Raw genomic sequence first — 53,186 nt, forward strand, 5'->3', positions numbered from 1 at the left:
TTTTGATGGACTCCTGTCTCACATTGAGGTCTTTCAACCATTTGGAGTCTATTTTTGTGTGTGGTGTAAGGAAATGGTCCAGTTTCATTCTTCTGCATGTGGCTATCCAATTTTCCCAACACCATTTGTTGAAGAGACTGTTTGCATGACTCCATTTCTAGGACATGCTGGAAAAGGCGAGACAAATCAGAGGTGGGATGGGGGAGGGTTAAAAGGGGCTCAAGGGACTTGAGGGGGGTGGATGATAAAACTCTCGTAACTTGGTGGTGGGGCTAGCCACAGGAGGGTATACATTTGTCAAAGCTATGTGCTGAAAGAGGTCATTTTTACTGTATGCAAGCATGACCTGAAATGTTTAAAATTTTTTTAAAAACCGCCAAATGAAAAGTTCAACCATGATGGGTACATTGGGCTTCATTTTACTATTCAATGTATTTATACGTACTGTATATTTGAAATTTTCCAATATTAAAAAGAAAAAACAAAAACGTAAGATTGCATCTGTGATCTGCTCAAAACCTTCCCATAGCTCCCTCCTGGCTCAGAGTCAAAGCCAAAGGCCCCACTGTGGCCAGCGAGGACCCTCAATCTATCCCCCAGGCCCCTCAGTCTCACCCCTCTCCCCAGCTCACTATGCGTCAGCCCCACTAGCCTCGGTGTGTTCTTTAAACAACCGCAGGGCCTTTGTACTGGCTGTTGTCTCTGCCTCGACCGCTTTTCCCCCCACAACATCTCCTGACTCACTTTCTTACCTCCTTCAAATCTTTCATTAAAAGACCCCAAGTCAGTTAAGGTGTGTCCTGGCCACCCTGGCTGAAAGTTCTTCCAGAAGCATGCCCCACATCCCCCCTGGCTGAATCTCTGGGGCATTTGTCTCCATCAGATGGACCATGTGTGGTCTTTCTTTGCTTATTGTCTCTCTCTCTCTGCTAGAATGTAAGCTCCTGAAGGACAAGGAGCTTGGTCTGTTTTGTTGTGTCCCCTTAGAATAGTGCCAGGCACACAGTAGGTGCTCACTACATATTTCCTAAATGAATTACTAATGGACTGAATGAATGATATCCTTAGAGATAGGACCTGGTCTCCATGTGGCCCCACCAGGTCCCAGCCATAGGGGCTTTGAGCACCCAGGGCTCCCCTACCCAGTTTTGCTTTCTAACTTCTGGGGTCACACAGTCATTCAGCAACCCATGCGCAAGGTCTCCTTCATGGCCAGCATGCTCTGGGGTGAAAAGATAAAGCAAATCCATTCAGCTTGGTGTATATTAATTGCTCACTGTACCTTTTATTGATCTACTGCCTTGTTTCACAAAGGGTTCTTGCAAGTTTTAAAGACCTCAGCAAGCTAATAGACATTAAAGGCTAGGAGAGAAAGAAAGGAGTCAAAAACAGGGAGGATCCTGGGCTCTTCCGCTAGGCCTGGTGTGCACTGGACTCTGCCAGGGACTCATTCAGAGAGGAATCTCCCCCGGACCCAGGTTGATTGGGAAGCATCAATGAGGGCTTCCTGGAGGTGGTGATGTTTGAGCAACAACACAAGCAAAGGGTCAGAGTGGGAAACAGAATGGCCTGTTCATGGACTTTCCAGAAGCAAGTTCTTTGGAGACAAAGAAGTCACCTGAGACATATACGAGGTCACATCTTGCTTGCTTAGGATTGTAGCCAGCTGTGACTCAGCTGAGGTCAAGGCCCCCTCTGACCCCTTGTACATAATTCTGTCTCCTTGTACATAATAACACCCTCCTCAGCTTTGTTTTTGTTTCCAAACTCAATGATATAGTGCACTCTTGTTAAAAAGAAATTCTGCTAGGATATTCTCAGTAAATATATCTGACAAAGGACTCACTACCAAGCTATGAAGGAAAAAAAAAAGCCTATAATAAATCAAAAAGAAGAAAAATGAATGGGCAAAATGCTTAAACAGGTTCTCCATAAAATCGGATATGCATATGGCTAAGAACCATTTCAAAAAGGCTCAACATCATCAGTCATCAGGAAAACACAAATTTAAGCCACCAAAAGACTCCCTCACACTCATCAGAATGGCTAAAGTTGAAAGGATGACGACACCAAATGGAACTCTCAAATTTATCCTTAGGATCATAAAATGGTGCAGCCATTTTGGAAAAAGATCTGGCAATTTCTCATAATTTGGTCTCATAAAAGGTCTGGCAAATTCTCTTACACCTTCTGTTAAGACCCAGCATTCTTGGTAGCCAGCCAACAGGAATGCTACAGTAGGGACACCAAAAGAGGGTTCAAGAATGTGTTCAAAAGAGGTGTTCAAGATTTACTCATAATAGTCAAAACCTGAAAGCAACACAAATGCCCACCAACAGGTGGGTGGATAAATAACTTATGGTGGGACGCTGGGCTGGCTCAGTCCACAGAGCATGTGACTCGTGATCTCAGGGTCTTGAGTTCAAGCCCCACGTTGGGTGTGGAGCCTGCTTAAACAAATTAAGTAAATAAGAATAATAAAATAATTATGGTATACGCAGACAATGGAATACCATTCAGCAATGAAAAAGATACAACAACATGGATGAATCTCATAGATAAAAATGTTGAACAAAAACTGAACACTAGAAAGTGCATACTATATGATTCTGTTTATGTGAAGTTTTAGGAAAGTCAAATTAGTTAAGGACAGCGGTTACCTCCAAGGGTGGGGCACGGACTGAAGGGAATGAGGGAACCTCAAGCGTTCTCTACTGTGATTTGGGTAGTGGTCACGTGGGAATGAACCTCAAGCTCACATCTTCATACACAGACTAGGAAAAGGTAACCTGTAGTCATGTGTTTGGTAAGCAGTAATGGGTGGGAGGGAGATGTGAACCAGATGAGGGAAGGGGCAAGTCAGGTCATGTCCCCTTTCGGAAAAGACGTCTGCCAACATCACCACTACCAACCCCCACAGTCCTGGGAGTCCTAGAGTAAGTCCCTGCCCCTTTTCTGGGACTCAATTTCCCCATCTGTGGAGTGGATCCAGGGATCTTCAAGGCTTCTTCCTACACTTCCGCCTCTTTTGAGGTGAGCTGGCATGTCACCCCTATCCCAAACAAGGCTTCTCAGGATTATTCCTCCTCACCAGCCACACCTGCGTACAGGTGGGATCCTCAACACCAATCCTCCCTTTGCTGCTTTCGAATCACAGCTGTGTGCCTTGGGCCTCTGTTCCTCATCCGTATAATAAAGTCAGGCATACCTATTTCTCAGTCTTGTCATAAGAATTTTCACTGAGTTCAGTGAGTCCTTACTGAGCGCTCCCGGTAGCTTACCAGGGCTTTGCTTTGCACACGCTGCGCACACAGCAAGTGCTTAATAAATGGTGGCTTCGAGGGGATGATTAGAATTCCCTATAGGTCGTTACATCTTTTTGAGAAGGGGTCCGTGTGGGGGGCCTCAAGTTGCTTGTGGGTCAGTCAAACGCAAGAGGGAAAAGTGTCCCAGGCGCGGATGCGGCTCGCCTTGTTTTGTTTGGAGCGACGAGTGGAGCGCGGCCAGGGAGGCGCACGGCCCCTTTAAGAGTCGAATGGAATGTATCAAAACAAAAAGGTCGTGCGCCCACTGGCTGCGCGCCGCACGTGACCTCACAGCTGATTTCCTGGCCCCCCCCCTCCCTTTTTTTGTTGCTGCCGCCGCCGCGGCCGCCGCCGAGTGTCAGTTTCTGCGCCGCCGCCTGCGGTCTCCCGGCCGCGGGCTGCCGGCCGCCCCGCGTCCCCGTCCCCGCCGCCGCCGCCGCCGCCGCCGCCGCCGCCGCCGCCGCCGCGGGCCCGCGCACCTCTCCGCGCGCCCGGCCCCCACCGAGCCGGCGCGGGCCGCGGGTCCCCAGCGGCCGCTGCCCGGCGCTGCCCGGCGCGCAGATGGCGCACTCGGCGGCCGCCGTGCCGCTGGGCGCGCTGGAGCAGGGCTGCCCCATCCGCGTGGAGCACGACCGCCGGCGCCGCCAGTTCACCGTCCGGCTCAACGGTAACGCGGCGACCGGCCCGCCCCCGCCTTTTGTCTGCGAGCGAGCGGGGCCCGCCGAGGCCGCCCCCTAGCTGGGGCGCGCGCCCCCGGCCCGCAGCCCGGGAGGGGAGTCGCGAGCGCGCGCCGCGGGGTGGCCTCCGGGCGGCCGCCGCTCCGGGGCCGCTCCGCCCAGCGCTCCGGGAGCAGGCCCGGGGCTGCGCTCGCGGGCTAGGTGGGGGCGCGGCCGAGTCGCGGGGCTGGGAGGAGCGGGCGGCCCGGGAGAGGCGCGCCCACGCGGAGCACCCGGGGCAGGCGGCCAGAGGACCTCCCGGGAAGGCAGAGGTAGAAGTAGGGCCAGCTCGGGTCCTCTGCCGCCGGCACCCGGCTTCAAGCCCCAGGGGACCCGCACCTGCTCAGGCGCGGCAGTTTTCCGGTGTTGGACACCTCCTGCGGGCTGCGGTCGGAGATCCTGGAGAGTGGGTCAACCAGCGGTGACCTCCGCCCTTTCCCCGGGTGCTGAGTGGCTTCTTGCCGCCCCCCGCGAACTTTAGCTTTTCTGCACCGAGGTGGTTGGGGGAATCTTCTGGGCAGACCCGGGCTGAGGGAGACAGGGGTGTCTGCCTCAGTGGGGACTGTGGAGGGGAAGGTGTCACCATCAGCCCTGTGGGCTCTGAGCCTTTGGCCAGGTTGCCTCACCTCTGTGTGCCCCAGTTTCTCCATCTCGGCAATGGGAGTAACACCAGTGCACACCTGTCCCTTGGTTGTAGGGGTGAAATGCTGTCCTGAGAGTAAAGGAGGCTTAGGACAGCTCGGGCAACACATAGCAAATGCCGCTCAACATGGACCAGTGGTGGTTTTTAAAACCAGAAAGCAGTCAAGTCTTCATTTCCTGTAAAGCAAGTTTCCACCACTTACTCACCCATCCCCCCTCCACCCGAAGAGGTCTGGGGGATAGAAAATAGAGTTATAAAATCCAGGATCATGACCTCCCTGTGCACCCCCTCTCTGCGTTATTAACTTCTTCTTCCCTCCCAGCTGGGCCCCTGGTAGCAGTGTCCAAGCCAGAAGGGCCCTCAGAGGCCATCGTGCCCATTTCTGAGAAGGGAAGGCAGAGCCTCCGAAAAGGGAGAGGCTTGCCTGAGGTCAGGCAGTGAGTTAGGGCAGAGCTGGGATAAGATCCTACCTACCTGGTCTGACCCCCGGAACCGGGCTTGTCCAGCCTGCCCTGGGACGCAGTCAGGAGGGGCTGGGGTTGGGGCATGGACGTGTCTCAGGCCCCACCACATCCCTGTGATGGGGGCATTTTCACCCCACATTGCAGATGAGTACACTGAGGTTTGAACCAGAGGGAAGGAGTGACTTGCCCTGTATCACAAAGTGCCAGACCTCGACCCTGGGCCCAAATGACCTTACACGGGGTTCTTCCCGTGTGGATGTAAGTCCTTCCACCAGCATGGCGCTCACCATGGCCCAGCCGACCTTGACACTCAGGGCTGGCCATTCTTGTGTGGAGGGTCCTTGTGGTTTTTCAGATCTTCTTTTCTGAGGTTCCAGAGAGGCCTCTGGTTCTCTTGGGGGGTGGGGGGTTCAAGAGGCTCCTCTATACATTCACAGAGACAGAAGAAAAAGGGAATGTTTGGGGTTTTCCTTTTTTTCTTTTTTTTTTTGGCGAATCAGTACAGCCAAGGGACAGCAGCCCTCTGGAGCTGGCTGTGGTCGAGGCTGGACGTGCCTCGCCATATTTCTAAACTTGTCTTCTTGCCTTCCCCAAATGGCTAACTGTAAAATGGCCTGGGGATCCCCCAGCCAAGCCCAGGGAGGAGTGGGAGGCCGCCAGCTTCTCTCCAGCCTGGAAGGTGGAGGCTGGGTGTGTTTACAGGGAGTGGGGGGGAGCTGCTCGGTGTCAGGGCCCCGTCCTGCCTCAGCTCGGGAGGGGAAGAGCGTGTCCTAGAGTCTCCCGAACCGCAGGGCAGGCCCTGGAGACTGGCTCATTGTACCCACTGAGAGAGGTGACCACTTCGGCGGAGAGCCAGAGCAGCCCCAGGTCCTGGGGCAGGCTCTGGGGCGTCCCCCTGGCAGGGCTGTGCTGATAAGCTTCCAGCAAACTCTGGTTGTGCACGAGGGCAGGCTTGGAGCATCTGCCCTGAAGCCCTTGTGTCCCAGGCAGGCTGTGGGCATGCGAGGGTGGGCTCAGGGGAAACTGCTCTTCCTGTTCTACAGATGAGGATCCCAAGACACAGGGAAGTGACGCAGTTGCTCAGGGTCTTGGACCTTGGAGGTGGGAGAACTGGGATTCATTCCACAAGTCCTTGTTGAGCACCTACTGTGTGCCAAGCGTTGCCCTAGGAGCTGAGTACTCGTGGGACTGACAGTCTAGAGGGGTGGCGGGCACTAACTGAAGGGTGAAGCGTGCTGGAACGCAAGGGCCTGGTGAGAGTAAGGCAGGGCAGCAGAAGGGCGTGCCGGGAAAGGGCTGCTGTTTCCCATCAGGTGTCCGGGAGGCCGCTCTGGGAAGGTGCCAGTTAAAGAAAGACCTAAAGGAGGCAAGGAAGGAAGAGCTCCAGCGGGAAGAGCGTTCCAAGAGGAAGAAGCAGCAGGAGCAAAGGGCCTGCGCTGCCTGGTGTGTATCCAGAGCAAGAGAGTGGAGTAATGGAGAAGGGAGATCGGAGGAATAGCAGCAGATAAGGTCAAGAGGTCATGGGGGGCCAGTGGTACGGGGGCCACGGAAGCCATAGTGAGGACTTGGCTTTGACTCCCAGTGAGGTAGGTGGGATGTCCCAGGCTCCTTCCGGCTGCTCCCAGGGGAGCAGACTGTGTGGCACAAGACAGAAGTGGGGAGGTAGCTACTGCATTAGTCCAGACGTCGTGAGCAGGGCTGGACAGATGCAGAAGGAAGCGTGGCTGGCTCTTACTGACATGGAGAGTGAGACGATGCTGGAGCCCAGGCCTGGCGCCCACATCCACGTTCTGAAACACTAGCTTGTGCATCAGCATTCCATAGGGGGGGAAACCAGGGCACACAGCCAGTAGGCATCTAAGCCGGAACTGAGCCCCCACCCCTGGGAGGTCCCTTCCTTGGCCTTTCCTCTCCCCTCCCAGCCAGGGCTGACTGTCCCACGTGCTGCAGGGAGGAGGGTCATCGGGGGGGGGGGGGTCCTAGGATCCTGGTGCTTTCCACATCCTTCCTGACCCCTATTTTACAGATGGGAAGACTGAGGCCCCAGAGAGTTAGTAAGTACCTCTGGCCTCCGTCGGCACCCCCAAAGGCAGCAGGACTGAAAGCGAAGCAGCCAGTCTCGTGGCATTCAGATTCCAATCCTGGGTATGAGGCCCATACATGACCCCATGTTGCCACCCCACCGTGTCCCATGATACCCACCTAGAGCAGTGTTCCTGAGCAGGGAGGGCGGGAGAGGATACGTGGTGTGGCGAGGGGCCCAGCCCGGTGTGTGGATGGACTTGCCTGGGTAACCACCAGGCTCTGCCCTCAGGGCCTCCTGGCCGTGCTGGGTTGTGCCCCTTGCACTTCTCTAGGCCCCAGCCCCTTTGTCGGCATCCCCTCCGAGCTGCTCATGTGTCGCCCCTCCCGGAGGCCCGGGTTCTGGCTTTGCCTCTGCCTGGGGGTTTGGACCCACTGGCCCTCCTCTCAGGGTGGGTTTGGCCAGAGCGGGGATCATGTCCCTCTGCAAAGATCCCACATCTCCCACCCAGATTCCCAGCTCCTCTCTCCCCACCTGCCAGGGCCGACAATTTCTCGGTGACCCCTTCTCCTGATAACTTCCCGGGGACTTGGGTCCTGAGTTGGGGCCAGTGGAGAGTCCCAGAATGGAGAAACCCAGGGCAGAGTCCCCACGAGCAGAGCAGCTTTCACTTTTCTCAAAACTAGTTACAGTTCATGATCTCGACGTGACTCTGAGGTCCGGGAGGGTGGTAGCGATTGTCCCAGGCAGGACAGGTGAGGGATTGGACACAGGTATCAGCACTGGCCTGAGGTCACCTGGCAGAGCCGGGACTGGAACTCGGGGCCCCGCCCTGCCCTGGGCTTGTTCCTGGGGCCCCCAGTGGCAAGCACTGACTCCCTTGCCAGTGAGGCTTGGAGTTTCTGGCAGTGCATGGAACCCGGCCCAGATAAGGGTCTGGGGCCTGAGCAGGTGACCCGGACAGCTCGGCAAAGGCTGGGGGGTCAAGAGCTGGGTGTGTGTGAGAAACAGCAAGGCCAGTGTGGCTGGACCAGGGCCCCAACAGGGATCCAGTGGGCGGATGCAGGGAAGCCAGCAAGGCAGCCGGAAGGGGGTGCCAGTGGAGATGCGAGCGGTGGCCTGATTCCAGGCACGTTTTGAAGGTTATGTCCGTGGACCTGCTGAAGGGTCAGATCAGAGTCCAAGAGGAAGGCAAGGCCCGGAGGACCTTGAGGATCTTGCCCTGAGTCACGGGAGGCTGGCCATTTCCTGGGGCTCTCCAGGCCGGTTTGGGGGGGTGGGGGTGGATTGGACCGTGTCAGGTGTGGGTGGTTGGGACGGGGTGACGTTTGCTGCCCCTCTAGGGCTGAGGTGGGTGCCCAGCCATAGGACAGGTCTGCTTCCTCCCCAGGTCAGGTGCTGTGGCCGGGTCAGCAGGAGGGTTCACTACAGAGCTTTTCCCCTCACATGTAGCCCACGTCCACCCCGGTGACCCCAGATGCCTTTTTGTACCTCTTTCAGCCAGCAAACTCTAAGTGAGCTCAGCCCCGCATGCTGCCAGGCTGTGTGACTGCCTCTTGGAGCCTCAGTTTCCCCATCTGTACACAGGGCTGTAAGACTCTTCTGCACTTTGTAAGATTGTGGTGAGGAATAGTGTGTGGAGAGAGCCGAACACAGGACTGCCCGTGGTGGGGCCCCTCAGGTGTGAGCCGCCTGTCATCTCCCCAGAGGCCAGCCAGAGAAAGCCAGGGCCCTGCGTGGCTTCATACTGCTCTCCCTCCCTCATTCGGGTTCAGCTCCTCCCACTCACTGATACTCCAACATCCCACCTCAGGGCCTTTGCACATGCTGTTCTGGGCACCTGGACAGTTCATCCCCCACATCCCCCTTTGGATCAGATATTTCACCTCCCCCAGGTCTTTGCTCAAAAGAGGCCTCCCTGTGGACTCCATTTTTTTTTTTTTAAAGATTTTTTATTTATTTATTTGAGAGAGAGAATGAGAGAGAGCACATGAGAGGGGGGAGGGCCAGAGGGAGAAGCAGACTCCCCGCCGAGCAGGGAGCCCGATGCGGGACTCAATCCCGGGACTCCAGGATCATGACCTGAGCCGAAGGCAGTCGCTTAACCAACTGAGCCACCCAGGCGCCCCCCTGTAGACTCCATTTAAGATGGCAGCCCTCCTGCCTTCTCTGCTGTATTCCAGCTTATCACCTTCGAGTTCTACTATTATGATGGTACTGTTTACCTGTCTTTCTCCATGAGGGAAGGTGTAGTCAGTTTCCTTCACAGCTGCAGGCACAGCACTCAAAACCCCCCCTAACACATAGTAGGCCCTCTCTGAGTTCTGGGGTCCTTAAATGGCCAGGGCAGGCACGCAGCAGTCCTTCAGTGACCGGTGACCAGCCCAGGCCCAAAATAGCCTCCTGATCTCTGCTCTCCTGTACTGGGTGAGCTGAACTGACTTCCCGGTACAGATGCGGGAGCCAAGAGCCAAGTCCCATGCCACACAGCAGGGGCAGGTGGAGTGGAGGCCACCGCTGGACCCTGGCCGCAGCTCGGCCCGCAGAGCCACAGAGGGGACGTGAGGAGGAGACATTGGGGATCTGGAAGTGTGGGGAGGAGGCGGGACTGGGGCCACCCTCACTGAGGCCAAGAAGGAGAAAGGGCGTTCCAGGCAGAAGGAACTGCCGAGGCAAAGGCCTGGAGGCAGGGGAGAGGAGGCGTGTTGAGGTGGGGCAGAAAGAGAACGGGGCTGAGGGTCAGGAGGCCCGGGTACCGCCGGCCTCACCTGGGACTCCCTGTGGCCCTTGGATCTTTGGAGCTCAGCTTCCCCATCTGGAAATGGGAAGATGAATTGTAGCCTCCTCCTGGAGCTTTGGGGAGAAACAGAAAGCCTCCCACATGGGATCAGAGCCTGTTGCTGTGTCCAATTTGCTGTGAGACCCTGGTCTGGTCATTGGTATCTCTTGGCCTGTCAGCCTTCCACGCTCGCCCCAGGCTGGGAGCCCAGGCAGCATTGAGGAGCAAATTCTCTAGGGTGCTTTAAAGTTACAACACACGAAAGACTATTTGCTTTTAAAAATTAAAGAAAGACGCTTGGCATTGATGTTTTCTTTTAGAGCCAGTGAATTGTGTTTTCTAACTTCAGGGCCTTTCCATCGAGCCTGTCCTCTGCCTTTCCCTCCCTCAGCCACCCCCTCAACTCCGACGTTTTCTTGGAGGGATCTCCCCAGCCTGCCCCTGGTTAAATAGCCCCGTCTTGCCCCTAATCCACTTTATTTTTTCCCTTGTACACTTACAGTGGCCTGAAATGATAAACCGTGGAGTTGTCCTCAACCCCTCTTTCTCTCACCACGTGCAGGTCACTGGCAAGTCCTGCCGGCTACACCTTCACGACACCGTCCAAGTCCAATGCCTTCCCGAACCCCACTGCCTCTGCCCACGCCTGGGTCCCCGCCATCGCTCACCTGGGCTAGTGCAGTAGCCGTCCCATTGGTCTCCCTGCGCCTGCCCTGGTCTGTTCTTGCGGCGCCCAGAGGGATCCCATGAAACCCTGAGTCACCTCCCGTCCCTCCCCTGCCAAGGACCCTCCTCTGGCCCCCAGCTCACAGTGACTTAAAGTCTCTGCAGCACCTGCTCCTGTCACCTCCCTGCCCTCCCCTTTGCCCACACTGCTCCAGCCACCCCAGCCTCCTCACTGGCCCTCCAGCACATCAGACCCACTCCTGCCTCAGAGCCTTTGCACTGCCTGTTCCCTCTGCTGAAACATGGTTCCCCCAGACATCGCATGGCCGACTCCCTCTGCTCCTTCCTGTTTCGACCCAGCACTCCCTCCGCCCCTGCCCCACCCCCTGCCCCGCTGCACATTAACTTGCTTTTCTTGTTTATCCTCTGTCTCCCCTTCTACTGAGTTCCGCGAGGGCAGGGCTCTTTGTCTGGCTTGTTTGTAGCTGAGTCCCAGTACCAGAAACAGTGCCTGGGGCTCCGTAAACATCTGTTGAATGGAATGGTTGGATACAGGGGTGAAGGGACAGATGGACAGATAGGCTGGCTGGCTGGCTGGCTGGGCTTACAACAGCAGAGGCTCACGTGCTCCGTGTGTTCTAGGCACTGCTCTCAGCGTTGTGTAGAGATGAGCTCACTTAGTCTTCCAAACACGATGAGGATGCTTTATTACATCCCCCAGTTTATGGATAAGGAAACTGAGGCACAGAGAGGTCATTCCGGGTCCAACTCCGGCACCCTGGCTCCGAACGCCCATCCCTCCATTTGCCTGATTTAAGCCCCGAGCGTGTCCGGGGCCTCACCTGTTCACCACCCTCCCTCTGCAGGATGTCACGACCGGGCTGTCCTGCTCTACGAGTATGTGGGCAAGCGGATCGTGGACCTGCAGCACACCGAGGTCCCCGACGCCTACCGCGGCCGTGGCATCGCCAAGCACCTGGCTAAGGTAGGGTGCGGAGACGGGGCCGACCGGGCCTGCGTCGTGGCCAGAGGGCAGACGGTGCCCACCTTGCCAACAGGTTACAGCTGGGAGTGGACAACGGGCCGACAGCACACTCTGCCCTCCCCCGGCCCCTCTGGGGCGGGAGGCAGCAGGTCTGGGCCCAGGCCTTAGGGTTCTGTAGAGCTAAGCGTCTGGGGCCACGGACACCTGCTATATACGGCAGGAGCTCATGGCCGGGGCCCCGGCACCTGGCACAGAAGTGATAGGTGCTCGGTAAACCCGTACTGAACGAGGAGATAAAGGAAAGTCCGGGAACGACGGCTTGCGTCCCATTCCGCCCCCAAGCCCTCCATCCCCAAAGCACCCCAGAGCCCAGGCCGGCTGGAGAGCAGGTGCGGCTTTAATTCGGGTCATTGCAGCCTGGAACAGAGAATGGCCTTCCGTTCGTGGCCCTGAGGGCTGCTCCAGGCCCCTGTTCTGGCCTCTGGCTGCTCTACCCACCTGCACGCCCACCTCGCGCCTCCGTTCCTCCTCTCCCCTGTCCCCTCCGCCCCATGTAGCTGCTGTCCCCTGGGGCCAGCGACTCGTGCCCGGGTCTTGCAGACACAGCTGTCTTCTTCCTTTAAACGGGCCCCGCCTCTGAGCTGCTCTGTGGGGCTTGTCCCGTGTTGCGCTGAGGAAACTCTGGGCGTTACTGACCTGGGCAGAGGGGAGGCGGGCCGTGGAGCTGGGTGCACCCCTCCCTGATGCTGCAGAGCCTTGGCCAGGCGTGGGATCTGCCGGCCGGCCCCGGCCGTGTCTCCCCTGAGCCCTGCCTGCCGAGGGCACGAAGGTGTTCACCGTGTGGCCTCCGAGGCCTTCTTGGGCCTTCCGTTTCTTTTTCTGCGAAATGGGAGAATAGACTGGAATCTTGTCTCTCGAGGGTCTCTGGTTGTGAGCCCTGAGATGGGGTGTGGACGGTGAGACGCGACAAGGCCTGCTCGGGCGAGTGGAGCTGGAGGTTCAAACTGGCCGGCATGTAAGCCCAGGGTCCTGGTAGGTGCTCAGTAAATGCTGCTCCCCCCTCATCAGACCAGCCAGTCCCACCAGGCTGTCCTCCACTTCGTTTCAGCACACGCTTATTAAACGCCAGCTGTGTGCAGCACATCCTGCAAGGCACCGGGGGCAGGGGGTACCCCGGGCGCGCCCTCGCTCTCCGTCTCCTGAGCTCCTTGGGGAGATCCGCCAGAGCTATGACGAAGGCCACAGGCTGCCACCCTCATTGCTTCCCTCCCCGGCCCCCTCCCCCGCCCCCAATGGGCTTCGGAAGCCCACTAAGAGCTGAGCGTGACCTCTGCGAGGTGCAGGGAGCCCTGGGGCTCCTGGTTAGGTTCCAGGGGGTAAGGTTCCAGGACGAGGCATCAAAGGAGTGGCCGCGTGAAGATGACGGAAAGAGCTGCAGGCCTGGCGAGCACAGAGGCCCCGAGATCGATGGGGCGGGTGCGCTGGCTGCCAGGCCTCGCGGCTGGGCTGGGGGACCGGCAAGACGCGGCGCGGGGTCGGGCGTTCTCTGGCTTAGTGCCTGCTTGGCGCCCTTCAAGACGCACGGAGCCGTGCGCACGTTGCTGCTGGGCTCACTGGGCTGCCCTCCCAGGGCCTCTGCATCCGATCCCGGCTGAGCCTCTTCGGGGTCATGTGGCCTCGGGCAGTCTGCCCAAGCTTTGGGCCTTGGTTTCCCCTGCTGCAAAAGAAGGGTGGCGGCAGGGGCCTCCAGCTCCCGCCCTCGTCCCGTGGCCTCGTCCCGTGGCCTCCAGCTCCCGCCCTCGGAGGGCAGCGCCCGGGAGAGCGTGGGGGCCGGGCTGCGGGCACTGACCACTTCTCTCTCTGCCCGGCCGCCAGGCTGCTCTGGACTTTGTAGTGGAGGAGGACCTGAAGGCCCATCTCACGTGCTGGTACATCCAGAAGTACGTCAAGGAGAACCCCCTGCCACAGTACCTGGAGCGCCTCCAGCCGTAGCCCCGGCCCTGCGGGGCAGGAGCCCTCCGTGCCAGACCTCTCCTCGCGGCCTTCGCCCCGGCCCTCCGCGTGCTCTCAGGAAACCTGCTCCCCGCAGGGGACGGACTCAGAGTTATTTTTGTAAGGACGCTCCTCGGTGGCCCCCGGAGGCTGCCGGCCGACGATGGGCAGTGGTCCAGCTACCGTGGTGACGGGGAGGCCGGGCAGCCGAGGTCCCGGCGGTGGTCACTCTGCAGACGCTGGCTGGCTCCTCACAGGGCCACCCCCGCCTGTCGTGGGTGGGCCGGCGGGGGCCTGCGGCCAGGACTGCAAGGTGGCCAGGGCTGTCCCTGGGGCCAGTCTGGGTCCCACCTGCTGCTCACTGCTCTGTGATCGGCAGGAGGGCTGATTTGGGGCCCCCGCTGCCACCACCTAGGCTGTGTCCTTTGTGCGGACGAGAAGGGGATTCCCTGAGTGGAGAGGAGCAGTTAGAAACCTGGCGTGCCAGCTTCCCAGGGCGTGGCACCGAGCCTTCTCTTCCTCCAGCTCCTGCCCCCCCGGCGCCGGGGGGCACGGGCCAAGGCGAGGGGCACCGCTCCTTCACGGGCAAGGTGTGCGGGGCGTGCACTGGGCACCCGCCGCGGCTCGCCCGGCGCTATGTGCAGGGCTGTGTGCCATGGAGTGGCTGCTGTTCTCTCCTTGGTACCTGTTCCCTTAATTCCTTGCCCCCTCGTCTGTCAGCTCGGCAGGAAATCGAGGTCCCGGTCCCCCGTGGCCGCCCTCCCTGTTTGCCCGGTCTGCCTGGAGCCAGCCCCAGGCGCGGCCCGAGCACCAAGCACCAGGAGCCCCCCTTTCGCCGGCCTCTTGGCCGCCCTGTGGGTGGGGTTTCTCACAGAGGACCCTTTGGAGCTCAGGTGGGAGGGAGGCACACTGTCCTCACAAAAGCGTCCTCACCACCCGAAGGGAAGAAACATTTCTGTGGAGGGATTTCCTTTGTAGACGTTGGACATCGGAGCATCTTTCTCTTTCGTGGCAAGCTTCTGGCTGGGCATGTTCTCTTGCCTGCCTGGGATCCCAGGGTCCCTCCCAGACCAACTCTCCGGGTAATGGCCTGGGAGGTGCACACCAGCACCCATTCTTCCGTAGGCTTTGTGAGCTGGTGAGGGCTCGGGGTCCTGACCTCCTGTGCCCTCCTCCCCACAAGGGTCAAATCCATGCCCGCCTCTCTATGGGGCTGGAGGGTGACCCTGGAGTCAAGAGTCCCTTTGGGGCTGAGACATCGGTTAACAGCACCTCCCCAGGGGTACCGTGTCCCCTCCAGGCCTCTGGCTGGTGGCGGGCTTGGGGAGGTGTGTGTGCTGGGGAGCCTGGTGGCCACGGTGACCCCTCACTTTCTCTGACTCGCTGTAGCGGACCTCGGCCTGTGGTTGCCTTCACACTCACCTCTTCGCTCCCGCTCTCGGCTCCCGCCGAGCTCACCACGACAAGCCAAGCGACGCAGCTCAGGGGCTCCCCCCCCCCCGCCCCCGCAGACATTTGCACACACCCCTTCTGGCAGGAGCATCTAGATCAGGAAATGCACGGAGGCTGGGCAGCCTGCCCACGGGGGGTCCCTGAGCCCCAGAGAGGCACGATCCTCAGCATCCCCCGCCGCCTCCCATGTGCTCACTCCCAGCCCCACTCTGGCCTCTAAGAATTCCCCTCCCTGAGGACTGAGGGCACTCCTCGCCTTTCCCACCATGTTCCTCAGTGCTGTTGGCAAAGGGCTGTTGTGAGGAGCCGGAGAAGCCCCTGGGCCTCCGCTCTGCTGGTGGTCCGCAGCCAGGAAGAACTCTGGCAGGAAGTAGGATCAGTTGCTGCGTCCCCTCCCAGGCTGGGGGTGTCCCACCCCTGGCGCAGCTCAAGGAAAGAGTGGGTTGTAGGCCCAAGAGTGGACAGATGGGCCAGTCCGGGCCTTCTCCCTCTGACTCCTGGGGCAGGTGGGTTATGGTCCCCTTCCCCTCCCTCTCCCCACCCACACATGCCTTCCCAAGGTCAAACACAGACTCAGGCATGAAAACTGCCCCGTGGCTGAGAAAACGGGGGCTGTTTCCCTCCATGGCGTACAGGGTGAGGTGAACCAGCTCCAGGAGGGGACTTGGGCCCAAGGCCCTCCCAGTCCAGCCACGGCAGGGAGCCCTACAGCAGTAGCCCACGGAACCCCGGGGAGGTCCCCGGGGCCAGCAGGGCGAACGGGAGCAGAGAGCCAGGTGGCGCTGAGAGGGCAGCCCTGTCCCAGTCCTCCATGGGTCCCAGCCGGAACCTTGTTCCTAACTGCAGGTGACATGCCACACTTGGGCAGCATACACACAAAACAGTACTTGAACCAGGAGACATGCAGGGCTTCGGGGGACTTAGATCAGCCCCGGGCCCAGGAACGGCTTGTCCCCAGTTCCTGTAGGAGTGACCTGGAGCCTCCCCGCGTCCAGCTGCCTTAATGTACCACCGCCCCCACCACAGCGTCCAGCCCGCCCTCAGTCTTCAGCAGAGCCTCAAGACGGCAGCGGCCTGCCCTCCGAGGCTGGGACCCTGGTCTGCAGCAGACACGGGCCCGGAGCCCCAAGCCCAGCCCCCCTGGTGCTCCAGTGTTGCCCGCACCCATCCGGCCTGCTCCAGGAGCCTTTCCCCGGCGGGCAGGTCACGAGGGCCACTTCCACCTGCAGGGGCAGGGGGACGCTTGGGGATCTGACCCTGGCCCCCCCCCGTCCAGCAGATTGCCCCAAAGGCCCTGCGCTCTCCTGCCATGTCTTGCTGGGGGGGGTTTCTTTTTCTTGCCCGGTCAAAATAGCTGGTAACTCATGTGCCTTTCCTACTCAGGACCTGTTCCAGGTGGTGTCTGGGCCAAGGCCCGTCTCCAGACCTGCGCCCTTTGTTATTTTTCAAACTCCTGAACAGATTGCATGACATACGTTTCAATAAAAGGTGTGACCGAGTGCGCGGGCTCCAGGAGTGCTTCTAGAAGCCGCACAGTGGGCACTCGGGCCGGGGGGCTGTTCTCCCCCACACCGTCCTGCTCCGTCTCCACGGCAGTCTGATCACTGGCCCCCCTTTTACTGAGGAGGAAGGACGTTCAGGAGCCATGGGGTGTGAGGAAGGAGGGGGAAAGGCAGGCTTGGCAGGCGCTCTCCATTCTTCTGTCCCCGGTCCCTGGTGTTCAGCCTCGTGTTTAATGGGCAGCGAGGCCCCTGTTTTCCGGTGGAGAAGGCGAGGCTCTGACAGGCACCCGGGGCCTGGCTAAGGTCTCCCAGCAAGACCACAGTGGCATCAGGATCTGGGGACTTTGCTTTCCTTTCACATGTCACAGCTCCCGCTTCCCGGGGCCGCGGCCACGCTCTCAGAGCTGGGCCCGCGGAGCAGCCCGACGGGGTTTGCCAGGAAGAGGCTGTGATGTCCCCTCACGTGTCCTCAGCTACTGCTCTTGGACATGTCCCTCTCCCCACTAAAGAGCCTTCCTTTGGGGCTTCTGGTCCCGTGGGGGGAGGCAGGCTCCTATGCAGGCCCCTGGGGGAAGCCAGGTGCTGCGCTCGAGGGCCACGTGGCCACGTCCTGTGTCTGTCCCACTCCCTGCCCCCCACCCCGCTGCCCAGGGAGGGAGGGACCCCTGAATAGGAGTTTTCCTAGTTCCCACTCGGGATTACAGTGCTACCCCGAACAGAAGAAGAAGAGGAAGGCCCTTCAAAAATCTTGTCCAGCCTGTCATGGCAGGTGCCGTGAGAGCCCAGTTCTTAGGCCTATTTTACAGATGAGGAAACTGAGGCCCAAAATGGGGGAGTCACTAGGCTGCAGCCCACATAGCTAGACAGCAAGAGCAGCAGGATCCACACCCGGTCCCCGCCCTCTTTGTAAGATGATGCTGGGCTCGGGGGTCCTAGGTCTTAATGTCTACCCTAGGTGACAGTCTCCGAGAGCAATACACACCTAACCCTTCTGGCAACCTCCCTGCTCATTTGGAAGGTTGAGGTGGGTTCTGTCTTGAGCTACAAGCTACATAGCTAAGCAGGGGGGCCCGCTGGGCACGCGAGGACGACTTCGTGCGGGGATTAGGAGGGAGCATCCAACCATTCAGTCGCTCACGTTGCTCCTTCCTCGGGGCAGTCTTCTCGGATTTGCTCAAGTCCACACAAACGTCCCGTCTACTATTCTCAGGGTCCTGCTTCTTCCCAGTCAGCGCCCTAAGCTCCCCATCGGCGTCCGGCGAGGCTGTGAAGGGACGTCACGCTGCCCCCAGCAGATCCAGCTCCGGGCTCCGTGGGCCCTTGTGTCATCCCGCAGCTACAGGACGTTAGAGCGAGGCGTTCCCGGCTGCCGAGGACGCTCTGCGGTCTTGTGGCCGCGCCTGGAGCCGAGTCCACCCCTTTCTGTCTGCTGACCCCGCTGCAGCCCCCGCATCCAGCCCACCCCGGGGCATTTGTAGCGGTCGTCCCCGTCCCGGTGACTGGGGACAGCAGCCGGCGGGTCTCCAAGCCCGGCCTTCAGGAGGCGCCTCCACCCCTCACCGAAACCAGCTGAGAGGTCAAGTAGCAGCTTTGAGCTTCCAGGGTCCCCTTCCCCCACGGGGGCAGTGAGGTCATGACTGTGCCCCAGCCCAGTCCGGTTACACAAGCCAGCCCGGGTTCCCGTGTTCGAGGGATCGTTCCTCGGAGGCCAAAGCTCCAACCAAGAACAACATCAGTCCGTGTAGGGTGAAAGCGGAGACTGCATCAGGTGCGGCAAACACAGGGGATTGAGTGCAGGGGACTGGCGACCACACTGTTGGAAGGATGAGCGGAGCCAGCGCGAGAAGATGACCGGAATGTTAGTAGTGTGGGAGGCTGCAGTGCCATGAGCTGGGGCACGAGGTGTCCCTGAAAGCCGCCATCGCTGGGCTGCTGCTAGGACTTCGCTACCTGAACAAAACCCCGGAGTGGGTGCCCACCCATCGCTGCCACCGCTGTTAAAAACACCCCAGATCCAGAAACACCGTCACCGTCTTCTAGGCTCGTGCCAGTGCCCCCTTGGGCAGAAATGAACAGGCCGCCCACTGCCGAGGGCTCTGGGAGGTGTGGCCTGCAGGTGTGGTCCAGGCGGGGCAGGGATGTGGATGCCCCCAGACGAGTAGCCAGGATAAAATATCCTGGCCAGCGAGGGGCAGGGCATCTGATAGCGTGCCAATCCATCTACACCAATGGCTGAAGCCAGCATGATCCAGAATGACAGCTCCCAATGCCAGGCCGACTCCACATGGCTGTTAGAACGGCAACTCACATTTGGCGCGTCATGGTGCCATGAGCTTGTCGTAGGTGACAGGGGACACTTGTAGGCTGTGGCTCGGGTTTGGGTGGGAGATCTGTGGGTGAGATTCAGCAGTCCTCTGAATTGGGGAGAGGGTGAAACACATGAGATCAGAGGAGGATCCTTCCAAGAGGCTTCTTTCTTAAGGCACTTGACAGTGAAGTCACGGGTTAGATGTGGAAAGACGCTGAGACTGGACAGGAATAAGCCTCTCCGTGGTCATTCTGGAATCTAGAATAAGTCAGGGAAAAGAGAATTTACCAGTGTTTGATCTGTTAAGACAAAAAGGTCAACTAAAAGTATGAACTAGGTCAGAAAATCAGGTCCCTTCTTTCAAATTTCCCAAGTTGAATTTGCCTGTGAAGAGAGAGCCTTCCTCCTTGCACATGTGGAGACCCTGCAGGTCGGAAGCCCATCCCATTCCCACCTGGAGTAGCTATTATGTATTCAGTGAGGATCTGAGGGTGAGTAAGGCAGATGGGGCTCCATCTTCAGGGGACCCCGCGGGACAGGGTAGGAGTGGAAAGCACACACCCGGTAAGAAGACTCTGACAGGGCTGCTGGTGTTCGCAGGCAAGGCACCCACACCAATGCAGAGGGCCCCGGAAGGCTCTCTTGAGGAAGGAATATCTAGGTCGAAAGCTAAAAGATAGGTGGGCATTGTGAAGGGCTCAGCCTACAGGCCCCATAGCAGGTGGTCCCCACAGTCTCACGACCCCATCTCCTCATCAGCAACACAAGCCTCCCTGCGGGTCCTCATACCCGCAAAGTCACTCCCACCTCAGGGCCTTTGCACATGCACTTCCATCTGCACAGAATGCTCTTCTCCCCGCCATCCTTGGGTCTTCCTCCCTGGCCTCCTTGAGGTCTGTGCCCAACTGTCACCTCCTCAGTGAGGCCTCCTTTCCCAGATCCTACGCCGCCTTTAAGCTGCTACCCACCCCTCCTGATTCCCTTATTCTGCTCCAGTTTTGCCAATCGTTGCTTTCTTCTTACATTATGTATAACCGGTTTATTTTAGCTTGTTTATTATTTGTTGTCTGCATCTCACTCCGAGGATACAAGCCCCATGAGAACAGTAGTTTGTTTGTGTTCCATTTTGCTCACTTTGATATCCCCAGACCGGAGCAGGGCCTGACACAGATTTAACGCTCAACAATGTTTGTTGGATGGAGGGAGGGACCGGTGGACTGATAGATGAACGGAAAGAAAGCTCTGGGTAGATTAAGCACGAGCAAAGGCCCAGCAGTGAGGTAGCTGACGGCATCTTTTGAGGTTGCACGTGTCCGGAGGTGAGGGAGGCAGGAAATGAGCCTGGAGAGGAGGTGGCACCAGAGGATGGACAGCACAGCGGAAAGGTGGAGACTCACGTCGTGCGGGGGCAAAACGCCGTGACCACCGGCCCCCGCCAGGCCCTGGAGGGCAAAGCAGGCTGCTCCTGAGCCTGTGGCTTTCAGGGGGCACTCAGGCGATCGAAGCCCATACTGATGTGTGCGGGGGGGGTTCCTTCAGTTTGCAGCGAGGCGTGAGGACAAGGTGCGTGTGAGAGGACAGTCTGTAAATGGAGGGCAGGTGCGGGAAAGGGCTGGAGGCCCCGCCGTGTTTGAAAAGACAACTGCTAGTGGCCGCAAAGAGCAGGGAATCGAACTGACAGCGTCTGAGGCAGCAGCGGCCTGACGGTCTCTCAGTTCTGTAGACAAAGCCTCGGCCGCCCGCAAGATCACATGCAGTGTTCCCTGGGCCCACCAGCTCACTGTCTGAGCTGCTCCGGAGGTTAAGCTTCGGTAAACTGAGGCAGAGACAGACACGTGATTAGAAAGCAAAGAAATGGAGCTGCTTTTTCTTTTTTTTTGGAAAGCTACGTTAGGAAAGAGCGACGGGCACAGTCCTCTGGATCTTCCTGAAAGGAGAGCTCCCTCAATCTTGGAGGGAACTGTACTGCCAACGAAGAATGTGCCTAGGGCTTGGCCCCTGAGGCCACGGCCATGGGGGCAGGCTGCAGAAAGCGTGCAGACCCCTCCTCAGACCCCTCCTCAGAGGTGGCCACGGAGAAAACAGGACGGGGAGGGTCCTCCCCAAGAGCAGAGTCGGGGCCAAGCCAGGGCGGGGGTCCCCACGACGCCTGCCCCTCGGGATCCCATTGTGGCTGGCCTGGGGCTGCCACGGGACATGCCGGGATGTGCCGTCTCCTGCTCTCCCTCTTTCAGCTGAGAGCTTCACCTGCGTTGATCCTGTCCCTGTCCTACCATCTCGTTCTGGGTCGGAGTGCGCAGTAAGTTGGATTTTACTTCTAGATCCCAGGCCGGTGGAGAACATGCTGCATCTCTAAGAGACTGGAGGCCTCAAACGGAAATGGGGTGTGGTGTGGGCGTGTCCCTCGGGCAGAGGGTACGAGTGAAGAAAGGGGAGCACTGCCATTGGGTGGCCAGGGGACAGACTGTTGCAGGGACTCGGTAAGTCACCTAAACTCCATTCCCTGCCCTTCCTGGACAGACAGACGCATCTCCCAGGCTCCCTGGTCGTTAATTGCCAGCAAAAGTGGACGGAGGCTTTCCGAAGGTGGTGCCTCCCCACTCCCATCTCCCCTTCCCCTTCAGGAAGTGGCGGACTCCTGGGAGGGAGCGCCCAGCATTACATCTGATCTCTGAGGCATGGTTCAGTCTATTTGTTAGACTAACAACAGCTTAACAAACACATAGGCCTGGTCAGGCCAACTAGATTAGGTTGCTGAGGCTTCTGGGGACTCATCGAACGCTTGTAAGCAGGGAAGTGGCACGTTCATATTTGTTTTAAAGGAATTATGGTGGCTAGAGTGTGGAGAAAGGATTGCAAGGTGAAGTTTGGGGGTGGGAAGGCAGCTTAGCTCAGGGCAGATCCCCAGTGTCCTGGATCACAACGGGGCAGTAAGATCGAGAAATGGGTAGGTTTGAGGTGTCCCCGAGTCCACAGCTGACAAGTGGCAGGGTCAGGACTCCAACTGGGGTCTGTCTGGGTGGAAGAGCGCCCTATGTGTTGAGGTGTGTGTGTGTGTGTGTATAAACATGGTCCCCAGATTCCATCTCCACTACAGCCAGCCCAGGGCAGGGCCCAGCCTCCCTCCCTCACCTGACCTTCTGGTCTCCCGACCTATCTCTTATGCCCTGTGGGCTGCTCTCCACACAATAGCCAGGAAGATCTTCCTAAAACCCCAACCAGACCATGTCCAGTGCCCTCCCACTGAACTAAGGGTACAATCTGAGGGACCTGAAGCAGCCCCTGCTCACCCGTGTCCCTCAGGTTCATCACAGTTCAGCGGCACTGACCTCGTTCCTTTACTTCAAATCCTTCAAGCTTGTTGCTGCCCCAGGGCCTTTGCACTTCTGTTCCCTTTACCTGAAACTTTCTTCCTCCAAATATTACCATAATTTCACCTTCCTTGTCATTTAGATCTGTTTTAATTAGACATGTGTTCAGCTGCTGGGAAAGCCCAACTCACAGTGGCATTTCATTTATGCTATGTATTACAAAGTCTGGAGGATGAAGGCCCAGGCTCTTTTCATCCTCCTCTGCATCTCCTTACTATGTTGGCTTTTGCCCTCCTGCTTGTTGCTTCATGGTCACAAAACGGCTCCTGTACCTCCAGGTATCACAGCCATATTCTAGGCAAGAAGAAAGGTGGATGCTGCCTTTCCTGACGTCCCCATCTAATGTTGCCTCCCCGGGCACTCTTTACCTCATGCCCCATCTTATTCTGAACCTGTATTACTCCTTGGACTTTTCTTACTTGTTTCCTTGTTTGTTGACCAACTCTTGCCGCTGAAACAAAAGCCCCAAAGCAGGACCACACCTGTCGTGTTCATTGCTGAGGCACCGTGTCGGGGACATACGGATATTTGCTGAAGGAATGAACAATGGAGTCTCCTAGCTGGCTTGGTGCCAGAGTCAGGACTCCAACTCAGACCTCCCGCCTCATGGGCCTGGACATTTCACAGAGTCCCTGGGACCCTCTGTGTGAGGAATCCAGGGAGATGTGAGGAGCCCCCCGCCCATGTGCAGGTGTGGGCATATGAACAAGGAGCCTGTGTTTGCCGGCCTGGATGGAGAGAATCACCCTTGCCCCCCACTGGGTTTTGGGGAGTGCTCCTTACTCAGAGTGTGGGGCAGTCTTTCCTCAGAGGCCAGCCAGCCAGTGAGACGATTCCGGGCCCTCTAGAGCCCAGAGTTAAAGGGCAACCCCTCATCTCGGGGGCAAGTGTCTCCCTTTTCCTGGGAGCTTTAGGGGAGCGACAATATCGTGCTAGAATTTAATAATCTTTTTTTGTTCTTATTGTATTTATTTTTGCAGAATCGTGCATGTGATACAGGCATTGCATTCAGATAGTCAATATAGAGTTTTTCTTTTTTTTTTTTTTTTTTTTAAGGATTTTATTTATTTTGACAGAGAGACAGCAAGAGCAGGAACACAAGCAAGGCGAGTGGGAAAGGGAGAAGCAGGCTTCCCACCAAGCAGGGAGCCCGATGCGGGGCTCGATCCCAGGACCCTGGGATCATGACCTGAGCCAAAGGCAGACGCTTAACGACTGAGCCACCCAGGCGCCCCTAGAGTTTCTCTTTTAAATAACTATATTTCAGGGTTCGAAGAGTAACCCCATTCAAAAAGCAATATTAAGAGTGGACTAAGGATCTGGCACAAATGCCAATCATCACCTCTACCTAGTTCTAAAACATTCTCTCCATCCCCAGAAGAAACCTGGTACCCATCAGCGGTCCCTCCCCACTCCCTCTCCTGACACCCACCCCGCCCCCCCCCAGCCCCTCACACACAACTACTAATCCACTTTCTGTCTAGATTTGCCTATGTGGGCATTTCATATACATGTGACCAGCTTCTTTCATGCAGCATATTTTCAAAGTCCATCCATGTTGTACCATATGTCAGTACTTCATTTTTTATGGCCAAGTGATAGTTCACTGTGGGGATGGACCTTGTTTTGTTTATCTGCTCATCTGCAGATGGACTTTTGGGTTGTTCGAACTTTTGGTGATTGTGAATAGTGCTGTCGAGAGCATGGGCGTACAAACATCTTGTTGTTTTTGTTTTTGTTGTTTTCAGATTTTATTTATTTATTTGAGTGAGCGAGAGAGAGAGAGAGAAAGAGAGAGAGAGCACCAGCAGGAGGAGGGGCAGAGGGAGAGGGAGAAGCAGACTCCCCACCGAGCAGGGAGTCCGATGTGGGGCTTGATCCCAGGACCCCGGGATCATGACCTGAGCCGAAGGCAGACGCCCAACTGACTGAGCCACCCAGGCGCCCGACAAGCATCTGTTTAAATATGACATTTGCGGGTCACCTGTGTGCTTCGGGCAGAGGCCTATGGCCAGGTACTTCTGATTCCACTCCCTGTGATGGCTGGCCTTCCAGTTCTTCTTTCAACCCCTAGGAATCTGGTGGCCCATCCTCTTGGTGGGGTCCCCCTCTCTCTCCAGGCATCCCCTGGGGCAGGACAGGATTTAAAATAGCGTCAGAGCCCTTGTGCCACTTCCCCCTGCCCAGGCGGGGAATGTAACTGGCCTAGCACAAGCCGGTCCCTCTCTCCGTGTGCGGCCCCCTTGGTTGCCAGCAAAGCCTCTCCCCTTCAAATGGCTTCACATGCAGCCGTCCACCGGCCCACAGCGTCCCAGCCCAGGGGACCCAGAGCAAGTGGCGTCAGCCCACATGTCCTTGTCTCGAAGCAATATTCCCTCTGCTCTCCAGCTTCTTTTAGGCTGGATGTTGGCCGTGCTCACCACAGGGCACGGAACCTTGCAACATTTGGTGGCCTCAGTCCAAACACGTTCTGGGCAGAGTCATGTCCCCCCGCCCCAAATTCGTATGTTGAAGTTTAGGACCTCAGAATGTGGCTGTATTTGGAGGGAGTCTTTAAAGTGAGCAGGGTAGAGGCGCCTGGGTGGCTCAGTCGGTTGAGCATCTGTCTTTGGCTCAGGTCATGCCCCAGGTGGGATCAAGTCCCACACGGGGCTCCCTGCTCAGCGGGGAGTCTGCTTCTCCCTCTGCTCCTCCCCCCTGCTTCTGCGCTTTCTCTCTGACAAATAAAAAAAAACCTGAAAAAAAAATAAAGTGAGTAGGGTGAAATGAGGTCAGATGGGAGGGCCCTGATCCAGTCTGACTGGTGAGTTCATAAGAAGAGGAAATCTGGACACGCAGGAGACACAGGGAGACGTGTGAGGACACAGCGAGAATGTGGCCTGCTGCAAGTCAAGGAGAGAGGCCTCAGGAGAAAGCAGCCCCGCTGGCACCTTGATCTCGAACTTCTAGCTCCCAGAATCATGAAAAAAGAACTGTCTGTGGTTTAAGGCCCCCAGTCTGTAGCACTTTGTTATGGCAGCCCTAGCAATGATTATAGGGTAGTTTCAATGTCCTGTGAACATCTGAGCTCGCCACTTCCCCTGAGGTCCCCCGGCCCCTGCTTGTGAAGTCAACCTGTGAGTAGATGTCTCACCTACTTCACGCTCCCCAGGAGGCACCTGCTCTCACATGAACTATAAAAAGGCACTGTTATCATCAGCCCATCTTGGCCCAGTTTGTCCAGGAGCTCCTCATATTAACACCGGAACTCCCGTGTCACCCTCCAGTACCCCTGCTCTGTTTGGCCCAGCCCTGAGTGAGAAGCGGGCCAGGCGGGCTAACGGAGGCAGGGGCCTTGGGCTCGTCCTCCTCTATCAACCTGTGCTAGGTTGTGGGAAGGAGCAGGGTCTGGGTGACACATGGCCAAGTAACACCTCCCACAAAGCGACTGCTGCGCGGCGTCGCTCGCATGCTGACGGCCACCGGTCTCCACCGAGGAGGACGCTGAGATCAACTAGGGGCAATGTGTGCCTCTTCCACACTCAGGCCGTGGACCTGGGGCAACTGGTGTGCGATAAGAGGCATGAGCTTGCGGTTCCCCAGGAGTATGGGCTGTGCACACACCAGGGCCCTTTCCGTGTCCGAGGTGGGATGCTGATAGGAGGGAGGATTGAGGCTCCCCAGGAACATCCTGGAAGGACACTGGGTTGCTTGCGGCTGGGCTCATGACTGGGCTTGGGCACCACGGAGCACTGGGCGGCCAGCGTCTGTCTCTCCAAGTGCAGAGCATCTGCCAATACAGGATTTTAGGAAGGGCTTGTTTCAGGTGTCTACCGCTGTGGAACAAGCCACCTCAAAACACGGTCGCAGAAAAGAAGGGCCGTGTCTGTCTGCTCATGGAGTCCGTGGGTCGGGAACCTAGACGGGGCAGAGCACATCTGCCCCCAATGTCTGGGGCCTCAGTGGGGGCGTCGTGAAGACTGTGCTGGTGGAGCTGTGGGGAAACAGCCCCTGCTGGTGGGAGTGGAGGGTGCTCGGGCCATTGTTACCAAGGCGACCAGTGCCCACGCCCACTGACCCAGCAAGTCGTCTTTAGGAAATCATTGCACGGGCACCGGGAAGTTGTGCAAGCACACGGATCGCAGGCCTCTTCGAACAGTAAAACGCTACTGGGAGGCTGCCTGATAAAACCATGGCATCTCTGAGCACGGCATGGCGCCTGCTGTTAGAGCCAGTGTCTGCCCAGAGTGGTCTCCAGGATACGGGGAAGTGGACACAAGTCACACGGCCTGAGCACAGTATGCCCCCTCGGGGTGACAGGAGACAGCTGTTGGTAGTAGATGGATACGTTTGCCTACGTCGGAGTATCTGTACAAGACACGTAAGAGAGGAACAAGCCACAGCTCCAGCAGGTGTGAAGGACTAGGTCATGGGAAGAGCAGGGTCCGAGAAACCTACTGTCACTGCATTTGAATCTGATGCCGTGTGAATACAGTATCCACTCAGAATTAAAATTCTATTTTTAAGATGCTCACTTCTGACGCTCTGAGTCCTAAGTCCAGAGCGTCATGTGAACACAGTCTACCAGGATGTCTCTGCTGGCTTCCCGGGTGCTGGGAGGCCTGCGAGCACACATACGTCGTGGCCCATGCTCACCGCAGGCGTGCGTGGTCGCCGTGTGACAGTGCGTCTGCCCTGTTCATCCCACCCTGCAAAGCACACTTCGCAGACGCCCCTGTCAGTGACTCGGCCGACAGCAGGCACGGGCAGGGGCTCGGGGGACGGCAGCGAGGGAGAAGCCATCCCGCCCAGGGCGCTGTGGCGCCTCAGGCCGCCGTGGTGACAGGAGCAGCCCCAGGGCTGTGACACTCAGCTCCTGCTCCAGCAAGTGGGAATCACGGTTCTGGGAAACACGAGCTTTTCTTTTGCTCGCCCATCCCCCAGTCTCAGGGGCCACAGCTGCTCCCGCCGGTTACTAGTCTGTGAGCGTCCTCATTGTCCCCTTGCTTCTCCTGCCCTCCCAACACCTCTGTAAACTCCTTCCGCCTGAAATACCTACAGTGGCTTTGCCCCCGAACTAGACACTGACTAACACACAGAGAAAGTTACACCCATTTTACAGAGGCGAAAATGGCAACTCAAAGACAGGAAGTGACTTAGCCGAAGGCAAACCCACTACCTCTCGTCCCTCGCCATGCTCCAGTGAGCCCCGTCCCATTTCTGGAACACATCAAGCTCGCTCACACGCCAGAGCCTCCACGCGGATTCTCTCGGGGCAGAACAGTCTGTCTCCAGCTCTACCTGACCACACGCTCTCCACTCAGGTCCCAGGCAAATGTTACCTCTTCAAAGAGATCTCCTCTCGCCCCCCCATAGTCTCCAAGTCACTCTACTACATCATCCTGCTTCGTGTCTTCTTAGAAATCCTCTGAAAATAGGTACTTGGTTGTGATCGCACTAGACTGAAAAGCCCATGAGACCAGGAACAGTGTTCATCTTACTAAATGCTGTGTCTCTGGTGCCTAAGAGGGTGACACAGAGGGCACTCAATACTTATTTGCTAAGAATGAATGAATGAAAAGGGTGCTCAATGATTTTTGAGCACCAGCTAGGACCCACCTTTCCCGCTTTCTGTCTGCGAGCAGTTCAAGGGTCTCTTCAGGAGGCTTCACTGCCTGGGAGGCCACAGGACTTCCAACTTCCACCATTCAGGCTGTGCCCTCAATGGGTGCTCAGTTACTACAGGCTGAGTGAACTAACCTGCCTGTAAACCTTCCAGAAGACGCCTGGGCAGTAAGAGTGATCCAGAGGCAACACTGCGGGGTGAGGGGGCTGTGTCTCAGCTCATGTCAGCCGACTGGAAGCAGATGGCCTGCTAGAAGGTAAGTGCAAGAGCCGGGGAGGCGGGACGATCAGCCTAGGTGCACAGCTGTTTGCCTACTTACATTTCCTCTGTGCATTACACATTGGCCTGGGACCTGTCCTCGTAGATGAAGACAATGGCATTTCCAGCCTCCTCCTGAGAGGCGCCACAGCATAGTGTAATCTCTGCAACCAGACAGCTTCGGTTCAGTCGCCGGCACCACTCCCGACCGGCAGGGTGACCTGGGAAAGTCACTCAGGTCCTCTGTGACTCGGTTTCCTCATTTACACAGTAACAATGTTGATAATAACAGCATCGCTTTCCCGTTGTTGTTGTGGAGATCAATGGTTAAGTCACTTAACAGATTTAGAACAGGGCTTGCGTGACATCACCATCGGCTGTTACCTGTGTAACAAGTATGTGCAAGTTCCATACATGAATCATCTTATGTAATGCTCAGAGCAGTCCTGCGAGGAGAGATACTAATATCACCCCCACTCTACAAACAAGGCAACTGAGAAACAGGTTATAGAAGCAGCCCTAGATGCAGAGTGTGGAGCCAGGCTTCACACCCAGCTGTTCTAGAATCCCTAGAGACCCTCTTCACCACCACCCTGGTCCAGAGAGAACGGGTCTGTCTGTAGGTAATGACGAGGCAGCGTGATCATTGTTCAGAGGTCTCTAGCCACGTGTCACATACACGCTGGCACTGCGAGGCCGTGTTGTGTGACCTGAGCGGGCACTTCTGAGGTACCAGACAGGCCTGAAGTCTAAAGGATAGCTGGCTGGGAGAAAAAGACATTTTACGGAAAGCACGCATTCGCTCTCCTGGCAAGTTCCAGGCAGGAAAGAGAGGCAGTAGAAGCTGGCGAGATAGACAAACTCCAAACTATGGAGGGGCTTCTAGATTGTGCTAAGGAGCTTGAAGTTCATCATATAGGTAATGAGGGACTGTAAGAGGACTTCAGGCATTTAAATCTATGGTACAACGTGAGCTGGAAGGAGATACGGAGGCATCCTCAATGCTAAGAGTGCCATCTACACCTGACAGCCCCGTGCCCGGGCGTGCTGAGCTCCGCCAGACTTTTTCCTATCTCGGAATCTGGAACAGATTTTGACATACAAGAGTTGCTCAAATATTTATGGAACCAACTAACGTGTCCTAACGTTGTCTGTGGAAAACTGGAGAGAGACGACAAGTTCCAGCACTGTGAACGCTCCTCCTCCAAATAGCCCAGAGGTCCGTTGGAGTAGCGTCCATGAATCACTGGGTCGGGTTTCGTCCATCCTGACTCTTCACAGCAGCGTCCAGGCAGGGAAATGCCACGTCCCGGGCAGGGCTCCCGCCAGGCGGGGTGATTTACCTTGCATATACCCTCAAAGACACCGAAATAGAAGATTGATCATATTCACGTCCCCGCACCAAGACAGGAGTGGGCTGTGCGGTGGAGACCAAAGGGCCTAAGTGGCCCTATCTCAAATGGGCTTTTCTCTATAAAGGACCCTGTTTCTTTCATAGCAATGATCACTTTTGGTTCTTTCTCTTCTTTGCTTTGAGACTCTCGATTCCAACAGTCTGTAAGCAGGGACTTTCGTGGCAGAAGGGACCGCGTCTGTCTTGTCCCCACAGCATCCCTGGAGTCCAGGGAATTCGGGGGAACGCGGCGGGAGTAGCGAGGGCCTCTGAGAAAGGCCGGTGGCGCCTCCGGCCCCTCGGTGACCTTAGTGGGGAGAGGCGGCTGTGAAGGGCAGGTCGGGCCGCCTTCGCGGAGGGCGAGACCCAGCCGGCGGCTGCACAGGCCGGCGGCGGGACCGGCGCGAGGGCGGCGAGCGCGGGTAGGACCGGGAAGCGGCGGGCGGGCCCCACAGAAAGCGCGGCGCCCCTCGGCGACTGCAGCGGGTAGCGGCGGGACGCCTCCCGCGCGGTGCTCTGGGAGTTGTAGGCACTTTCTTTCCACTCTCCAGCTCGTTGCTCTTGAAGCCCAAGGCGCCTGTGACTCCTAGGCTGCGAACTCTGGGAATTTTAATTTCTAAAAAGGTGCTCTGAATAGGACTCTTCCCAGGTTGCCTCCTTCGCTCCGCCCGGTTTGAGGACTACATTTCCCAGGCGACCTCAAAGAGGCGGAGCTTCCGGCGCGCGCGATGCATGGTGGACATTGTAGTCCTGGGGGGCTCGATTTCCACCTCCCGTACAGTCCGGAGCTGTGGCCCGGACTACATTTCCCTTCCGTCCGCCCACTATCCCGAGGCCGCCTTGGCGCGAGACATTTGCGAGCTGAGTGTCTCCAAGATGGCCGCTTGGGGAAGGAGGCGTCTTGGCCCGGGCAGCAGTGGCGGCAGCGTCCGTGAGAGGTGAGATCCGGGGGCCTGTTGCTTTCCCAGGGCGAGTGGCTCTGGAGCCTGGAGGCCAGTGAGGCCTCCTGGAGCTGCAGCGCGGTCCCTGCCTTCGTCCCCGGGCTCCCCTTTCCGCCCACCCGCCCTCCTCGTAGCCCTGCGGGGTACGAGGGGTTCCTGTCCCGGCCGATCCAGGATCTGGGTGGGAGCCGGCACCCGCTCTAGCCCGGCTGAAGCGGCCTCCGCGGAAGGCTCAGGGGAGGTGACGATGGCGGGGCCGGGCGAGGTGGGCCGCGGCCATAGAGGGGCCGGGCCGGGCCCGGGCCACGCGGGAAGGACCGGGAGCCCCGCGCAGGCCCAAGGGACCCGCCTAGCATCCGGCGGCCGAAGCTCCCGTCCCGCCTGGCCACGAGCGTGGCCATCTCGGCCGCGACCCCTGACGTGGTGAGGAATGGCTCCCGGGAGCCGTTCACCGAGTGGGCCAGCTGCGGGCGGGAAGGGCAGTGCGGTCTGCACGTTTATCAGGCTAGCTTTAACCTTTCCCAGTTTGTCTCCCGGGCCGAGAGCCGGCCGCTTCCTCGAACCCTCGATTCTTGCGACTTTTCGAGGGTTCTCTGCAAGCGCCCCTGCCGTGGAAGTCCTTTAAAGTGACCTTTCCTAATGAATGATGTGTGGGTAGGGAGCTAGGGGCTTGTTTCTTCCGAGGTGGATCTCGATTTGGAGAACTGATTTCTAGAAGATGAGATTGGAATGGTTTTTGTGTTTCGTGTTGAATTTACAGTTTTTGGTTCAGGAAAGCAGTTTCAGCTAGTAGAAGCCACTAGAAGCTGTTCAGCTACTAGAAATTTGGGGAAGGATTTGTATTGGTGGAGTCACCTGGATTCAGCTGCTCTGTCCATTGTGTTGTGGCTTGGTTTGTATAGCCGAGGTCAGCAAGAAAGTTTGGTGTTTGCGTTTTTTTTGTCTCTTTGGAGAAGCTTATTACCCAGAAGAGTTCTCTTTCTCTCTCTTCCCCCCCCCCCTTTCTCTTAACTATCCTCATTATTCGTTTTCTTTGATTCCATCACATACTTGTTGCTCTTGCATGCAGATGGTTTTTTCAGCTCAGAAGATCCTTCCTGTTTGGTAGTTGTGATAGACCAGCTTGCATTTTATTCTTAAGCTCAGAGTTATCCAACGTTGTCTGTTCTGCACTTCCTCTTGTGTGGAAAAGCAGTGAATGGCAAGCAGATAATTTTTGTTTTTCCAACTCCCATGTGCTACTTCTTAGATCAGACCATAGGAAGAAGTTAAAGAAGTGACCTCGATGGTTTCCAGATGGCCTGTAAACCTGCAAACGTTTTCAAATCTTTAATGCGACCATTAATCCTGTTTAGAAAAGCCGGAGTAGCCGAGAGAAAGGCATTTCTCCTTACTGGATAAAAACAGCTGGAAGAGCCAAATAGGAATGCCCCAGACACCATACAAGGGTTGTGCCAGCACGAGTTAAGCTTTTATTGATCTAAGAAATCAGATACTGGGGGTCTTATCTCCTTGGTTGGAGACAGGCATTAATTCAAAACTGAGTCTGCAAACTAGCAGCCCATAGGCTGAATCCAGCCCTTGACTGTTGATCCTCAGGTTTTAAAAAGAATTTAAATCAGTTGCCAATACTTATAAGTTGAAAGATTTCACATAAAACTGTCCTTGAAAAGCTGAGTAGTGGCCGACTTTTCTTGGTCAGGGCAAGTGCTCTCTAGTTCATTACTCACCTGACAGCTTGACTCATTGCGGTTACCTGCCTAGTCTCCCTAGGTGTGCAGGTTGCAACCTTTGGCCTAGAACTGAAGGCTCTGCTCACAAATGCAGATGCTGTATGTCAGCCAGGAATGGGGCATCAAATTTTGTGACTCGGGTGGCCCCATCTCTCCCAGATACTGTGGTGTGTGGCTGGGGGAGACCCTTTCTGTTTGCCTTTGCTGGGAGGCCCTAGCCAGCCTCTGTTGGAGGAGTCATCTGTCTGAGCCCGGTTTCCCTAAGATCCTCCCATGCTGAGCAGGGGGTGGAAACATAACCCGCTGCTGGGCCAGCTAGCTAACTTCTGGGCACACCTCCATTCCTGCTCAGTGGGTGCAAAGACTGTTTGGGTGGGGCAGGCTGGATTAATTGATTGCCCAGCACCGTAGATTAAGAGGCCCAAGCATATTATTGGCTCTTATGACTGAAATAGGCTGTTTATGGCTCTCTTAAATGAGTTTGTTCCATGTCACATTTGTGCTGACTCAGATCTCAGCTTCACATTGGAAGACCACTTTCCAGAATTGCTTGACACACCCAGCTGGAGTCTGCTTTATGCTGAAAGCGAAGGACACATTGCCTGGTTTGGGGCAGGAGCTGGAGCAGAACAACACTTTGGGCAAGCTTTCCAGATTTGCCAGTGGCTGCAAACTCCAAGGCATGACTTGTATTTAAAGGCCCAGCCCAGGGCCATACCACCCACTGGAATTACTGACCCCAGCTGTGTATTAATGGTGGTCCACTTTAGAATACACAATGTGTGAATTCTTTACCTGGTTCTTGAGTCTAGAGCTGTGTTCATTCTGTAGCCACTAGTCACATGTGGCAATTAAATTTAAATTAATTACACACAGGGGCCCCTGGCTGGCTCAGTCTGTAGAGCGTACAACTCCTGACCTCAGGGTTGTGAGTTCGAGCCCCACGCTGGTGTAGAGAGTACTTAAAAAAAAAAAAATCCTAAAAAATTAAATAAAAATAAATAAGATGAAAAATTTCAGGTCCTCAGTCACACTAGTCACATTTCGCTCAGTGGCCACGTGGGACTCGGGGCTACCACGTTGCGTAGGGCAGCTGTGGAACACCTCCATCACTGCAGAATGTTCTAGTGATGCGACAACACTGGTCTAGACTACAAGAGGAGAGGGGTGGAAATAGCAAAATGCCAGCTGCTTGCATGTTGATTTTTCTCTCCACTCCATTAAATCCAGGGACTCACCAGTGTTTGTCATGAAGAACATCAGACTCTGAGCTGTAACCTGAATTCTTGCGCAGAATTCAGCACACTGGCAGCGAGCACACGAAACAGATTGCCGCTTGTCCCGTCGGCGTCTTTGAGACACACTTGCCCATCTAGGAAGGCGCAGTGCAGGTATCTGTGTGTTCTGCCCCTTGGGTGCCACCCCAGACCAGCTCACAGACAGTCCCGCCTGTCCTGCTCGGGCTGCTTGTCTTCACTCCCTCAGGGCCTCCGAGCGTGCTTGTTGGAATGTGAGTATAGCCACGTACTCTCAGCGCCCGCTCTTCTCAGCATGTGAAGATCTGCTTGATCTCGTTCTGATCATGATGCAAGGCAGCAGCGCTGTTTACAGACCTGGGGTGTTCAGAGGGCCGGGCATGCTGGCCTAAATGCTCAGGTGTTTGGGAGAAGTCACTTCTTGCGGCCCTCCCCTCCCCTGGCTTGTGTGGCCGACTGCCCGTGCTTTTAGGCAGCCGGGTCCGTGGGATTATGTCCACGTCTTTCTGTACCATGTACCTTCTTTCCCAGGCCTTGGTCCTCCTTTTTTGACAGCGTTGCTTGAATATGAGAATTGAAGAGATGTGGTCCTGGATGGCTGGTAGAGAGTTTAGGTCCCAGTCCAGCTGAACAGATGGGCCACAAGCCATGTGGGCAGTTGGCTCACATTCCGGGAGTGACATTCTCCTCATTTTGATCTGTTCTTTTCCTTCTAGAGCTGAGGACCCTAAGTGGTCTGGGGTGTTTTTTTTTCTCTTGGAAAACTGCCTTTCCGGCTCTAGTAGGTGGTAAAAACGTTTCTTTCGTCCTGGTCTGGATGAGCCACACAGGTAGAGCTTCTGCACCCGGGTCTGTGGGCGTGTGGGTCCTCCCCAGCTGGCTACCAGAAGGTGGAGTCGTGCACACTTAGGCCACATGTTCTGATCCCGGAAATTGGATATTGCAACTTAAGGTCATCTGTGGTGTTCATCCTCTTAAGGCACGATTTTCCATTTTCCTGGATTGACTTGAGCAATCTGGTTCCAGCCGCAGTACCTTGTGCCTCGGGGGTTTAGTCCTTTAGGCCCCGTTTCAGCTCCATCCCAACTTCCTGAAGAAGGGCGGGATGCTCTTGTGTGCGGGGAGGGGAGCAGGAGGCCGAGGCCAGGCCTGAGCTGGGCTTCTCCGTCCGGGGCCTCGGTGAGCAGGGGCAGTGGGAGGAGGTGGGAGGTCCTCCACGGAGCGAACCCTTGGGCACCTCCCAGCTGCCACTGTGTTCGTCCCTGCCAGCAGCAGCAGCGTTATGGGCCGCAGAGTTCTTGGGAGAGCCAGTAATCGCTTAGTAGAGTCGTAGGAGTCCTTTAGCTCAGGGCTGTTCGGTAGGATTTTCTGCCATTAAGAGAAATGCTCTGTCTCTGTGCTGTCTGTTGGGGTAGCCGTTAGCCGCAGGTGGCCGTGGAGTGTTTGAGGTGTGGCCCCCGGGTCTGAGGAACTGGAGTTGTTACTTGACAGTTTTAGTTAATTTAAATAGATACAGCTGCGTGGGCCTTACACCGGGGTGTGCGTTGCGGCTGTCCCTTGGGCTGGCCTAGCCGACCCCATTCCACCCTCGCTGTGGCACTCACTCGGGGAGACCTAGGGCCTTTGCCCTGTTGGACCCGAGGCAGCGTGGCTTCGAGCAGCAAGGGCTTTTGCCCTTGGCCACAAAGCCAGCGAGTCACCGAGACGGAAGTACAATCCAGGCCTCCGGACTCCCGCACTCGGCGCACTGTGTTCTTATTCCCATGGCAGAGCGCAGTGCACTTCCCAGAGCACCGGGGAGGAGCGTGTGCTCTCGCGCGGGGCTTTCTCTGAATCAGACGAACCTGCCAGGGGCCTGTGGAAGTTCCTTGGCCTGTTTGGAGTCATCCTCAACATCTGGGGCTACGTGCCTGTGCCTTTCTGTCCGAAGGGGCCTTTGAATCCACAACATAGAATCCTCCTGCTTTCTTTGGCAATTTTTGGTTAGCCAGAAGTGGATTCTAGATCTGGGGGTTAGAGGTAAAGTCCAGCACCTCACAGAGCACAGGTAATGGAGTGGCCACATGCTTTGTAGGTGGAAAGCAACCTGACATATGGACCTAGTTTAATTTTTCACCCACCTGTTCTCTTAATTACCATAATTGTTTTTCCCCTGCCACTCATTTCGAATGTGCTTCCGCTGATGTCTGCTGGTAAGCTGTCCCATTCAGGCCCGGTGCTGGGGTTGCTGTGGTGAAAACCCAGTCTGCCTCCACAGAGCTCCGAACTGACATCCGTTGTGTTTCAGACCGGAGCTCGCAGCCCGGGCCTGCCTGGGAGCCCAGGACCCGCTCCAGGAAGTGGGCCCAAAGCAAGGCCTTCCGCTACAGTTAGATTAGCCTCTTCCGGTTCTGCCAGGACCAGAAAGTGATGGTGGCCTGCCCGGCCCCTTGGCCAGTGCTTGCTTGAGCCGACAGGGAAATGGAATTTTCCTCCTGCTCACTGGCAGGACAGCAGGGGGACCAGCAGGCTCCGTCAGCCACGGGATGCTGTCTGTGCCCAGACTCGCGGCGGTGGGCTCATTCCCTGGCAGCACGGGCTTCTCTGCAAGCACGGAATTGGGCTCCCTCCGCTCACCTCGGCCATGGATGGTCCACGGCTGTGGGGTCTTGTCACCCCGAGGGATACGGGGCTGTCGAGCAAGAGTTTTCTTTTTTTCAAGAAAAAGTTGGCCATTAATTTTTCCATTATGAAGGAAGCACATGTGTATTTGTTTTCTTCTTTGAGAAAGACAGAAACCTATGAAGGAAAATAAAATTTTAGTCAGCTGTTAGGCCACCATCCGAAGAAAGCCATTGTTGACTTTTCTTTATGGATAGCATCTTTGATACTTCCCTCCAGATGTTTTGTGTTGGATTTTAAAAAACTGTATGTTACACACATCAAAAGTATGTTCCTAACATGTGAAAAGTCATAAGCTTACTGCCATGTGTCTGGCCCCTGAAAACATTACCCTCCATGAAAGATGCCAGTCACAAAAGGCCGCAGACATGATAGCGTTTATATGGAATGTCCATATAGGTGAGTCCGTCGAGCCAGTAAGTAGACTGGTGCTTGCCAGGGGCTGGGGAGGCCTGGGGGAGGTGGGGAGCGATGGGGTTTCTTTTTGGGGGGATGGGGATACTCCAGAATTGCTCGTGGTGCTTGCTGCACAATGCAGCGAAGGCGCTGAGCCATTGAATTGTCCACTCCAAGTGGGTGAGTTGTGCGGCATGTGACTTCTATCCATAAAAAGTACAAATCGAAACCACAGTGAGCTCTCACCTCACACCCATCAGGATGGCTACAATTACAAACAAAACAAAATTATAAGCATTCCTGAGGTGGAGCGGTTGGACCCCGCATGCCCTTTGGGTGGGAGCGTAAAGGGGTGAAGCCGTGGGCGGCGTGGCGGTTCCGCAGCCGGCGGGAAGTGGAATCACCACGCGATCCAACAGTTCTGCCTCTAGACACGTATCCAGAAGAATTAAAAGCGGAGACCTGAGCAGATCATTTTATACTATGTTCACAGAAACAGGATTCCCAGTAGCTAGAAGGTGGAAGTAGCCCAAGGGTGATGGATGAACAAGTATAGAGACGTACGATGGACTAGTCTTTATTCATCCTTGAAAAGAAAGGAAATTCTGACTCACGCTGTAGAACGTGGGTGAACCTTGAAAACATCACATCGAGTAAGCCAGTTGCAGGACAAATACGGTACGATTTCACTTAGTGTGGTACCTAAGGTTGTCCAGCTCAGAGACACAAAGTCAGGGGGTGGGGAGTGGGGGCTGTTGCTTCACGGGGGCAGAGTTGCCGTTTTGCCAGCGGAAGGCATCCCGGAGATTGGTTGCACGGCAGCGGCAAGGTACTGAACGCTGCTGAACCATGCACTGAACAAACGGTCAGGACGGTATGTTTTATGTGGGTTTCACCGTGATTTGGAGACACAGTAAACCCGTGTGTTCACCGCTCACTAGCATCACCCTGGCCCACGTGTCCCTACTGGCAGGCAGAGGCCCCCTCGCTCATGACCCGTCATTTCCTTGCTGTTCTTCACAGTTAGCACACGTGAGGACGTTCCTCGGTAGCAGCATGTCCTTCGGTTCTGTGTGCTGCTGCACACGCGTGTGAGTGTGCGTCTCCATGTTACCGGCTTCCTCCTCCACCTTACGAGGGAGGGATTCCGCTGTGCCTCCTTTCTCGCTCTGACGGAGGAACCGCCCGAGGTAGCCAGCTCTTCGCGTCAGTGCTGCTTGGAACGTTTGTGCACAGCTCTGACTTCTGGGGAGGGATCTCCAGACTTTGGGGATCCCGTGTGTGAGACTACTTTTGTCATTCCGGATTCCTCGAGACCAGCTTCCTGATGGCATAGGGGACCATGGGGCCACATGCTGGGCAGGCTGCCAGGGGCAGAGAGGGTGCCCACATCCGGGGAGCGGAGTTCATCCAGCTGCTTCTTCACTGTGGCCACCTTTCCACCAGAAAGCCCGTGTTCACAGGGGATTCCTCTGATGACCGTTGCCTGACGACCTCCGGAGTGGATTCAGAGGAGAGGGGTGGGTCTCAGGCCCACTCTGGTTGAAGGCAGAGGGAGGGAGGCCAATTCAGGAGCCCCAGTGACAAGTGCCCACGACCCTGAGGCAGCGTCCACAGCAGCCCCTCCGGCTCAGATGAGAGAGCATCAGCTCTGCCCCACAGGCTACTTAAGGGCTCCCCAGGCAAACTGACCTCAGCATGGGCAGAGGGAGTTTAGGAGCACGAGCCTGTACCGTAAGTCCCACGGATCGTGCTAAATTCAACTCAAAAGTTATGTGGTAGAAGAGCTCCCTTTTCTTCTCGGAGCCAGTCCTTTCCTCTCCCCAGTGATGGTCATAATTCTCAGGTCTTTGTACATCCAGGAATGTTCTGTGTGTTTAAAAGCAAACATACACCTTTTTTTTTTTTTTTAAGATTTTATTTATTTAAAAAAAAAAAGATTTTATTTATTTATTCGAGAGAGAGAGTGAGAGAGCACAAGCCGGGGAGGGGGGAGCAGAGGGAGCAGACGCCCTGCTGAGCAGGGAGCCCGATGCGGGGCTTGATCCTGTGACTCCAGGATCATGACCTGAGCTCAAGCAGACGCTTAACCGACTGAGCCACCCAGGCACCCCTAAAAGCAAACCTAGCTTTTGAAAAGTACACTAAAGATAACGTACTATAATCACTGTTCTGTACTTGCCTTTGTCACTTTATTTCTTGGATACTTTTCCATCAGTTCTCTTTCTCATTTTACATGAACTTTTTTTTTTTTAAGGTTTATTTATTTGAGAGAGAGAGCGCCAAGTTGGGGGGAGGAGCAGAGGGAGAGGAGGTAAGGAGGCTGTGCACTGAGCACAGAGCCCGACTCACGGCTTGATCCCAGGACCCTGAGATCACCACCAAGAGCCAGACGCTCAACCAAGTGCACCACTAGCCACCCCTACATGAACTCTGTGTTATGGACTCTTGAAAAGCAAAAATATAGTCTCTTAGGAAGCTCCAAAGACTCCAGTTACCTTTTTTGTTTTTTTTAATCTGCATTTGTGTGCCAGGGCTCAAGTTAGGGGTTGGCTGGTGATGGTCTAAAATTGTTCAAGGCCACTGGGTTCCTTCCTTAGTTGGGTGACGTGTGACCCGGAAACAAAAGCAGGCCACACGTGAGTGAGCACTGGAGTAGCTAGGTGGCGGGAGACACGGCTCTGTCTTGGGAGTACTCGGCCACCAGGTTTGTGAAGTAACAGCCCATGACAACCATGCGGACTGAATCCAGTGGTCCAGGCAGCTATTAAAACCTGTAAATGAACCCCAACTGCCACAGCCCAGGCGGGAGGAGTAGACGCTGAGTACTTGATGGGTGGCCTCTTAACAGGTGGGGCCTCCGATTGTGCGCGCGCATGCGTTTTGAGCCTTTGTGTGTCCTGTGTGTAGCGTATGGAATCCTGGAAAGGGCCCGACCTCAGATTACATGGTTTCGCAGTGACACAAGACTGCGTGCGCGGACTTTGGGAGTTGCGCCTCGGCTTCAAGAGCAGAATCCGTGCGCGTCGGGGCCGGGAGCGCGGCTCTGCCGGCTAGGCGGGCTTCAGAGGCGGGCTTGTGTGAAGGCGCCCGGAAGGGACTTCGGTGCGGCGGGTGGATGGAGACGGGTAGCAGTGGGGTGACCTGCCCCCAGGAAGCTGTTGCGGCTTCAGGAAGCTGTGGCACGCTTTCGCAAGGCTGGGTGTGCGTACTGGATGAGCACCCTCGTGTGCACTGTGGCGGTCATGACTGCCCGTGGCCAGAACGCAGACGGTGACCCGCTGCCCGCGTCTACTCACTGTCCGTCCCTGTGCCGTCGGGCCTGACGCTGGGCACGGGACAACAGCAGTGAGGCAGGAACCTGGAGGCTTGAGGAGGCCCAGGGGCGGCGTGGCTGTGGATGCCAGCTGGGCTTACAGAAGAGAGGGCAGCAGGGGGCTCGGGGACGGCAAGGTGGGATCTGCCCACGCATGTGCTTCCAGAACAGAGCGGCCGGTTCCAGGTTCTGGGGTTTCACCTGGCGTTTTCTTACTGGGCCTCACGACGTTCAGGGTGGCTCCGATCTGCTGGGCGGGTTTGGGCAGGAACATTCTGTGATCCCAACCTTGACACCCACGTTTTGCTTTGAATGTTCTGGAGGGACTTCGTGGCCAGAAAGGCATCCCTGGCCTCGCTTTGGTAGTCGGTGGGGACGCGCACTGACTTGGAAGCGCCTCGTCTTCACATCTTGAGAACACAAGGGAAGTCGGGGCTGCCTGGGAGCGAGTCCTCTCCCGGGTCCTGCGCACATGGGGCCAGTCAGCCCATGGCCAGTGACTTTCATTTGTGCTGTGACTTTTCCAGCCAGCGTGAGACCCTGCCTGGGAGTAAGAACTGAAACAAGCTCCATCTCCCCTCCCTGAATTCAAACCAAATGCAGGCCTTGAAAGGGAAAACCCTCCTTTTCCTGTTGCATCAACTTCCGGTGGATTCTTCCGGAAGCAACTCATTAAGTCCTCCTGGAGAGGCGGCCCCGACTACTGGCTCCCTACTGGCCCTGGCAATGTCCCACGTTTAGGAGGCGCCTTGTCCGACCCCCAGGGAACGACTTCTCCCCAGTGCACACCGTTTAATTAGGGCCTGTGCTTTAATTAGGAGGCTCCCCTGAGCCCAACTTAATTACAGTTACTTTTTCAGAATAAAGAGTTGCCTCTGCCCAAGTCCCAGCCAGTGCCTCTTGCTAAAGTCCTTCCCACCTGGGAATGGAGGCCCCTCCCCCTGCACTTGGGGGCACATTACCAGTGACTTTCCGATGATGCGACCACGGGGAAAGTATTTGAGCAGTTGTTTTTCTAACAGAGTGAAACCCTCTGCCTCTTAGGTTTGCTTATTTGTTGGCTAAAGGTAGTTTTTATCGTGTTGAATCCTGCCTGGGAGTAATAACTGGAAGGAGTGCTCGGATCACCTGTCCTTTTTCCTTGAAGCATACCCCCAGCAATGCAGTTTTCACCACACTTAACGTGTCATTTCGCCTTTGAAGGAGGGCTAGGACCTAGAGGTTCTGGGGTGACCTTGTTTTAAAAGCCTTCACTTGGCCTTAATGTGCACAGTCCCTGACGAGGAAGCTCTGAGCCCGGCTCCCCTGTTGCTTTCCTCGGAGTGGCTGCTGGGTGTGCGTGCCCGGGATGTGGGCAGCTGGTGGCCTTGTGTCCTTGAGCACTTAGGGCTGTGCTTACTCGGACAATCAGAGCTCAGGTGGGTGGGCTGCGATCACCTTTGTATGGCTCAGTACACTTGCCCGGAGCCCCAGTCAGAGGGCCGTGGGCTTGGGTGCGGGGAGCAGTGAGCACCAGAGCGAGACGGGGGCCCCTGGACCACCTCTCCTTTGTAATGGTCTGAGCAGCCCAGGGACCAGGGACTGCTGAAGGGAAGGGGCTGTTTTTCACCGAAGCATGTGGAGGGTGCTCTGCACTGCCTGGTAAGAGGGTTAAGGGACTTGATCCAGCTTCAGGAGCTGTGTGTAGCAGTGTCCCCCTCGGAGGCTGGTATAAAGAAGGCTTTTTACTGGATGAACTGAGAACACAAAACTAGAAGAAACTGTACACGCTGGACGGCGGTATGGAAATTCAGAAAGATCTGGACAGGCTGAAACAAGCCAAATGGAAATGACAAGGCGTGTACAGGTCTATATTTAGGTTTGCCCATCAGGGGTGTGGAAAGATTCTGCTTTGGATGCGAAGTTTGCACCGGAGAGAGGTCAACAGAATCCCGAAACAGCCTAAAATGCCCCCGGGCCCATGGTTCACAGCCAGCTCTGTGGCCTGGATTCACGGCTGAGCCGTCCCTGAGCCTCCAGATCTGTGTTCCGCCAATGACGGTCAGGTCACCCATCCCTAGTCCCACAGGGAAGTTGGATCAGCTTAGCCGCTCAAAGTGGGGCTTTGTGAACAGTGTTTTTTATGTGAGTGAGAGGAGCTTTACTGGCAATAAATACAGAGTCGTGGAGGCACAGGGTCAGAATGGGTGGGAACCTCTGGGGGGCCCTTCGTATATCCCCCTTAACACTGAATATCATTGTCACGGTTCTTGAGGCCTTGTCTTTTCCTAATTAAAGCAGAGGGCTTCTTTTTCTAAGCTGTGTGCTGGTGTTCTTGGGGCTGTCGGCCTCGGGTGCTTTGTGCAGTTCGTCCTCCCGTGATGGCCAGAGTTGTTTTGTTCTCAATCATCCGAAGCGAAGATGACCCTGTCGGTCTGTTGTTCTGCAGTGCAGGGATGACGACTTTTGAACCTTGCAGAGGGCAGAGTGTTTGGCACTATCGGCCTTGGATCTGTTGGTTTCCATCGAAGAATCCTCCCCCTTGCATCGCTCTGGTTAACCAAAGGCACAGTTCCTCCAGCCGACCTCGGGCCTCTGTGTGGGTGTGATTCCGGGCCGAAACATTCTGTCTTCCTTGGGGCTCCTCTGCACACTCAGCTCTGTCCGTGCACGGCCTTGGGCTGACCACCAGGCTGGTACACACTACAGGTGGTCATGTCCTTAGAGATCTGGGTACTCCTCCTCCTGTGTCTCTCTCTCTACATTTCACTATTTTCTCTGAGGAAAAAAAAAAAAATTCTTTAGTGACTACCTTGTGTATTGGGTTCCAAGGAAGATCAAAACATAAGCGAGACGTGGTGCCCTCACGAGCTTGGGCTCTCTGATGAGCCTGAGGCCCAGGCTTGGGCCACGGACTTGTCCCCAGCATCTGAGCACAGAAGTGGGGTGGGCGCTGCTCAGCCTGACTGTCTCACTGTCTCCTCTTTCTCCCCCCTCCCCCCCCAAGGGTGAGCTTGTCGGCCACAGACTGTTACATCGTGCACGAGATCTACAATGGGGAGAACGCCCAAGACCAGTTCGAGTACGAGCTGGAGCAGGCCCTGGAAGCCCAGTACAAGTACATCGTGATCGAGCCCACACGCATCGGCGACGAGACGGCCCGCTGGATCACCGTGGGCAACTGTCTGCACAAGACCACCGTGCTGGCGGGCACCGCGTGCCTCTTCACCCCACTGGCCCTGCCCTTAGATTACTCCCACTATATTTCCCTGCCCGCCGGCGTGCTCAGCCTGGCCTGCTGCACCCTGTACGGAATCTCCTGGCAGTTTGACCCCTGCTGCAAGTACCAAGTGGAGTACGACGCCTATAAACTGTCCCGCCTGCCCCTGCACACACTCACTTCCTCCACCCCGGTGGTGCTGGTCCGGAAGGACGACTTGCACAGAAAGAGACTGCACAACACGATAGCCCTGGCCGCCCTGGTGTACTGTGTAAAGAAGATTTACGAACTCTATGCTGTATGATCTCAGTAGTGCGGGGAGAGAAGCAAATGACCCGGCCCAGGAGACACACCCCGAGTATTCAGATGGCCCCAGTAACAGTTTTTGCTCTGTGAGGCGGCGGAGCCTGGGAAGGGGTTTTGTTTAATATTTGTTATTTAAAAAAAAAAATAACACAGATCACAGGTGTACTAAGGGTTTTTCAACTCATTACACTAAGATGTGGATTTCCAGAACCCACAGGGGGTCTGAGCGGGCGGTGGAATGTGGACAGCAGCAACGCTACTGAGGGGGTAGGAGTGCGCTTATGGGGTGGGGGGGACGTCTTTAAGTCTGTTGTTTAACTGTACCATCCAGAGCCAACCAGAAGCTATTGACCATTAAAATTATGAGAATTTCAACTTCAGGTGTCTGCTGTGTCCATGACCACCTGCAGCTGCTGCGGGCAGCTGCTTGCTTGTGGGAGCTGTGGGCACCACGCGAGCCCGCCGGCCCTGCTCCTTGCTGTGGCCTGGTGTCACCGTCCGCGGCAAGAACAGGCCTCTGTGAATGAGGCCTGCCCAGACCCCTCCCAGAGCGGTCTCACCTCATGCCGGCCTCGTTTTCAAGGCAGGGACGTGGTGGGATCCGGTGATGAGCCCTAGAGGTCACTGGGTTTCCGTGTGGGGCCACGTGGAGAACAGGCCTGGGACCTCCTGTCCAGAGATTCTGATTTAGAAGGCCCCACGGGTGAACACTTGTATTTTTTCAAAGCATTGAAGCTGTTCCTGATGTGGACCCCGAGTTTGAGCCCAGGGCCCCTCCCAGCGGTCCCATTCCACAGGAGCCAGTCCCGCGCCCCTCCCTCACAGCAAAGGGCGTGTCGCACCCTGTCCTCCATATCCCTCGAAGGTGTTGGGTAATTAAACAAATCTTCCCTTCCATAAAGATGTCAGGTCCCCCGCCTTACGCGCAACCTTCCCGAGGCCTGCTCTCAGTCCTCCCTGAGTAGCTACATGGCACTTCCTTCTGAAGGGTCCATCTTCAAGAAGCAATCTAGTTTTAAAGGCCACATCGGGAAGATCGGATACCAGAGAATAATGAAGGGGTACATGGGAAGGCGTCAAGGAGCTCAAGTGGGCGATTGGTCCGTTTATTATAAGGGGAGATCCAGAGCTTTTAAAAGACTTCACAATGGACTGTGGTCCACAGACTCTGAACTTTAATTCCAAGAGGCCTAGAAATTCTAATCACTCAGGTGAATGCTGGGTGGCAAGATGGTGTTGGGGGCACACTATAGTTTACATGGCAGTCTGGCCATCGGCAACAATGCTCGATCGGTAGTGATCCCAGGCACAGGGTCTCGACGTGCAGAGCCCACAACCCCTCGGGTGTCTGACAGCTGGCTCCCAGGCCGGCCGGGCACGAATGGCAGGTGTCTTGTAATAAACGGCGCAGATTTGGAAAGGGAGCCCCATGCTCTGCCTGCAAGCCAGATTTCATGGGGGAGGTGGCTGGAAGCCGACAAGCAGTAGCCGTCTCGGTCGGGTCAGCTGAGCAGAAGTCCTCACCAGGAAGAGAAGCCAAGTGCAAACAAGCTGGCTCCAGATGCGCTGAATACAGTGATTCTTGTCAGGTGGACTAGCCCAGATTCTGACATACCAGCGCAGTTCCGAGTGCCCTGCCAAAGTGAGGACTCAGGCCTGCCGCGGAGCGCAGAGCAGGACTTTGGTGCTCTAGGCCTCTCCACGCGAGCAGCGGCCCCGATCGGCTGGGAAGGAGAGCGGCAGGAGCACACCTCCGGCGCCTGGAAGGCTTCTCTGTTTCTGCCGCCTTCCTAATTACACGGCACCGTCGAGTGGGTTACGCTCCTCGGTGACGTGCCGCAGGGCTCTTGACACGGCCTTAGGGAACTGCCAACTGGGTAACAGGCCGAGTCAGCTGGGCCTTGCCTGCGAAGTCCACACACCAGGCCTGTGTGCGTCCATGTGCGCCAATGCATCGCGCCAGTAACCCAGTTACAGGCGTCTTGTTTGAACTGCCCACTCACCCCAATTTCAGAGAAGAGCAAAGAGCCTTTAGGAAGGTCAGCTCGAGAAGTGCGGAGGAGCAGACCGCGGCGAACACTTACCGGCTCTCTCCGTAGCCTGTCCGCTCCCTCCCAAGCGTCCACGTCTGGTTCAGCAGCTGCGGGGCCCCACGAAGGAGGGAAGGGAAGTGGCGTCCCTGGAGCCTGCTGGTGGCAGCTGCGCACTCCCTGTCCCGTCTGACCACTCGGGAGCCGCGCACAGATGTGCAGCGCTGCTGGCTGGAAACTCACGTGCGCGTGCTTCGGCCCTCGGCCCGGGAAACCCCAGGAGGCCCACAGAGCAGAGTGGAAAGTGCCTTTGAACTTTATGTGTGGGCAGAACCAATGCAGAGCTTTTCCAACCTACCCCCAATCCACGGTGGGGGAGGGGTGGAAAAACCCTTGGGGACAGAAAAGAGAAATGGCAACAGCACCACCCCTGCCCCTGGTGGCCGATGTTCATATTCAAACACTGGCTTGAAAGCAAGAGTGGGGTCCTGGCCTGGGCACAGTGTGTGTGTGTGGGGGGGGCTCGCCCTCCCAGGCGGGGAGCCTCACCTTCACGCCAGCGCGCCCTCCAGGGCACTGACGTCGCTGGCCCTCCTCGGTCCTCTCCCTCGTTTCCGAGGCCAAAAAGAGCATCTGTGCGGCGGGAGCGCATCTTTACTACCTCTGCGGTATGGCCGACGTCCTCAGGAGCAGCCGGGCCTCGGACAGCGTCTGCCAGGCGGCCGGACGTAGCTAGCTTTTCATGATTGGTTGTGCTGCATTTGCTATTGATACGTTAGAATATAAAGTTTCTAAAGTAAGTTTAAGAAAGTGAGTGTGAGTCTTTAAAAATATGAGGTCAATAAACATCCAATGGTTTGGAATCGGGCTCAGGGCTCGTGTGTGGGTTAAGAGACCCTTCGTGTCTGCTCCGAGCTCTGCGTACGGATCCGCGCCTGGGTCAGGGCTTGGTGGGCCCCCAAAGCAACGCCCTCCGCAGCGGAGTGGGTGCCATGTTTTGATGACGGACTGTGTGGCTGCTAAGCATGTGTTCTTTAGAGGACAGCAGGTCACACCAGTGTCCAGTTGCTGCCCGTTTTGTTTAACGGAGAGAAAAGGACAGCACCTGGGTCCGGGCCCCGCTCAAAGTGCCAGTCAGCTGAGTGCCCAAGGACAGACGTTCTCCCGTTCCCATTTGGACACACGCCTTCCTCTGTCACTGCCTTTCCTGTGGACGTGCTGTGCACTTGACAATTTTATTCCCTCTCACAGTAGGCTTTAAAGTGGCCACTACGGCTGTCGTGGGCCCAGCTCTTCCCTGGCTCTAACAGCCCTGACGTGAACAGTAAGATCGTTCTCTCCCGCGTTAGGAGGAAGTAGATGGCTTTGGTGGAAAATGAAGAGCCGCCCCGGATGTCCGGGTGCACACTTCCACCACGGGCCCCTGCAATGTTAAGGCAGCGCTGGGAGCTGGGGAAGGTCACCAGAGCTAATGCCCCACTCCTCGTCCTCCTGCTCCCAGGAAACTCGAGAGCCTCAAACACTAACCATAGGTTGGCTTTGGCCATTTTTATTTCAGGGACAGCTGTTTAAGATACAAGCTCTGCAGGGCCAGAGTTAGGACACAGCGTAAGATGCCGCTATGACGTGCTAGGACATTTTTATTCCACATCGGGGAAGCCATACAATATACCCACAATTTCCACTTTCAGCCTAACAGGAAAAGTTTCATTCTAAACTTCAAGTATGACGTTGATTTACTCACTGTACTTCAACCATGTATTTTTAATAAATCAGAAAGGTGGAAGCAGGCATCCCTTCTGGCTCTGCTCCAACAGGCACAGCTAACAAATGACTTCTGTCACCGGGGGCCACCTGTGGCCTCAGAACCACACCCCCCCCCCCCCCCGCTGACCGGGCTTTGGAGTCTCACTTCCTAGAAATCTGCGGGACCATTCGGGTGGTTTTCCTCTCCCTTTTGGCTGCCGTATCCTTGTACATTCATCTTCTGCTTGAAGTGGGGCCTGGTCTACACGGCTTCAGGTGAGAGTGCACAGGGAAACCGGGGAATTCCTTTTAGTTACTAAAGCCAGCATCACTTGGGTTACGTGGAAAGACGGAACACACAGGAGCCCATTTGTTGTGTTGGATGACGGACTGTAGGACCCCGACGGTGGATATGGATGACAGCTTCTTAAAAGGACAGCCTGCTCCCTTGAGTACTGCAGGTGACTCTGCCAAAACCATTAGTTTGTGATCCAGATCAGTCAAATATGAGAAGTGGGTCACATGATGTCAGGATGTCTTCCATCTTCAAGACTGACACACTTTAGGAGCTGGCTGAGGCTGGAATTCAGAGGAGGCATGGTGCTGGGAGCCCTCGAGGACTACAACTCTTCACCGTTCATTCATTTATTTCAGAGTCTTAGTTTAAACCCAGCTCCACATTTGTTCCTTAAGGTTTACCCCTCACCCCTAAGAAGCTGGTTGCCCTTTTTGGTTCTCATTCTATTAGCAGGGGCCTAGCCAGGGATCTTCGGAAGTGTGTGTTCCATCTTTCCCACCCGTAAGACAAATATCCAGTAAGGTTTCAACAAATGCAGCCGCCCCTTATCGAGGAGCTGCACCCAGCCAGGTGCTGCTCCCTAGCCCAGATGGGATGCGCCGCTAGGAGTTCTTGGACTTCCGCTCCTTTCTGGCCCTGGAGGCCATGAGGCTGAAGAAGAGCCCAGGAGCCAGAGTTCGCAGATAAATGGCCAAGGAAGGCAACAGGTCGGCCAGGATCACATCCTTCTTTTTCTTCCCCACGGCAGCCAGAACATCTCGGGCCACCTCCACAGGGCTTCGGCCTTGGGCCGTGGTCTTGTCCATAACTAAAATAAACAAAACAAAAGAAAGTCATGAACTAGAAAGCAGAAGTCCCCCTCTCAAGGACTTGAGCGGACATGGACCAATGTCAGCTGGGTTTGCTAAATTTCCCACCATGAAGCTCTTTCCACCGTCTGTTGGGAGGCACGTGGTATGCCACCATCCCTGACTATTCTGTACTCCCAAGAAATGAGGAAGCCATCTGCAGTTCAGTGTGTGTGAGCGGGGAAAGGGGGAATGCGGGTGAGACGTGGGAACGAGGTAGATGAGGCCTCTCAGCGCTTAGGAACTGGTAGTCCATGACAAAGGCCAAAGGCCAGGCCGCATGGGGTCCCAAAGAGTGAGCCCTTCACACACAGTGATTCCGGACCTTGGGAATTGTCCACTGGAACCAACAACACAGGATGGTGTGGTGCTGAGTTGGTCTTGAGTAGCCTGGCCTGAGGTCTGCCAGACGGGGGATGGGAAAAGACTAGGAGCGCCCACCGCAGTGAGAGTGAAGTGACTCAGGAATAGATGTCACGGTTCCCCCGTCATGTGTTAACTGGACAAGCACCAGTAAGAAAGCCTTGGTTTGTTTGCGGTGTTACAGCTGCAGGGAGTTTAGGAGGTGTTTGGCTGGTTGACACCAACATTCTTTCCTAGTAATCTGACAATTTTGCCCACAAAGTAGAACTAGATGGTGGGCAGAGAAGAGAGGCCACCAGCACAGGCCATTTGCAACCACCAGTGAGCTGTCCAAACTGCATGAGCTTCCTCACCAGTATCTGTTCTCATTGTGTTTCTGTAAACACAGAATAGGAAGTTTCTGATTGTTGATTATTTTTAAATGTCACAGACAGAATTGTTAAAAAAGGATTCTCCTAGGTATAAATAAGTGTGAACCTCTCTGACTCTATGCTTCTGTATGGTTCCTGCTGACTTGCTGAGTGAGCAGCTATCCAGGGCCTGCGCAGTCGTGGTTCAGGTCTGGCTGGGGTGGGGTGTAGGACCTGCAGGCCCCTGCTGAACACCAGAGCACAGGCCCAAGAGGGCACATCCAGGGAGGCAGGACATGACAGGTCACTTCTCAAGAGGTGGGGCCATGCAAGTGTGGGGAAGCAGAGCCAGCCCATCAACAGCACGTGTGGGCAGCGGCCCTGGGAGGCTGGGGCCAGGCCGTTCAGCCCACTGGTGCTGACTGCATGTCAGCTCACCATGCCTTTGGCTGAAGCAAGCTGGAGACTGAGACCTGCACCCCCAGCCTCACCCCAGAAGGCTGCACTCTTTCCTTTGAGCACCCTGAAATCAGTCATTTCTCAAGCACACTGAGGGGGGAATATTTTGGGTCAAGCAACCCCTACTTTCCATGAAGTTAATCCACTTTAATTTTACTTTAATTTACTTTAATTTGGAAGCTTGGCCTTCCAAGTCCTTCAAAGGACTCAAAGTCCTGGCCACCAGGGACCCTGTTCCAACAGCTGTGATGGTGATGCTCAGGCTAAGGATGGCTCATGGTAAATGACCACTAATCAACAGTATGTATTAACCAATACCCACACATCGAGGTTTTTGGTTTGAAAAATTACATTCCAAATGAAAATAACCAAAGAATCACCAGGGAAGAGAAGCGCATCTCACTGTGGCCAACCAACAGCTTTTCATGGAACAAAAGAGAAACCAGGGCCTCACCTCCATATGTGGACCCGTCGGCAGTGACGGCGTTGAGAGAGAGGTTGGTGTGGATGTAGCCAGGGCTGATGACAGTCACCTCGATCTCATACTGCTCCATCTCGGCACGAAGACAGTCAAAGAATGCCTGGGTTGCATGTTTGGAGGCTGCATCTGCAAAGGTTCATGGCCAGACACACAGGTGAGGGAGAGGGCCTGGGACAGACAGGCCCACAGATTCATTCCCATTCATTCTCTTTTATTTAAAAACTGATACTACAATTTAAGATTACAGTATTACAGCAGTGTTCATTTCCTGAGTTAGGGAAGCGCATTGTATCCTTGTTCTCAGGAAATACACTGAACTGTGTAGGAGTAAAGGCGTGTCATGTCTCCAACCTTCTTTCAAGTGGGTCAGGACAAAAACCTAGAAATTTTATACACACACACATGTGCATACATACACACAACACACACAGACTAGGATAAAGCAAATACGGTCAAATGTTAACAACTGGGGAATCTGTATGAAGGGGGCCATGGGAGTTCTTTGTAATGTTCCTGTGACTTTTAAAGGAAAAAAATTTTTTTAAGATGTATTTATTTATTTTAGAGAGAGTGCAAGAGTGTGGGGGGCGGGGGGCAGGGCAGAAGGCGATGGAGAGAACCTCAAGCAGACTCCCCGCTGAGCACGGAGCCCAACGCAGGGCTTGACCTCCGCCCCATGAGATCACAACCTGAGCAGAAATCACAAGTCAGACATTCAACCAACTGAGCCACCCAGATGCCCTGAAATCTGCAGTTATTCTAACGTTAAGAGTTTAAAAAAAAAAAAAACAAAAAAAATTAATGCCTACTAGGTAAAACATTTACACAGGACAGAGGATATGAAGTAAAAAATGAAGGTCTTCCTTCTGTCTTCCAGTTCCATTCTCCAGAGGTCACCTATGCTTTCGGTTTCTCAGGATTTACTTTTTATATATCCTATGTTCATATAAAGAATTTTTGTGAGCTCATACCGTTTATATTATTCCTGCAAGCAGCTCTCTTCACCCAGTGGCGCAGAGCGAGCAGTCTCTGTGCCGCCCATGCAGGCCCACCATGCTTCCACGGGTCACGGGACCACAGAAGCGGCCCCAGCCACGGGACTTTGTGGGTGGTTTCCAGGTTTTGTCACTGAAGCAGCGCTACCAGGGGGCATCCCCGCAGGCCTGGGAGTGTGTGTATGAAATCCATGCCTGGCTTTCTTACGTATTTAGTCTGACAAACCTCCATGGAGGGCCTCTCCATTGGGAAAAGCTACCGAGCTTGCTCCCCCGGGAGCCACCGAGCCACGGCTGCTCTTCAGCCATGGCTCCAAACATGCTGACAGGTGCTCTGCGAGGGGACAGAGTGACCCGACAATGACATTCTTGGAAAACACATGGCATCTCCACTGAAAATCAGTTTCCTCCCATTCAGACTTCTAAATGTTTTAGTCTTAGGAAAGGAGAATCCATCAGCCAAGAAAACAGGAAGGGAAGAAGCAAGGAAGTGTCCCAGCGAGTCACATGAGAAATTCCAGGGTCGGAACTCACTGCAACAGCTTGAGGCCAGCAGCTTCGCTTTGGGCCAGGTTGCTGGGGGCTGACGGCGTAGTTTGTGGGTAGGCAGGTGGAGAGCTTCTCCTATCAGTTGTGATCCCAGGGGTGTAGCCCAGGCCGAGGACTGAGAAGAGTCATCCTGGGGGTCCCCCAGAATAGAAGGCCACACCCGGCTGACTGGTCTCACGGAGTCTCAGGCTGTAGGTCCTCAGCCAGGCTCTGCTGACCTACACCCTCACCACGGCTGGCAGCAGGGAGCCCACCAAGCCACAGGGCATGGGGCTCGACACACCACCCGGATCATCTCACTTGGTTCTCACAACAGCAGTGGGAGGCCGGGAGAGCTGCTCTCCCATTTCACAGACGAGAACACTGCTGCTCACCAGGATCAACCAACACGCCCAAGCGCGCTGCCACATTCGGTCTGCTTGTTAGGGAGTGCCCGGACCAACTATGTGTGATCTACTTACGGCCACAGGCCAAGCGGAGAACAGAATTCAGAGATTGAATCAAAGCAAAGGCTGGAAGTTTGCCTTTATCCTGATTTACCCATTATCAACATTTCACCTCACTTGCGTTCTCATTTGTGATTCTATCCATTCCTGGACCACTAGAGCTGCCTTTGATAGTTGTCCTGTGCTGTCGGAGCTGAAACAGAACGCCGGCAAACAGGGACATAACCAGCATAGACACAAATATGGCTAGGGTGCTTCCCAATTCACAAAGGACTTTCCATCTCCACATGTCTCATTTCATCTTTAACACATCTCCGTGGAGCGTGTATGAGAGCTGTCAGTCTCTTAACAAGCAAGGAAATGGGGGGGGGGGTAGTCAGACAAGTTAAATTACTTGTCCAAGGACATGCAACTAGAGCCACAAGGCAGAGCAGAGGGTCCTCTCTTGACAGAAAGAGGATGTCTTTGTGAAAGTTCCAGTTCAGCCACGCCGTGTCATCCAGCTGGATGGCTGCTACTGTCCTTTCAAAATGCTGACCCAGCTCTGCTCTCCCTTCCCTCGCTGCCAAGTCTGCAGCTGCATGAGGCAGAGGCCAGCACTTGGAGGTGGTGAGAGCAGATGAGGCTGCTACAGGTCAGTCTTGCAGAGGGTGGAGCGAAGAACGGAACTACCGGGGCAGTTTGTGAAATCACCTTTACAATCTGTTAACACCCCGTTTGTTTGCTGGTACAACACGAAGGCAGACAGATGGGTGAAATGAGATCTCAAACTTTTGGTGCAGTCACACACACATGGAGGTGAAGAGTGTGAACTGGAAGTCAATCTGGCAGTTCTATTTTTTGGTCCGACTTACTATTTCCACTTTTTGGAGACCCTCCCATGAGTGACCAGAGATGGGAGTATTTAAGGATATTCTGGGTAGCACATCATTGCTACTGGTCAAGAACTGAAGGGAAAGTAATCCTCGTGTGTCCAGGAAAGTGGCTAAATCACTCACGTCACATCTATTCAATGAGTTACTACATACCCACTTAAGAGGATCAAGTGAACTGCGTATGTTGATATGGAAAGTTGTATCGTCTGGAACACTACATCAAAAACTAATGATGTAAGATGGCGGAGGAGTAGGAGACCTGGATTTCGTCTCCTCTCAGGAATTCAGCTGGATAGGGATCAAACCATTCTGAACACCTACAAACTCAACAGGAGATCGAAGAAAAGATGAGCAACAACTCTCTCATCAGAAGAGCGACCACTTTCTGGAAGGTAGGACGTGCAGAGAAGTGAATCCAAGGCGATATTCGGGAGGATAGACGGCAGGGGAGGGGCCTCCGTCGGCCGCTTCTGGCA

At 55.6% G+C, this 53,186-nt stretch overlaps 3 protein-coding genes and 1 long non-coding RNA gene across 8 annotated transcripts in view; 2 read left to right on the forward strand and 2 right to left on the reverse strand.

Annotated features, from left to right (window-relative positions):
• Positions 1 to 3,630: 3,630 nt before the first annotated feature.
• Positions 3,631 to 16,524, forward strand: NATD1 (N-acetyltransferase domain containing 1). Of its 3 annotated transcripts, XM_081805570.1 has the most exons (4): positions 3,633 to 3,972; positions 6,442 to 6,571; positions 11,463 to 11,581; positions 13,457 to 13,488. In XM_081805570.1, the coding sequence occupies exons 1-3, from the start codon at positions 3,867 to 3,869 to the stop codon at positions 11,578 to 11,580; spliced, it is 354 nt and encodes a 117-aa protein (XP_081661696.1). In that variant the 5' UTR covers positions 3,633 to 3,866; the 3' UTR covers position 11,581; positions 13,457 to 13,488. The 3 variants fall into 3 exon arrangements, 2 of the variants coding, with proteins under 2 accessions (XP_081661696.1, XP_081661698.1); XR_014140598.1 differs by lacking the exon at positions 13,457 to 13,488 and having other exon boundaries at positions 3,631 to 3,972; positions 6,442 to 7,273; positions 11,463 to 11,584; XM_081805572.1 differs by lacking the exon at positions 6,442 to 6,571 and having other exon boundaries at positions 3,749 to 3,972; positions 13,457 to 16,524.
• Positions 16,422 to 30,060, reverse strand: LOC145717406 (uncharacterized). The gene is made up of 2 exons (XR_014140599.1): positions 27,805 to 30,060; positions 16,422 to 19,093 (listed from the first exon to the last, which is right to left on the reverse strand). It is a non-coding gene; the product is annotated as an uncharacterized LOC145717406 (long non-coding RNA).
• A 78-nt stretch (positions 30,061 to 30,138) lies between these two features.
• On the forward strand, positions 30,139 to 43,645 carry TMEM11 (transmembrane protein 11). Of its 2 annotated transcripts, none has more exons than XM_006746615.3 (2): positions 30,139 to 30,400; positions 42,752 to 43,645. In XM_006746615.3, the coding sequence occupies exons 1-2, from the start codon at positions 30,195 to 30,197 to the stop codon at positions 43,266 to 43,268; spliced, it is 723 nt and encodes a 240-aa protein (XP_006746678.2). In that variant the 5' UTR covers positions 30,139 to 30,194; the 3' UTR covers positions 43,269 to 43,645. The 2 variants fall into 2 exon arrangements, with proteins under 2 accessions (XP_006746678.2, XP_081661695.1); XM_081805569.1 differs by lacking the exon at positions 30,139 to 30,400 and adding an exon at positions 30,636 to 30,826.
• A 3,184-nt stretch (positions 43,646 to 46,829) lies between these two features.
• Positions 46,830 to 53,186, reverse strand: part of DHRS7B (dehydrogenase/reductase 7B) — a 60,523-nt gene continuing 54,166 nt past the window's right edge. For both annotated transcript variants that reach the window (XM_006746617.3, XM_081805568.1), the window contains exons 6-7: positions 49,819 to 49,971; positions 46,830 to 48,152 (exon numbers count right to left, since the gene is read on the reverse strand). In XM_006746617.3, the coding sequence (XP_006746680.2) occupies positions 47,947 to 48,152; positions 49,819 to 49,971 (359 nt within the window). In that variant the 3' untranslated portion in view covers positions 46,830 to 47,946. The remainder of the gene's footprint in view (positions 48,153 to 49,818; positions 49,972 to 53,186) is intronic.

This window comes from Leptonychotes weddellii, chromosome 15 (assembly GCF_054177405.1).
Source record: "Leptonychotes weddellii isolate Sample4059 chromosome 15, ASM5417740v2, whole genome shotgun sequence".
NCBI classification, from domain to species: domain Eukaryota; kingdom Metazoa; phylum Chordata; class Mammalia; order Carnivora; family Phocidae; genus Leptonychotes; species Leptonychotes weddellii.

What these genes read in the sequence shown, in the direction of transcription:
- NATD1 (XM_081805570.1), top strand. Translation starts at nt 3,867, where the DNA reads ATGGCGCACTCGGCGGCCGCCGTGCCGCTGGGCGCGCTGGAGCAGGGC. An exon ending in GTTCACCGTCCGGCTCAACG is followed by an intron (nt 3,973 to 6,441) that starts GTAACGCGGCGA and finishes GTTTCCCATCAG; the next exon opens with GTGTCCGGGAGGCCGCTCTG. An exon ending in CAAAGGGCCTGCGCTGCCTG is followed by an intron (nt 6,572 to 11,462) that starts GTGTGTATCCAG and finishes CTCCCTCTGCAG; the next exon opens with GATGTCACGACCGGGCTGTC.
- TMEM11 (XM_006746615.3), top strand. Translation starts at nt 30,195, where the DNA reads ATGGTGGACATTGTAGTCCTGGGGGGCTCGATTTCCACCTCCCGTACA. An exon ending in GGCGGCAGCGTCCGTGAGAG is followed by an intron (nt 30,401 to 42,751) that starts GTGAGATCCGGG and finishes TCCCCCCCCAAG; the next exon opens with GGTGAGCTTGTCGGCCACAG.